The sequence below is a fragment of the Carica papaya genome, chromosome 5, assembly GCF_054855325.1.
Source record: "Carica papaya isolate Zhongbai chromosome 5, ASM5485532v1, whole genome shotgun sequence".
In the NCBI taxonomy this organism is placed as follows: domain Eukaryota; kingdom Viridiplantae; phylum Streptophyta; class Magnoliopsida; order Brassicales; family Caricaceae; genus Carica; species Carica papaya.
The window spans coordinates 43,471,652-43,532,599 of record NC_142313.1 but is presented as its reverse complement, the minus strand read 5'-3'; the positions used below and the strand labels follow the sequence as shown (position 1 = coordinate 43,532,599).

At 33.1% G+C, this 60,948-nt stretch overlaps 8 protein-coding genes and 3 long non-coding RNA genes across 19 annotated transcripts; 6 read left to right on the top strand and 5 right to left on the bottom strand.

The window, feature by feature from the left end:
• The first annotated feature begins 4,139 nt into the window (after nucleotides 1–4,139).
• On the top strand, nucleotides 4,140–7,454 carry EMB2770 (pre-mRNA splicing factor-like protein). The gene has a single exon (XM_022045334.2). The coding sequence runs from the start codon at nucleotides 4,225–4,227 to the stop codon at nucleotides 7,309–7,311; it is 3,087 nt and encodes a 1,028-aa protein (XP_021901026.2). The 5' UTR covers nucleotides 4,140–4,224; the 3' UTR covers nucleotides 7,312–7,454.
• Nucleotides 7,455–9,197: 1,743 nt separating this feature from the next.
• LOC148266143 (uncharacterized) lies at nucleotides 9,198–10,647 on the top strand. The gene is made up of 2 exons (XR_015819497.1): nucleotides 9,198–10,043; nucleotides 10,408–10,647. It is a non-coding gene; the product is annotated as an uncharacterized LOC148266143 (long non-coding RNA).
• On the bottom strand, nucleotides 10,305–12,885 carry LOC110817024 (protochlorophyllide oxidoreductase C). Of its 2 annotated transcripts, XR_015819496.1 has the most exons (6): nucleotides 12,664–12,885; nucleotides 12,452–12,550; nucleotides 11,584–12,115; nucleotides 11,152–11,510; nucleotides 10,549–10,842; nucleotides 10,305–10,466 (listed from the first exon to the last, which is right to left on the bottom strand). XR_015819496.1 is itself a non-coding variant. In XM_022045414.2 (5 exons), the coding sequence occupies exons 1-5, from the start codon at nucleotides 12,715–12,717 to the stop codon at nucleotides 10,687–10,689; spliced, it is 1,200 nt and encodes a 399-aa protein (XP_021901106.1). In that variant the 5' UTR covers nucleotides 12,718–12,885; the 3' UTR covers nucleotides 10,468–10,686. The 2 variants fall into 2 exon arrangements, 1 of the variants encoding a protein (XP_021901106.1); XM_022045414.2 differs by lacking the exon at nucleotides 10,305–10,466 and having other exon boundaries at nucleotides 10,468–10,842.
• A 2,472-nt stretch (nucleotides 12,886–15,357) lies between these two features.
• LOC110817045 (ethylene-responsive transcription factor ERF054) lies at nucleotides 15,358–17,611 on the bottom strand. The gene has a single exon (XM_022045445.2). The coding sequence runs from the start codon at nucleotides 17,219–17,221 to the stop codon at nucleotides 15,929–15,931; it is 1,293 nt and encodes a 430-aa protein (XP_021901137.2). The 5' UTR covers nucleotides 17,222–17,611; the 3' UTR covers nucleotides 15,358–15,928.
• A 12,671-nt stretch (nucleotides 17,612–30,282) lies between these two features.
• On the bottom strand, nucleotides 30,283–33,789 carry LOC110818026 (uncharacterized). The gene is made up of 6 exons (XM_022046768.2): nucleotides 33,477–33,789; nucleotides 33,064–33,196; nucleotides 32,424–32,527; nucleotides 32,167–32,338; nucleotides 31,934–32,065; nucleotides 30,283–31,840 (listed from the first exon to the last, which is right to left on the bottom strand). The coding sequence occupies exons 1-6, from the start codon at nucleotides 33,515–33,517 to the stop codon at nucleotides 30,422–30,424; spliced, it is 2,001 nt and encodes a 666-aa protein (XP_021902460.2). The 5' UTR covers nucleotides 33,518–33,789; the 3' UTR covers nucleotides 30,283–30,421.
• A 668-nt stretch (nucleotides 33,790–34,457) lies between these two features.
• On the top strand, nucleotides 34,458–37,985 carry LOC110818020 (uncharacterized). The gene is made up of 3 exons (XR_002540291.2): nucleotides 34,458–34,913; nucleotides 36,500–37,506; nucleotides 37,738–37,985. It is a non-coding gene; the product is annotated as an uncharacterized LOC110818020 (long non-coding RNA).
• A 1,371-nt stretch (nucleotides 37,986–39,356) lies between these two features.
• LOC110818053 (uncharacterized) lies at nucleotides 39,357–40,773 on the bottom strand. Its single transcript, XR_002540300.1, has 2 exons — nucleotides 40,634–40,773; nucleotides 39,357–40,111 (listed from the first exon to the last, which is right to left on the bottom strand). It is a non-coding gene; the product is annotated as an uncharacterized LOC110818053 (long non-coding RNA).
• Nucleotides 39,942–40,986, top strand: LOC110818046 (uncharacterized). Its single transcript, XM_022046790.2, has 2 exons — nucleotides 39,942–40,083; nucleotides 40,538–40,986. The coding sequence occupies exons 1-2, from the start codon at nucleotides 39,990–39,992 to the stop codon at nucleotides 40,828–40,830; spliced, it is 387 nt and encodes a 128-aa protein (XP_021902482.1). The 5' UTR covers nucleotides 39,942–39,989; the 3' UTR covers nucleotides 40,831–40,986.
• Nucleotides 40,987–41,315: 329 nt separating this feature from the next.
• Nucleotides 41,316–46,656, top strand: LOC110817998 (ELMO/CED-12 family protein). Of its 8 annotated transcripts, none has more exons than XM_022046722.2 (10): nucleotides 41,316–41,691; nucleotides 42,732–42,834; nucleotides 43,500–43,613; nucleotides 43,748–43,816; nucleotides 44,229–44,344; nucleotides 44,801–44,855; nucleotides 45,036–45,156; nucleotides 45,307–45,354; nucleotides 45,487–45,581; nucleotides 45,876–46,656. In XM_022046722.2, the coding sequence occupies exons 3-10, from the start codon at nucleotides 43,524–43,526 to the stop codon at nucleotides 45,975–45,977; spliced, it is 696 nt and encodes a 231-aa protein (XP_021902414.1). In that variant the 5' UTR covers nucleotides 41,316–41,691; nucleotides 42,732–42,834; nucleotides 43,500–43,523; the 3' UTR covers nucleotides 45,978–46,656. The 8 variants fall into 8 exon arrangements, with proteins under 8 accessions (XP_021902414.1, XP_021902422.1, XP_088077335.1 ...); XM_022046730.2 differs by having other exon boundaries at nucleotides 41,525–41,691; nucleotides 43,516–43,613; XM_088221209.1 differs by lacking the exon at nucleotides 41,316–41,691 and adding an exon at nucleotides 42,026–42,243 and having other exon boundaries at nucleotides 43,516–43,613; nucleotides 45,490–45,581.
• Nucleotides 46,657–47,531: 875 nt separating this feature from the next.
• Nucleotides 47,532–48,934, top strand: LOC110818036 (desmethylxanthohumol 6'-O-methyltransferase-like). Its single transcript, XM_022046779.2, has 2 exons — nucleotides 47,532–48,374; nucleotides 48,455–48,934. The coding sequence occupies exons 1-2, from the start codon at nucleotides 47,604–47,606 to the stop codon at nucleotides 48,752–48,754; spliced, it is 1,071 nt and encodes a 356-aa protein (XP_021902471.1). The 5' UTR covers nucleotides 47,532–47,603; the 3' UTR covers nucleotides 48,755–48,934.
• A 4,027-nt stretch (nucleotides 48,935–52,961) lies between these two features.
• Nucleotides 52,962–55,536, bottom strand: LOC110818060 (uncharacterized). Its single transcript, XM_022046809.2, has 6 exons — nucleotides 55,195–55,536; nucleotides 54,870–55,090; nucleotides 54,324–54,546; nucleotides 53,722–53,807; nucleotides 53,395–53,486; nucleotides 52,962–53,268 (listed from the first exon to the last, which is right to left on the bottom strand). The coding sequence occupies exons 1-6, from the start codon at nucleotides 55,282–55,284 to the stop codon at nucleotides 53,027–53,029; spliced, it is 954 nt and encodes a 317-aa protein (XP_021902501.1). The 5' UTR covers nucleotides 55,285–55,536; the 3' UTR covers nucleotides 52,962–53,026.
• Between the last annotated feature and the right edge of the window lie 5,412 nt (nucleotides 55,537–60,948).

Sequence of the window (60,948 nt, the reverse complement as noted above, 5' to 3'; positions counted from 1 at the left end):
TTATGCTCCATTGGTCTTTTTGTGTTTTCTACCCACCTTTACCTCCGTGACGGTGAGATATCGTGATGTCTTTACTGGGCTAGTGTAGCTCATTCCTTATTTAATCATTTCAGATCAGGAAGACATTGTTCCCGAGCCCGTTCCGCAGGAAGACGACGAAGGGGATGCCTGAAGACTCTATAGTCATATTCATAGCTTTTACTTTCGAGTTTCTCTTTTAGTTAGTTTGATTTTTTATATTTTGAGTACGTTTTTAGTTTTAGTGTAAGGGATGTTAATCGAAGTTTTGACTTCGCTTCCGCATTTGACATTTTTAATACACATATTTCATTTTAAATTTCTGAGGCCGTTACAGTGCCAGTGACAATAGTGTCCGACAGGGACCCTAAGTTTACTTCTCAGTTCTGGTCTAGTTTTCAGCAAGTCATGGGAACGAAACTGTCCCTTAGTACTGCATTCCACTCTCAAACCGATGAACAATCAAAAAGGACGATCCGTATACTAGAATTTTTCGAGCTTGTGTTCTTAACTTCGGGGGCCATTGGAATGATCATTTACCTCTAATAGAGTTCACCTATAATAACAGCTACTAAGAAAGTATCGACATGGCTCCGTACGAGGTGTTGTATAGCCGCTCATGCAGATCGCTGATCTGTTGGGAAGAGATGGGTGATAGAAGATTGTTCGGTCCAGATCTTGTAGAGAAAACTTCAGCCAAAATAGTTAAGATCAAGAAGAATATCCAGACGGCTCAGAGCAAGTAGAAGAGTTATACGGATACCTAGAGGAGGGATTTAAAATTTGAGAAAAGTGATCGAATATTCCTTAAGGTCACTTCTTTCAAAAAAATCAGTAGGTTTAGCAAGAGGGGGAAGCTAAATCCCTGATTTATTGGGTCATTTAAAATCTTTGACAGAATTGGCACCACCGCCTACAGACTGGCATTGCCTCCAGAACAATCCAAGGTTCGTAATGTGTTTTATATGTTCATGCTATGCAAGTACAACCCGGACCCCTCTCACATCTTGGCCCGCGAGCCCTTTTTACTCTAGGATGATCTGTTGTACGAGGAGGTACTGGTCAGTATTGTGGATCAAAAGAGCAGAGTATTCCGCAATTGAAAAATTTCCTTTGTTAAGATCTTATGGCAGAATCACACACACGGAGAGGCTACATAAAAGCTAGAATCAGACTTCAGAGCCCAGTATCCCCAACTGTTTGATTGAGTAAGAGAAAGACAAATTTAAGGGACCAAATTTCTTTTAAGGGGGGAGAGTTGTAATATCCAGAATTAATTTTAAAATTTTAAAATTAATGTATAAAATATAATTTTTAAATTTATGAATTTTTATTTAATGTAAAAATTAGGAAAAAATAGGTGGTGGATGAAATTGAAAATAATTTTTTGAAAAAGGGGTGAAATTTTTGGTTATGGGAGTATTTTTGAAAGAAAAATTAAAAATTGTGGGTCAAAATGTAATTAGAAAAAATGTGCCGCGTAGGACTGCCCAGTCAGCAGCCCCGACGAATTGAAGCGCGCCGCGTGGCAAGATACGTTGACACGGTGCCACACAAAAGGCCACGCTGGCAATATGCGTGCCCGCGATCAGACGGCCGTGATTAAATGCGATGAACGGTTCAGATTCGTTCTCTCTTTAAACATGATTGTACAACATATATCAAATCGCAATGAATGGTCTAAATTTATTTTCTCTTTAAATGCAATCGAACGATCAAAATTAAATGCGATCCAGATTAAAGGTAGACGGATATAAATACCTCACTTCACATCGAACTCTAACCCTAACCCTAGCTGCCAGCCCCCGGCCGGAGAAGAAGAACCAATCATCAGAGAAGGGAGTTGACTGCCACCTACTGCTGCACTAGAGCCACCTCTGACTGCCAAAAACGGTTGACCGAAGAAAAACATCAAACTGCGAAGGTGAGCTGGTGGAGTCGCCACATTGAAAAATTTCGCCGCTAGTGAGTTTTTATTTTTCGACTTTTTTTAGACAACCGAGACCCCTTGACGTGTTTTCTCGTATGGATAAGTATAAAATCGACCGAAAACGGCTAGTTCGAAGCAAACCACTGCCACTATGCCGAAATTTTGAAATTGGCTGGAAAAGATTTTTAATACCAATTTTGAGTTTTTTAGGGTATTTTTAGGTACTTAAAGCGTGTTTTAACCTCCGAAGAAAAATTTAAGAAACTCGGGGACCACCATTAGGTGCAGTTGAAAGCTTAGTATTTCGGACATCGATTCGAGTAAAAATCTCTCACTTTATTCCCTGTTATGGAATTAAAGTCTAATTATAAGTAATACGGTATTTTGTGTAATTTAAAAAATATCAATAATTAATTACATACTACTAATAGAGGCAGAACTGGTTATTTATAACTGTTTGTCCTTTTTTAACTGATTGTTTGATCTTACATTTTTGAATGAATAATAATGCACTAGAATTGGTAAGATAATTCAGTTGTGTTTTCTAAATATATGTATTGTTTGTTCTACGTGATTTACCGTTAAATTGTGAAACTGAAAATTAAATGTAAACGGAAAATTGCTTGATTAAGTGAATGAATGAATGGTAGTATTACTGGATATCCTAGGAGATGGTGGACGGATCGGGTACATAGAGAACCCTACCGTGAATGTTGCCTCATACTGGACGGGGTATCGAGGATTGGTAATTTGGTGCTCATACCGGACGAGATATGGGGACGGCCCATTTCATCATCATATCAGACGTGGTATTGAGCGATGATATTTTTGACGCTCATACCGAATGGGGTATAAGGACAACCCGTTTTACTCTCATACCGAACGAGATATTGAGGGATGATATTTTTGGTACTCATACCAAACGGAGTATGATGATGACCGATTAGTTGATACTGTTGAATAAGAGTTCACGCGTAGTGAGGACATCCCCATGGACCCTACAGATATTAGTAAATAGATAAAAAGAAAAAATTGTTGTTTTGGCTAATTGAAAATGAGATTATGATATTGTTTGTGTTATTGCTTCTATAGGTTGATTTTGAAAATCTTGCTACAGTATGTAATAAATGATTTTATTTATGATAAATGAATTTACTTAAATTAAAAGCTCTATTAGTTATTTTTATGATTTTTACCAACCTTCATTTCTGTATCAGTAAGTTGTGTGACATTCTTACTGAATTAGTGTAATTCACTCTTTCACTATTTCAGATCAAGAGAACCAAGATCCAGATCCAGATCTACAAGAGGGTTGCGAATAGAATGTCAAGTTGTTTACTTTCCATTTATTTCTTTAATTTTTCGTTTATTATTTTAAAAAGGTCATTCCAGTAGCCCTATTGGGTATTCTAAATTATTGAGTAAGGAATGTAAAACTTTAACTTTATTATTTCGCTTCTGCATTTAATTTATAATTTATTTTCTTTTATATTTCGGGTCGTTACAAATATTGTCACTAAGATTGAAATCGTCACATTCGAATAGAATTAGTGTTATTTTCTTAGAAACTTAGCCATCATTTTATATCTCTAAGATGAATGAACTTTGAAAAGTCAATAAAACCCTTGAAACAAAAAAAAAAATTGGACACCATAGACATAAAGATCAGGGGCATATTTGTAAAATTAGGACACTAACATAATTTGGGCTTTAATATATTCCTAGATATTGAATGGGCTCCAAATATGGATTTGTTTTCAAATACAATTTTAAAATTTTAAAACAATTGTAATTATATATAAAAATTTAAATATATAATATATAATTTTTATAAAAAAATATTTATCTATTAAAGAAATTTAACATTTTAATAAATATTAAATAGAAAGTTAATATATAGTATCCAAATTTTTGTAGCAAATTTGTAAAAAAAAAAAAAATTATTATTTAATTTTTTCAAATTTTTGAACACTAAAATAATGGTAAATTATTTTTTGAGAATATTAAAAAGATAATAAAAATTAGTTATATTCTAAAAATATCTATTTATCTTAGTTATTTTAATATTTTAATAAATTTTAATTTTAATTTATTTTTTATAAGGCAGATTTAATCCAACAAATTAAAATGTTGATTTTTATTCGTGTGTGTATATATATATTTATATTTATATATGTGTGTGTGTGTGTGTGTGTGTAATCGGTTTACACAACGCTCTATTTAGCACTGCATTTCCAAAGGAAACACTTTCAACAAACCTAGAAAACCAGAAAACAATGGTGTTTCTCTCTGTACCAAACGGGAAGATAATCTCTTTCAATCTAAACCCAAATGCTGCCTCCCTGTCTACCCTGAGACAATTCATTCACCGCCATACCCAAATCCCACTTTCTCTCCTTCACCGGCATCTCATCTTCCCCAAACCTTCTGCTTCCCTCGTTTCCCACGATCCCGACTCAGTTCTCCTCTCCCAACTCGGAATCACTCACTACACGACATTAACCCTCCACGTGCCTCTTCTTGGGGGTACCCAGCTACCCGTTCCGCCAAAACCCCGTCTTGACTTCCTCAACTCCAAGCCTCCTCAGAATTATGTTGCCGGTTTGGGTCGTGGTGCTACGGGTTTCACCACCCGGTCTGACATTGGTCCGGCTCGTGCTGCTCCTGACCTTCCTGATCGGTCTGCTACCACAATTGGAGGCGCTGCGAGCTCTGCTGGACTTGGCCGTGGGCGAGGGAAGCCTGGAGAAGAAGATGAGGAAGATGAAGGAGACGACAAAGGGTATGATGAGAATCAGAAGTTTGATGAGTTTGAAGGGAATGATGTGGGCTTGTTTGCTTCTTCCGAGTATGATGAAGATGATAAAGAGGCGGATGCGGTATGGGACGCGATTGAGAAGAGGATGGATTCTCGCAGAAAGGATCGTAGAGAGGCAAAGTTGAAGGAAGATATTGAGAAATACAGAGCTTCCAACCCGAAAATCACTGAGCAATTTGCTGATTTGAAAAGAAAGTTGTACGCTTTGTCTGCACAAGAATGGGAAAGTATTCCTGAAATTGGAGATTATTCACTGAGGAACAAGAAAAGGAGGTTTGAGAGCTTTGTACCAGTGCCAGATACATTGTTAGAGAAGGCAAGGCAGGAGCGCGAGCATGTTACGGCATTAGACCCGAAGAGCAGGGCAGCTGGTGGAACAGAAACCCCCTGGTCACAGACACCTGTCACGGACTTGACTGCGGTTGGTGAAGGGAGAGGTACAGTTTTGTCATTGAAGTTGGATAGGTTGTCAGATTCAGTCTCTGGGTTGACTGTTGTGGATCCAAAAGGGTACTTGACTGACTTGAAGAGTATGAAGATCACCAGTGATGCAGAGATTTCGGATATTAAGAAGGCGAGGTTGTTGTTGAAGAGTGTAACACAGACAAATCCCAAGCACCCACCTGGTTGGATTGCGGCTGCAAGGCTTGAGGAGGTGGCAGGGAAGATTCAGGCAGCTAGGCAGTTGATACAGAAAGGATGTGAGGAGTGTCCTAAGAATGAGGATGTTTGGTTGGAGGCGTGTAGGCTGGCGAGCCCAGATGATGCAAAGGCTGTTATTGCTAGGGGAGTGAAGATGATACCTAATTCTGTGAAGTTGTGGTTGCAGGCTGCAAAGTTGGAACATGACGATGTGAATAAGAGCAGGGTGTTGAGGAAGGGATTGGAGCATATTCCAGATTCTGTGAGGCTCTGGAAGGCTGTTGTTGAGTTGTCAAATGAAGAGGATGCTAGGATTTTGCTCCACAGGGCTGTTGAGTGTTGTCCACTGCATGTGGAGCTGTGGTTGGCACTAGCAAGGCTAGAGACCTATGATAATGCAAAGAAAGTGCTTAATAGGGCGAGAGAAAAGCTGCTTAAGGAGCCTGCTATATGGATAATGGCTGCAAAACTGGAAGAGGCAAATGGGAATACTGCTATGGTGGGGAAGATTATTGAGAGGGGTATAAGAGCTTTGCAGAGAGAAGGGTTGGGTATTGATAGGGAAGCTTGGATGAAGGAGGCTGAGGCCGCTGAAAGGGCAGGATCTGTTGCAACTTGTCAGGCAATTATTCGAAACACGATTGGGATTGGAGTGGAAGAAGAGGATAGAAAGAGGACTTGGGTTGCTGATGCAGAAGAGTGCAAGAAGAGGGGTTCCATTGAGACTGCTAGAGCTATTTATGCTCATGCCCTCACTGTCTTCTTGACTAAGAAGAGCATTTGGCTTAAAGCAGCTCAACTTGAAAAAAGTCATGGAACTAGGGAGTCTCTTGATGCTTTACTGCGTAAGGCAGTCACCTACAGACCACAGGCTGAGGTCCTGTGGCTTATGGGCGCTAAAGAGAAGTGGCTTGCTGGGGATGTGCCAGCTGCTCGAGCAATTCTTCAGGAGGCATATGCTGCAATACCCAACTCAGAGGAAATTTGGCTTGCAGCATTCAAGCTTGAGTTTGAGAATAATGAGTCAGAGAGAGCCAGAAAGCTTCTTGCCAAGGCAAGGGAAAAAGGAGGCACAGAGAGGGTATGGATGAAATCAGCAATTGTTGAGAGAGAGTTGGGAAATGTTGAGGAGGAGAGGAGGTTGCTTGATGAAGGGTTGGAGAAGTTCCCTTCATTCTTCAAGTTGTGGTTGATGCTTGGGCAACTTGAGGAGCGTCTTGGCCTCTTGGAACAAGCTAAGGGTGCATATGAATTGGGGTTGAAGCACTGCCCAAGTTGCATACCCCTTTGGTTATCCCTTGCTAGTCTTGAAGAGAAAATGAATGGCCTTAATAAAGCTCGAGCAGTGCTCACTATGGCTAGAAAGAAGAATCCTCAAACCCCTGAGCTCTGGCTAGCTGCAATTCGAGCTGAATCAAGGCATGGCTACAAGAAGGAGGCAGACATCTTGATGGCAAAGGCACTACAGGAGTGTCCAAACAGTGGTATATTGTGGGCATTGTCCATTGAGATGGTGCCCCGGCCCAGCCGAAAATCCAGGAGCATGGATGCTGTCAAGAAGTGTGATCATGATCCCCATGTTATTGCTGCTGTAGCGAAGCTCTTTTGGCATGACAGAAAGGTGGATAAAGCGAGGACGTGGCTTAACAGGGCAGTGACACTTGCTCCAGATATTGGGGATTTCTGGGCTTTATATTACAAATTTGAACTTCAACACGGGACAGAGGAGAGCCAGAAGGATGTTTTGGCAAGATGTATTGCTGCAGAGCCGAAGCATGGTGAGAGGTGGCAAGCTATTTCTAAGGCTGTGGAGAACTCTCACCAACCTTGTGAAGCCATCTTGAAAAAATTAGTTGTTGCACTTGGAAAGGAGGAGAGTGCTGCCGAAAATAGTAAACAATAGTTATTCGTGCTAGCAGAAACCCTTTTCTGACATTGTAATACCAGCGGCATGTTTCCATTATAAACTTTGCTTTTGTAGGCATTACTTTCTTTGTGATATCTTGAACATAGATTATATACATACTGAAGCATTTCTTTCTTTTATTTACTTAATTTTCAGATTTTAAATTCTAGTGGTGGAGCTTATGATATTATTCATATGTTTCAGTATGCTAATTTATTTTTAATGTTTTCATTGTCTCACATAAGAGGATTTAAACTTGATTTCTGACTCAGTATAATTTGCTTTTAAGTGGCTTCTGCCATTTACTCTCAAGTTTTAGTGACATATGTCTAATTTGCTCGTATAATTTGCTTATTGAAACACAATGACACAGATATATAGTTTTTTGTGGCTTGTGTTGTTTAAGTCATTAGTTAAGCTATCAACACCAGCTTCTTGCATGTGCTATGTTGTTCTTGTCCTTGATCGTTTGTGTTTTATCAGTCACCAATCTCCTCTCTGCACAATTAGATATATCATATGAATAACAGCTTGTCCTCAATTTTGTCAATTATCACGAGTAGATAACCTTAAAAAGTTATCTTGTCCTTAACAACTTCCGTAACATGCCTTGGCAGATCTAGGTCTTTTCAAGGTCATTTCCTCATGTAATTAACAAAATTTAGGACAAGTTGTTATCCATATGATAGATCTTTTCTGCGGAGAGGAGATTGGTGACTGATAAAGTTCAATTTTTATAACCATGCCTTGGCAGATGTAAGTGCTCGGTGGGTGGAAGAATATCTCTTTTGGTCTGTTTCTCTTGGAATGCTTAACAAATTACTCTGAAGCATCCAATAGTTTTTGAACTAGTTCGTGGTATGGGTTCACTTAGCTTTTGTTAGGTTCTCGGGTTTGGATCTCTAAAATTTGGGAATCAGATTTAAGGGGTTAAGTTAAGAAATTGGAGTGGAGTGGGATTTTGGCGATTGAGGGAGAAAATGTAGGAAGGAAAGTGAAGTATCTTATGTTCTAACAAATTTACTTCAGACATTGAGATTAGTGAGTCAAGGAAAAGTAGGTGCCAAAGTGAAGAGAAGTGTCCATCAGGCAACCTTTCCTTCTTGGAACTAATACATTGATTCTCTTTTTTTTTTTTTTTTTTTGAGAAACACAATATGTGAACTTAGTTCCTTTGGAGGTTGCAACATAAATATTGGTATTCTTCTTGCTATAAAAAGGATTCAAATCTATCCATCTCCACACTGGAAAGAAAAAAGATATTAGAGAAGAATGTGTTCATAAATTGTTGTTTATGATCAAAATAATGAACCTAAGAAGTGGTTCATTCCAACTTCAAACCAAAATAACATGTAAACCGAGTTTACGCCTTAAAACCAAAATTTAGCATGCATCATATCTTGTACCTCTATTCTGTATCATGGTTAAACGTATTACATTTCAGATGACTACATAATTCTAACACTGGTGTGTTCTTTGTTGATTTGTGTCCATTGATTTAGTTTTTTTTGCATGTCTGTCTGAGGTTTTCAGTTGCAGCAAAGTATCATTTCCAGTAATAGAGTAGATATGATATATATGTAAAACCATGTCCAGTAGTCATATAATTTATATACTCATGTTCTTTTGGCTTTTGGCATGATAATCATCGGTTTTCTAGATCTTGTGTTTGCATTTCTTGTCTTGGAACATTATAATTGTTAGATAAATTAAGATATTTATTCTTTTCTTTTTCAAATAAAAATTAAGATATTTATTCTTTCCCAACACTGAGCTACAAGAAGAGGCCCTGTCAACAACTAAACAAATAGAGTCTTAGAGATCAAGGAGCATGAAGAGATTCTACGCCAGGATTCTACTACTCTGCTAAATATGGTAATTATCTTAATCGAGATGTAAATTCTGTACTTTGGGGGGTGCTCCCTTAGCACTTTTTTGATATTAATACTACTCTTACTTTTATTTTTAAAAAAAGGATAATTACATCAGGTATAATTGTTATTTTCTTATTTAGTTGTTATTGGAGATGTATTCTTGTTTGTTGGTTCTCCATGCCCATATTTGTGGTTTCAGATTGCAACTAAAAATCTCTCCACTTGCAAACTCGCTCCCTCAAAAATAAGATTTGTTTATTACATATGTTCTGTAGCTATATGTGTCCTCGTGCAGGTATAGAAAAATTTATGTCCTGATGTTTATTGCAGGAAGTGACTTGCTTCAGCCCGTGGTACAGTATAATTGATTTTTAAAAGCTAGATGGTTGGTATGAGCATATATTCATGTAATACAAGTATAGCAGCTTTCTACTGCTTGGGGATTTAGTGAGGATATGTCTATTAAGTGCATAAATTCTCCTTCTTGCACTTTTGCTTCAGCAGCGATTTTTCTTTCTTTTGTTCTCTTTGGAATAAACGGTGTGGCATAATTAGGAAATTGCCAGATAGCCTGTGGGATCAGCCATCAAGCTTCCAATTTTAGCTGATTATTGGCGGTTTAGTTGTGGAAAGTACTATCTTCCTGATGAACCTTTAACAAATTTTACTTTATTTGTGTGCTTATACCAAGAGTTCTATTTTGTGCCTCACAATGGTGTATATTATTAGATGATGGATTAGCATGACAATTCTAGCAGCAATGACTTGTTATGGTAAATCAGAATCATGTCAGGCAGTTTTTCCTAGAGCGCAAGTTGATGGTATTTGAGCTGTTTGGACACATGTATCTATATGGTAATTACAAGTTTCTACTGAGCTGCTTGGACATAGGCATTGATAGGATTATTTGTTGTTTGATTATAACATTAGTACTTTGATAATTTTGATGTAATAATTTTTTCTGAATTTTGTTTTGGAAAGAGAGTGCATTGCTGCAAGGCTGTGTCCTTTTGGAACAACTTAAATTTTTCTTTTGTTAATGGAACAAGTTACATTTTTATGTGTATGATTATGAGCTTCACGGGGTCATTAATATAAAATTTCTATAGAAAGCCATTAATAACACTAATATTCATTTTTGTGTAAAGCTAACACCCCGATACTCAGTTCAGATTCTTTCAGTTTTGAGCTTTAACTTGTATCTGTCTAAACTTGACAGGTTCATAGAGATGGAATGTATGTGATGGAGACTCCTACCAAGAATGGAGAAACATTAAGCTGCAAGGAAGAGAGAGAACAATTCACATTCAAATCATAACTGTTTTCTGCAATCACTTTTCAAGGAAAAGGGATAGTGAACCTCACTGTCTTTCTGTCAACTTCAAAAAAACATCATCATTTACAAGAGGGAAAAATAGAGACATCCTCTGAGACAGGAAAGGTATGCCATCTTCAGCTTTGATTATGCGTCGTATTTGAACATCTTGTGGATACTAATTTACACCAACCCAACAAGCTTCTCACTGAGCTCCCACACCTTTTTAGCCTTCTCTACATCACTGGCCTCCTTGGAGAGCTGGTTCTCAAATGAAGCCGAGTTCTGGTTCCAGCTCCAGTAAACCCCTGATTTTGCCAGGCTCGGATCACTAACCACCTGAGTCAAAACATTTAGCTTAGCACCCAAATATTCACAAATAACATCATTGGAATGTGGGCTTTTCACTGGGAAAAAGCGATGTGTGATAGGATGCTGGCTGTGTGCTCTGGCTCTAGGCCTTGGCACACTCTTAAGTAGTGACATACACACTAAAGAGTGTACTATAAATGATATTTTTTGTTTTATGTTTTTGTAAAATAAGGAAAATTGGCCTTAATTTGGTGCATTATGACGGCATGCTCCACACTTGGAACATTACCAGTATTACCTTAGAAGCGTGTTTTTGTTTCAGGTTTTTTAACTGACCTGTGCTAATCTTTTCCCAGCTTCCTCCTCTGAAACATAGCCTTTGGTGATGTATTTTTGGAAAGGTGGAAATAGAAGCCTGAACAAAGGGATATGCTCCCTGAACAGTCCTGTAGTAGCGATACAACCTGGGTATAGAGATGCAAAGGTTATTCCAGTCTCGTCATGGAAGCGCCTGTGGAATTCTTGCATTGTTAGCATGTTGCAGACTTTGCTGTCTTTGTAGGCCTTGGCACCATCAAACTCTCCTCCGTCTATCATTGGTGCGGTATTTCGTCCATTCAAGCCTCCCGCAAGACCTCTCAAATCTCCAAGGTTAGCTTTTGGTGGCACATTTCCGGCCAGCGTGTTTGTGTTACCTAGAATTGCATTGAGTTAATTGGCTAGTTATTGATGATCATCTTGTGATTAACAATGAGGGTAGCTTTGTACCTGTAATGGAGCCAACAATAATGAGACGCTTAAATGGATAATCTGATTGCTTTAAGTCATCAAGTAGCAGCCTTGAAAGTAGAAAGTGACCGAGATGATTAGTCCCTACGCTAAGTTCAAATCCTTCAGCAGTAAAAGTTGGTTCCTTGGCTGTGGGCAAATAGACAGCAGCATTGCAGACAAGCACATCAAGTGGTCTACCCAGACGACGAAAATTGTCTACAAATTGTCTGACACTGTCAAGGGATGCAAGGTCTAGATGAACAACAGTGTAATCTTCCTTGGCAATGCCAACTGATTTAGCTGCCCTCTCGGCTTTGAGAAAATTTCTACATGCCATGATTATGTGCCATTTGCCTGTGTCCGCTAGGGCCTTTGCGGTTGCTAGACCCAATCCAGATGAGGCTCCAGTGATTATCACAGTTCCCTTACTCATTGTCTTCTTTCCGTCTGGTGCAGACTCGGTTATTGCTGGGGTGGTTGCTGTCTGGGCTCTAATGGTTCCAAAAGGTAGGTGCCCTTTTCTGTGTTCCTGCAGGGTAAAAGCCTTTCCTTTCAATAACATTCAAATTGATTTAGAAGATATTTGCGATTATCACAGTACCCTGAATATTACTGGTACTCCAGCATACCAGCTTATTGCTGTTTCTCTTACTCTTGCACTCACTCTTATCCTAGTATTTGTTCTACACTCTTATCACAGCTTATTTCCCTTGAAAAAATGAGACTTTGTCATTAAGCTCTAGCTAAGTTAAACTAAGTTAAAGTTTTCTTGCTTATACGAGAATCTAGCTCTAGCATTACAGACACTATAAAAGAAAATGCATAATAATTTGTTTAATGTGGAGATCTGTAGGATTTTGGTTACCTTGGCCATTGTTAATGAAGGGTTGAATTCAGTTTTGCTGGAGTTTGAGACACAAGTGCCAAACAAGCTTGTCTCTTTAAGAGAAGCATTGCACTTACCCTGCCAACACAACACCATGAAATCAATGAGAAGTTAACCCAGAAGAATCCCTGAGAAGCAGAAGCAAAACCCAGAAGCTGAAGCAGGAGCAAAACCCAGAAGCAGAAGCATACCTCTTTGTGAATTGTAACAGTAGACGGAAGAAGGGAGGTTGCCTGGAGAGCCATGAGGATATAGGAAGGTACCTTTCTATTCTGTAGTGGAGCCAATTAAAAGGTTTTTTGTTGAGTGATGTTATGATTTATTTGAAGATGCAGAGATAAGGTGGGAAGAAGATGGAGCTCGCTGATAACAAAGTTTTGACATGTTGGCAGGTCAATTGTGTCATCCAATCAGGTTTTTCAGTTTTGGATATGGTGTGATTATTTGTTTTGTTTGTTGGAATTTGCTTGCACAGTCCAGAGCCTTCTGCTTTTTCTTTCTGTGCTTTTGGGTTGGGCTTCAGCTTTTGGGCTCACACTGATGCTGTCTGTACTTTTTCTTCAAAAAAAAAAAAGCACTTAAATTGTACATATCAGAAGTTCATTGAAAAGGAATTATGTAATGATCATAACATATATATATATATAGACTACATACATATGTAATAGAAGGGTAAATTACAGTTACTACAATTTTTGACTAAATTTAGAATCAAAATTTACTTGAAATTTGGATGAGGTGGTACTTCTCTACCCTTAATAAGTTGGAAGATGAATGTTTGACTTTTGTTTGGTATAAAAGTAATATATATATATATATATATATTACGGTGTATTAAAAAAATTAAAATTAAACTTGATTTAAATATTTTACAAAAGATGTTTTCTTGTCCGAATTGAATTTATACAACATGAATGGAACAATTTGGATATTATTGTCTGAAATAAACTAATTATCCTACAAGATACTTGGAAAAAGCAGATGAATTGATATGAACAGCAGCATTAGATTACAACTGAGTTCCTACCAAGATTTACTCGGCAAAATCATATATATATATATGTATACATATATATATGTATATATGTATTATATATATGTATATGTAAGTTTTGCTAAATGCCAAAGGCATCTTTGTCTTTTGACTCCCAATGACTTCAATCTTTCATGCCTATCCACTTTTATATATATATATATATATATATATATATATATATGTATATGTATATGCAGAAGTAGATTGTCACAAGCACACCCCTTCAAGACCACGTCACATTTGGTTGAACCAATGCATAGTTATCTAACGTGTCTGCTTATGCATCTTTACTTATTTTATTATTAAAATGTTAAATCGGGTTTTTTTTTTAATCTAATTACTTTAATTAAAATAATTAAATAATTATAAAAATATAATAAATTCGTTAAAATTTATTTTAAATTATCGTAGTACTGTCGACATATTAAATTAAATATTATAAGTCACTCATCATCAATTCATAATTTAATAAATTTATTAAAATTTAATTTAAAGTTTATTAGTAAGTTGAACTTCTTATTTCAACCGAAGAAAATAGTATTTACAGATTATCGGTTTATAATATATTCATAAAATTATAAATTTTACGTTTTTAATAAAATTTAAATTATTGTTAATAAATAAATATAAATACACGTATTTGTGCATTTTTTATATATTTTTTAATTATTTTATTATATTAAAAATATACATTAATTAAACTAGAGTCATTTTTTATTAATTTCTCAAAGTTTGAAATCAATTAGTAATTAATTAAAGTCAATGTTTAATCACTTGAACACAAGTGGATTAGAAGAATTTATAAATATAATTTTGTTCAATAATTTTCTTATAAAAAATTTAAAATAAATTAATAATATTAATATAATCTTCAAACTCACTCAAGACAAATTATTATTTAATTTAATAATTAAAATTTTATCAAATTTTCTAATATCTTATAAATTATATCGGTTTAGATAATAAAAATACATATAATTGTTGAATTATAAGAATTTGAATTTAAAAATTTAATAATAAATTTGAGTTTGAAAAGTTATCGAATTAGTAGTGTTTAAACGTATGATATTATAAATTAGTATTAGAGTACGTGTTAGTTTAATAATCTCCGTTAATACGATCTTAAATCTTATAAGTATTTAGATTATAATTTATAATTGTGTAATATGTAATATGTAATTTTGAAGAAGACATAAATTATTTCATATCACACATTTTGAATAGATTAAAAGCCAAAACACACACATGTATATATATATATATATTTTGGGTTGATCGTTATCGTGCCGTCACAGATTATATGATCTCATGGGCCGGTGACTGGGCCCAGCTTTCACCATCATTAAGCAAAACAAATTAATAATAATTTAATCCTAATTAAATAAAAGCTTAATCATAACTAATTAACAACATTAATCTTGGATTAGCTCTTTAATTTATTAATTAAATAATTTAATTTATATCACGCAACATATTCTATTTATTTGGTTTGATTCCCAGACAAGAAGCACTTCTTCTTGCAAAGAAGATAAAGAAGGTGATATTAATCTTCTGCATCTATACATTATAAATTCTCACTATCGTTATTAATTTATACGGTCGGTTGGATCGAGTTTATATTTATTCGTTTATAAGAGATTGTATATTCAAATCAGATTTACGAATTCTGGGTTGTGTATGTATTATCTAATTCGGAAACATGTAATAGGTGTTGCAGATACTAAACATGAATGAACAGCATAATTAGCAGTAAAAGAAATTACAACTGGGTGGAGAGACAATAACATTGTGAGTAATAATTCTGCTGCTGAATATATAGATATGCATATATATATATATATATAATATATAACCAAATATGCTGTTCATAAAAGCAGATATTACAAGAAGAAGATCACAATAGTAAATTTACAAAACTGCCCACAAATTGGCACCATGCCAACATTCACTGAACAGAAAAACAAAGTCAGTGATGGATATGGACCATGGAGATCACAAAACTGTCTCCATCTTCTTCCTGGTCCTGCCACTACATACATGCATACATATATATATATATATAATATATAAATATAATAAGCAAACACTAAAATCAAAATTCCACAAGTAAAAATGTAGAAAGTCTATGAAGCTAAACTTGCCACTACCAAAACAAGAAGGCCTAGAAATATGCAGCCAGCAGATTGGAGTGGAAGTAGAATCTAAAAACCTGAAATTCAAACTGGGTTGGGAAAGGAGAAATCAAACAACTAAAAGGTTGGTTCTTGAAAAGTCTGCAACCTGGAAAATGAAGGAAAAATTTTTGACGAGTAAGAAGAAGTCTAGTCTGTAAATCAGAGGTTGGTGGAATGAAAAATCTGCAACCAGTTAGGGAGAAAAACAAAAATCTGACGGGTTTGATTGACAGGAAGAGATCAAGATCAATCCTGATCTTTCCAGAAGAAAGGTCTCATGGGACAGGAAGAGGAAGAAGAAGAAGAAGCAGAGCCTGTATTATCTTGCTCTCTGTAATTGTGAGTTTGTTCATGTTGACTCATGAATTCTTGTTCCTGAAAACCCAGATTTGAAGGAAAGAGAAGATTACTGGTAGTGTCTAAATCATCCCATACAGGACTTCCAGGACCCCAGCCCGCTGGAATTGAATTAAACCAAGCTTCTGCCACGGCTCCCCAAGCCAGCTCCTGATTATCCCCTGCACCAGAACCTTGTACTTCGTCATTCGCCGTAGCTTCACTCGACCCAATTCCTGAATCACTGTCAGGATTATCCTCCTGCGGCGGCGGAGGCGGCGGCGGCGGCGGCGGCGGCATGGTTTCAGTGGTGGAAATCTGGAGAGTTGGGAAAGAAGAAGCTGCTGAACATGATGGTGTGGAAGCTGATTTCTCCTTGTTGAAAAACCGCTCAGGGAAATTTAGTCTGGCATTTTCGCCTCTCAACTTGAAGGCTTCACGGTCGTAGGCCATGGCAGCGTCTTCCGCTGTGTCAAATGTGCCGAGCCAGAGACGAGTCCTGTTGCGAGGAAGACGAATCTCGGCTACCCATTTTCCCCAATGCCGTTGCCGTACTCCTCTGTAAAGCTTCGTGGTGTTTAATGGCTGTAATGTTGGTCGAAACAATGGCCGATTATCTTGACCAAATCTGTTCATCATCATCATCATCCTCCCTCTCGGACTCGGATTCAATGCATTACTCCAGTACTGAAGAAGCTGTTGTTGCTGATGTTGGCCCGCCATGGGTGATTCTCCTGTAAAAAATGGAGGATAACCGAGATTTCCATGTTGAGGACCGAAAGAAATCATGTGTTGCTGGTTCTGATGAGGTTGAAACGGTGAGTGAAAAGCAGGGAGTTGAGAAGAAGACGAAGTTGGAAACTGTTGAGGAAGATTAAATGGTCGTTGAGATGAATCGAAAGCGAAAGGAAACATAGGGGGAAAACCAGAAGGAGGAGGAGGAGGAGGAGAGTTGCAGAGAGTTAGAGATGGATCATGGCCGCCATGACGGTCAGGGCTACGAATCTTTTTCAGAGGCCTATCAGACATGGAAGATTCATCAAAAACTGTCTTCCATTGTCTTCTCTCCAAACTCAACTCAAGATCTTCTTCAACTTTCCTGTCAATCTCCCATACCTGATCTTCTTCTTTTCCCATCATCGTCTCTGGTTCGTCAACACAAACACCCTTCTTGGATTTCCCACTCTTATTTCCCGCTTCCATGAATTGACACACAAGATATCAAAAACAAAAACAATAGATTCGAAAAATACCCAGATCAGATTTCGGCCTAAAGATTATAAAAAAAAAAAAAAAAAGACAAAAGACCGAATTTTTCAACAAAAAAAAATGAAAAAAACAGAATCTGATGGATAAATTCGAAAATTTAAAACCACCCACTCATCAAAATCTATGAGTAAAAACCAAACGGAGAACAGAGAGTGAACCAAATCCAGAAGGGGTTTGTTGTTGTCTTCTTCTTCTTCTTCAAGTGATTTTGGTGGTTGTTGGAGTAAGGTTGACAGATTTTTTTGCAGAGAGAGCGGGGAGGGTGGAGAGATTTTTATGTTTTGAGAGACGAAGGGACGCGAGAGAGGGTTTATAAGAGAGAAGGGGAGAAGAGGAAAAGATTTTTTGTCTCCTTTTTTTTTAATTTTTAATTTTTTTTAAAAAAGAAAATGGAAGAGGAAAGTAGAGAATTTGTTTAGGTGTTCTGGTTGGTTGGTTGGTTTTGGTTGGGCCCCACACGGATTAGTCCACGTTTTTGCATTGCTTCCACTCTAATTTTATTTTCTTTTTTAATTTTATTTAATTTTTAATTTTTAACTATTTATTATATATATATATATATGTTTGTGTATATACACATTAACACTATTTTTTATTAAGGTATAAATATTTTTTAATAACTTAAATATTTTTTTCTATTTATTATTTATTTTTATTCAATTTAATCTCTATTCTAATTTTTTGTTAATTCTATCTCTATGTTAAATTTATTATATTAAATCTGAACTAATTCAGATCATTCAATTTTTTTTAAAAAAATTTTAGAATAGTTCAATTCAGTTTATATTTAATTTTTTTTCATCAAATATCACGGGATGTCTGATATAATATTTTATATAAAAAAATTAATTAATTAAAAATATTATTTATCAAAATCAATGATAATTGATATAAAATATTTTTTAAAAATATATAAATTATTGTAATAAAAAAAATGAAGATAATAACCAAATCAAATGAAAAAATAATATAGAAACAAAAAAAAGTATTTTGACCTTTAATTAATCAAATAACACATATACACGTATCATAATATAATTTTTTATACATATAAAAACATACAACTCAATTTGAATTTATAATTTTTTATAGAATATATATATATATATAAATTATTTAAATAAAAGTTTATATAAAAAAAATATAAAATGATGAAGATGCAGACAAGGCAGGGATTTTGAAGAGGTACAATTAATAAAAGACATGGTTTATATATTTATATGATTTGTTTGCTGACGTGGCAAAATATGATTGGCGGCTGCATATCAAAATATGCATGCATTTGACATTTATCACATATGCATATTTTCTATAGCACTACACCAAAAAAAATACAAAAATGCATTACTATCTTTATATACCCAAATTTTTAATTTAATTTTTGTTGATAGCATTTTGAGAATAAAAATTAAATAAATTCACTTAAAAAAAAATTTTTTTGAAGACAAATTTAATTCTAGCAAGAAAAAATAAATAAATTCAATTTTAAATTTATTCAAAGAAAATTTTAATTTTAGGGAGAAAAAATTGAACCCAAAAAAAAATATATATTCTTAATTCTATAATGAGAGAAAAAACATATAGTATTTTTAATAACAGCGATCGGTGATGGTTTTAAAGTCAAAAATTACGGTATATAATTTTTTAAAAAATAATTTTAATTTTTATTAAAAATTTACACTTGAAATCTCAAAAATTATTTTTACTAAATATAACATATGTTTTTTTTTTTAACTTTTACAATCATTTTTACCAAAATTAAAATTTACTTTTAATAGATTTAAAATGAAAATATTTTTTAAAAAAATAATTTTGATTTTTATTAAAAATTTCAAAAAATATTTTTATATTTTTTTGTAATAAAAATATTTTTTATAATTATGTTTATTATATACTAAGAAAAATATTGACTAAAAATATTTCAAATTTAATAGATACTTAGTATTTGGTCATAGCTAGAACATTTGAAATCTTGATTAGCTTTATGATGTTACCTTGCTATTCAATCTATTAAATTTTTTTTTTCTTGATTAACCAAACAAAAATCTCGTGTAACATATGAACATGATGAGTTGATTTAGGAATACTCCCAAAATCTTGGGTGTGCATACATATATACATATATATATATATATGTATGTATGAGGGTGTACGTGTGTGTATAGATATCCACACCCAATTAAGGAGGTTGGGAATTGGTCTCGTCAATTTGACTTATTGGATCTCTAATTGCACCTACATTGGGGAATCAAAACCGACCAAATTTGAAAACCATATCCCAAATTAAACCCAAAAATCACCACCTCTACTACGTTCATTGTATTATATACCTACATATTATTCTCTATTTGTTCATTTCTAATTGAACGTTTATGATGCCATTTTCACAAAACTAATTTTTACTAACCCCCCCAATTACATCTATCATTTTTATATATTTATTTGATGATTCATTGATGATTAGGTACCATAATTTTGTTGTATTTACACACGGGTGGCGAAATTGTTTTTTTTTTTTTTATAAAAAAATATCTCACAATTATTTTGATATTGACAGTTACCTTTACGAGAAAATGTTGGGAGTTTTAGGTATCCAAAAAGATACGATTCCATTTCCAATAGTAAGTTTATGAATCATATGTATATATATAACTTAATAATGAGTTGATTATATAGACTAAAATTACCCACCTAACAAAACCTAATATTGTAAAAGTTCAGAACTTAAATGAAAATAAAATTGTAAATAAAATACGGAAACGAAATAATAGAGTTATGATTTACATTCCTTACACAATACTTTAGAATGTCCAATAAGAGTATGAGAATCTCCATTCTAAACGAACGAACGAAAATTAAAGAAATAAACGAAAGACAAATAACTAAGTAATCCTATGACGACCTTCATTACCTCTTGAATGGAGTGCGGGTGTGGTGAACTATTTACAACCTCCTTGTTGATCGGAATCTAAATATTGATCTTCTTGATATGAAATAGTTAATGAAATGGTGAACTACACAACCCCACTAAGAATATCACAATAATCACATATATGAAAAATTGAAGATTGGTAAAAATTAGAAAAACAACCAATGAAACCCTTAATTTAATGTAAATTAATCCCTATGTATCAGGCCCGTCTGCCCTTTTTCGTGTACTCAATAGGTTTTTCTCATACGGATTTTCATCAACATAACAATCAATCATGCAATAACTATATCTCATTTTATATTCACAATTCACTTAAACAACAATATAGTTTAACATAGCCAAATAACTAATTACCAAAATACTAGCACGCAATGCAGAGAAAAAAAATAATAAAATAACCCAAAAAAATCCTAAAAACCATCAATTGAGTTACGCACAGTATAATAGTAAATAAATATAGGTAATACAAAAAAATAAATAGAAAATCAAAACGACTGTGAACTAACCGATTTCGGCTCCATTAATAACTTGTAATTATTTTTAAGGTTATCTAGTTTTTCATAAAAAAAAACACCAAATTATTAATTATTAAGCCTTAATTTACTGTAACAGAGAAAAAGGTGAGAGATCCTTACCCAAAACGGTGTTCAAAATATTGAACTTTCTACTGTGCCTACTGGCAGTCCTCAGATTTTTTGAATTTTTATGCGGAGATTAAAACATGCTTCACGTACTTGAAAATATTTCAAAAAATTCAAAATCGGTATTAAAAATCATTTTCGGCAAATTTGGAGTTTCGGCACGGTGGCAGTTCGCCTTAGCCTAGCCATTTTCGGCCAATTTTGGCTGGTTTCGGCCGTCTTTATATATATCCCTACGAAAAAAATACATTAGGGGACCTCAGTTAGCCAAAAAAATTAAAAAACGGAAACATACCAGTGGTGGAGTTTTTCGGGTGCGGCGGCTCTATCAGCTCACCTTCGCAATTGGGATTTTTTTTTCTGGTCAACCTGTAAAAAATATAATGGTGAAAAAATTGCGCAAAACAAAAAACAAAAAACAAAAAACAAAAAGGGGCTCATCGGAGAAGGTTGCGGGTTTTACTCGCAGTTTTTGGCTCACTCGCTGCTTGTTTTGCTCTGATATGTCCACAGGGGTGCTCAAAATCGAATTCCAAGTGGGTAGGGGAATTTTTACTTTTTTCGGCGGTCAGAGATGGCTCCGGTGCGGCGGCGGTTAGCGGTCGGCTACCTTCTCCAGCAACTGGTTTTTCTTCTCTGGTGGGAGGCTGACAATTAGGGTTTGGATTTAGTGTGATGCGAAATATTTATACCAATCTCGCATTAATGTAGACCGTTCATCATATTTTATCTCGACTGGTTGATCGCGCCTAAGGAGAAAACGAATCTAAACTGTTCATCATATTTGATATCGACCGTCCGATCATATTTAAGAAGTAAATAAATCTGGACTGTTCATCACGACTTGATCTCAACCATCCATTTGTGTTTAAAGGGAGAACAAATCCGAGTCATCCACGGGCGAGGGATCCTGAACTATTCCATCGCGGCGCACGCAGATCGCCCCGTGTGGCACTGACGTCAGCACACCTTACCATGCAGCGTGCTTCGGTTCATCATGGTTGCTGACTGGGCGATCCTACGTGACAAATTTTTTTTATTTACACTATGATCTCCAGTTTCTGATTTTTCTTTCAAAAATACTATTCGAACCCAAATTTTCACCCATTTTTTTCAAACTTATTTTCAATTTCATTTATATCCTATTTTTTTCATAAATTCAACAAAAATTAAATAAATTAATTTAAAAATAAACTTTTTTTTATATATTTAAAATGTCAAAATTAATTCTGGATCAAATTTCAGGCCAAGGTATTACAAATCTCCCCCCTCTAAAAGAAATTTAGTCCCTCAAAATTGTCTTCCTCTCACTCAATCAAACAGTTGGGGATACTGGGCTCTGAAGTCTGATTCTAACTCTCATGTGGCCTTTTCTTGTGTGTGATTCTTCCGTAGGACCTTAACAAATGAAATTTTTCGGTTGCGATGTACTCTGCTATTTCGGTCCACAATACCCACCGGTACCTCCTCATAAGATAGATTCTCTTAGAGTGAAAGAGACTCGTGAACCAAAATGTGAGAGGGATCCAAGTTGTATTTGCGTAGCATGGACATATGAAACACATTATGTACTCTACATAATTCTGGAGGTAGTATCAGTCTGTAAGCGGTGGTATCAATTCTGTATAAGATCTATAATGGCCCAATGAACTGAAAATTTAGTTTTCCTTTCTTACCAAACCTACTGATTCCCATAAAAAAGGTGACCTTAAGGAACACTCGATCACCTTTATCAAATTCCAAATCTCTCCTTCAGGTGTATGTATAACTCTTCTGTCTGCTCTGAGTCGTCTAGATTTTCTTCCTGATCTCAACTATTTTGGCTGTAATCTCCTCCACAAGATCTTAGTTGAATAATTTTCTATCACTCATCTCTTCCCAACAAATCGACAATCTGTAGGGACGACCATACAGTGCCTCGTTAGGAGTTATGTCGATACTTGCTTGGTAATTGTTATTTTATGTGAACTTTATTAAGGGTAAATGATCATACAAATGGCCCCCGAAGTCAAGAATACAAGTTTAGAGCATATCCTCCAGTGTGTGAATCGTCCTTTCTAATTGTCCTTCGGTTTGAGGGTGGAATGCAGTACTAAGAAATAATTTCATTCACATGACTTGTTGAAAACTAGATCAAAACCAAAAAGTGAATCTGGGATCCCTGTCGAATATTACTGTCACTGCCATTCTATGTAACCTGACTACCTCCCGAATATACATTCTTACTACCTTGTTTAAGAGGTCAGTCATCTTGATGGCCAAGAAGTGAGAAGACTTGGTGAGCCGATCAATAATTACCCAAATAACGTCATGTCCCAAGCATGCCATAGGTAATTCTATCACGAAATCTATTGTGATGTGTTCCCACTTATACACCGGAATCGGTAATGGCTGAAGTAGCCCACTTGGGTGTTGATGCTCTGTCTTGACCTGCTGACATACTAGACATATGAAAACAAAGTCGATCATCTCTCTTTTCATCCTGTTCCACCAAAATCAGAGTGGCATATTTTGATACATTTTAGTGCTTCGGGGATGCATGATAAACTTTAAGATACGAGACTCTGTCATGATGTCCTTTTAGAGTTTACTGTCACATGGAATACACATCATGTCCTAAAATCTGAGCAACCCATCGATAGATACTCAAAATTCTGAATTTATTCCATGTTCTGCATCTTTTCTGAGAGCTGATAGAGTGGAATCGGCGGATTGAGCTTCATTTATTCTCTAGATCAACTCAGGTTGAATAGTTAGGTGGGCCAAATATGTAACTCTCTTCAGGTTCTGAAGTCATATTTGTTGTGTGGCCTCTATTACTTTGCATTCTGAAAGCATTAGGTGAGCTAACATATATGCACTTTTCTATTGAGTGCGTCGGCTATCACATTTGCCTTACTTAGGTGATACAAAATGTTGCAATCGTAGTTTTTAAAGAGTTCTATCCATTGTCTCTGACACATGTTGAGATCTTTCTGAGTGAATATTAAAGTAGGATGTTCTTGCAAAAGTAGATGAGTTTAGTCTTTTGTATCTCTCAATGTAGCATGGGTAGAACTGGGTCCCATTGAAGAGGGACTAAATTGTGCTGGGGAGGGACCGGATGGCCCTGTGGTGGTATTGAATGATACGGCGGAGCCACCAAATTGTACTGTGGCGGTGCCGGGTGATACTGTGAAAGAGTAAAATTGTACTAGGGTGGCTCAAGATCCTCTCACTACAGGGTTGGCTCAAACTGTGGCAGCAGAAGAGGGTCAGGTAGCTCCCTCATTTCCTCTCGGGTATGTTGAGCAGCGATGAATCTCTCTAGCATTTCAAATAATCGGTCGACATCCTCTCGAAGCGAACCTTCCCAAACTGCTCGGTTTAGTGGAGGTCTTTCTCTTCTCATCTATTTGTACTTACATTTCACAAGGAATAGTTGAGCGATAATCCATTTTTTTTGTGTTTTTTTAGGTCTTTGTGTGAGTAATGATTCCAAGGAACGCGGCTCTAATACCAATTGTAAATATCTAGAACTTAAATTGAAATAAAGTCATAAATTAAATACGGAAGCAAAATAATAGAGTTAGGGTTTACATTCATTACACAATACTTTAAAATGCCCAATATGGCTATGAGAATATCTTTTTAAAAGAATAAACGAAAATCAAAGAAATAAATAAAAGACAAATAACTAAGCAATTCTACGACGACGTTCACTAGCTCTTGAAGGAAGTCCGAGTAGTGAACTATTCACAACCTCCTTATTGATCGAGATCTAGATCTTATTCCTCTTGATATGAAATATTTAATTAAGGGGTGAGCTACACTAGTCCAGTAAGAATATCACACTAATCACAGATACGGAAAATTGAAGATTGGTAAAAATTATAAAAATAACCAATGAGCCCTTAATTTAATGTAAATTCATTTACTATAAAGAAAATTATTTATTCCATATTATATAACAAGTCTTTCCTAACAATAACTTATAAAAACTCATATTCATATACTATTATTTATTACATATAAGATGACAAGAAATAATCATTTTATATTTTTACCCACTTACTGGTACCATTGGGGTCCATAGAAATGTCATCCTACTCGTGAACCCAATATCCAATGAAATAATTAATCGATCGTCCACATACATTTTCTAGTAATGGGCACAAAATATTTCACTACCTCAATATCCTGTCCGATATAAAGGTGAACCATATCTTCCAAACCTTACTGGTAAGGGACTTCCCAGCCCTGTCTGACTGAGGTAACGTTCACGGTAGAGTTCCCTATGTACCGAGTCCGTTCGCCCTTTCTCGAGTACCTAGTAAGTCTTTCCCATACAGATTTTCATTAGCATAACAATCAACCATGTAATAACTATATTTTATTTTATACTCACCATTAACTTAAACAACAATATAATTTAACACAGCCAAATAATCAATGACCAAAATACTGGCACGTAATGCAGGGGAAACAAATAACAAAATAACCCAAAAAAATCCTAAAAATCGTCAATTGAGTTACGCAAAGTATAATAGTAAATAAATATAGGCAACACAAAAAAATAAATAAGAAATCAAAATGACTGTGAACTAACCAGTTCTGGCGCTACTAGTGACTTGTAATTATTTTTAAGAATCTCTAATTTTTCATAAAAATACTAAATTATTAATTATTAAGCCTTAATTTACCATAACAGAGAAAATAATGAGGGATCCTTATCCGAATCGGTATTCAAAATACTCAATTTTCTACTGCGCCTACTGGCGGTTCCTGGGTTTTCTAAATTTTTCTGTGGAGATTAAAACACGCTTCACGTACTTAAAAATACCCCAAAAAATTCAAAATCAATGTTAAAAATACTTTCCATCCAATTTTTTTGGGTTCTGGCACGACGGCGGTTCATCTTGGCCTAACCGTTTTCAGTTGGTTTTGGCTGGTTTCGATTGCCTTTATACATATCCCTATGAAAAAACATGTTAAGGGTCTCGGTTGGCTGAAAAAATTAAAAAATGAAAAAGTACCAGTGGTGGAGTTTTTTGGGTGCGGCAGCTTTCCCGATTCACCTTCGCGGCTGAGTATTTTTCTTCGATCAACCTGTAAAAAACAGAACGGTGAACACAACAGTGAAAAAATCGCACGAAATGAAAATAGGAAGGGGTTCATCGAAGGTGGTTGCGGGTTTTGCCTGCATCGGTGCCACTGAGCTTTGTCCGCAGTTTCCAGCTCACCCACTGCTCATTTTGCTTCGATTTGGTCATGGGGGTGCTCAAAATTAAATTCTGAGCGGATAAGAGAACTTTTACGTTTTTTGGTGGTCGGAGGTGGCTCTGGCGCAACGGCCGATGGCGGGCGGCTCCCTTCTCTGGCGACTGGTTCTTCTTCTCCGACGAGAGGCTGGCAGTTAAAGTTTGGATTCGGTGTGATGCAAAATATTTATATCCGTCTTGCGTTAATCTGGACTGTTCGTCGCATTTGATCTCGATCGTTCGATCACGTTTAAAGAGAAAATGAATATGTATAATGCATCGCGATTTGATCTCGATCGTTCGAACGTGTTTAAAGAAGAAATGAATTTGAACCGTTCATCATGTTTAATTATGATCGTCTGATTGCGGCTGAGGAGAGAATGGATCTTGACCGTCCACGCACAAGGGAACGATTCAAGACCATCTGATCGCGAGGCACACGGACCGGTTCGTCGAGACTGGTGACTAGGCGGTCTTACGTGGTGTAATTTTTTTTAATTATGTTTTGAGCCTCAGTTTTTGATATTTCTTTCAAAAACATCCTCCAAACCTAAATTTTCACATTTTTTTTAAAATTATTTTCAATTTCACCATCAACCTATTTTTTTTTCTTCATAATTTTACATTAAATTAAATTTTATTAATTTTAAAAATAAATTTTTATATTTTTTTAATATTAAAATTAATCTCGAACCAAATTTTGAATTCATATATTACATGTAACATATTGCGGGTTATGACAACCTTCAATAATCGAAAATAAGACATTGTGCACTAAAAATTAAGTTACTCCACCGATATTTTTGGGTAAAAATTTAAATATTTCAATAATAACGTAATATTTACACAATAATAACAATACAATCAAGGCAACAATATAATTAATATCTTATACTAATATATATAGTACAACTCAAGCTCATACACCCATAAAGATATACAGAAAATTAATTACATGTTAAATTACAACAAGATTAAACTAAAGTAAGAGATGTAAAAAAGTTGAATGAAAATTAAAATAGTAATTTTTTTTTTTTTTGTTAGGAGAGAAGAGTCAATCAGGACGTATTTGGTCAGCATAAACAGAAAATGATCCACGTTAGGGCAACACTTTCGGTGGGTGAAGAAGAAGAGGAAGAAGAAGAAGAAGAAGAAGAAGAAGAAGAAGAAGATAAGTGAAAGAAATAAAAAAATAGGAAACCAAAAAGTCAAACAGCACAAGCATGTTGTTTCCTTATTTGACCAAAAGTCGGTGAGAATCGGCACGTGTCGGTGGTCCACCCAATCACTGCTTCCCACATCATCATTCCCCTCCCCCAACCTTTTTTTTTTTTTTTTTTTAAATTTAATTTATAATTTCCAATATTACTTTATATATACGGCGTTTACCTCCCCCCCCATGAAATATCTAATGCTTCATAATTATTATTTTTGAATAAAATAAGGTTGCTTGTTTTCTAATAAACCTTTGGATTGTTATGTTATATAATATATATATTATATATATTATAAATATTTCAATTCTATACTCACCACGGTAAATTTATAATACATTTATAAAATAATAAAATTTAAATCATTACTAAAATTTAAATTTATGATTTTTTAATAAAATATGAAAATTTTAATTATTAAATTATTTATATTATTAATATATATTTTTAATATTTAATTATAATCTATTTGAATAATTAGCATTGAGTGTATAAAAAATAAATAAATAAATAATAGATTACACCACCCATTATCAATTATATATGTATATATCTTCCCCAAAAATATTTTTTTCATTCATTAGAGTAAATATATATATAATATTTCCAAAAGGTGTAAATATTATTATACAAAAATGAAAATTTTAACATGTAAATATACAAACAGGTAATCTAGTAGGTGGCACGATAAATTTTATGAGTACTTCATACATATATATATATATATGTGTGTGTGTGTATATATGATTAAGTCTTCCTAACTAAAAAAGGAAAATAGATCACTAGTTTCAGTATCAAAAGCTTATATTAACTATATATATATATATATATATGTATATCTCAGAAAAATTATATATTTATATGTAGCTTCATATATATATACATATATATATATATGTTTACACATATATTGACTCTGAAGAGCTCTTTAAAAAAGATGGGAAGAGAAGTGAAGCTCACTTCCCTTCCCATTTCATGAGTAGAAGCACAACAAGAAGATAATATATTAAAGGAAGTCAATTATTTTTTTTTAAAAAAAAAGAGAAAGTCAACTTGATTAGAATATAAGACATGATATATTTATATTCTTCAAAACCTATATATACATCTTAATCATGGTATTGATACATTTATAAGATATAATGTTTTCCTATATCTGACTGAATATATATATATACACACACATAAAAAAAAGACTTTTTGTTATTTTCTAAGCTTTAAATGAAAGTGGGTGTACATACATACATACATACATACATATATATATATATGTGGGTGTGTGTGTGTGTGTGTGTAAACAAATACTTCTCATTATTGTATATGCTTTAAAAAAAGAAAGTGGCAAATACACGGAAAATACTTCACATTAATAAATCAATGTAAGGTGAATGGTAATGTATAATTTCATTTAATTAATTCTCTAAATAACATTGCATATAATAATAGCTATATATATAGAGTGTGTGTGTGTGTGTGTGTGTGTGTGTGTATATATATATATGTATGTATGTATGTGTGTATGGAGTACAAGAGAGCAATGTGGAGTTCGTCCAATGAAGTTTTAGAGTTAGTGCAAACCATGACACTAATCACATTGGTTTAATTAAAATTCAAGTGCTTAATTAATTATGGGAGTGACCAATTGAGAAGACAATCTAGGTGTCACAATTTGATTAGTTGTCATAGAACTTAGATTTTGTCGAACACTAATAAAAGTAGTAAACTTTAGAACAAGGATTTTAATATTTGGGTAGGAATCGACAAAAGTAATGTGTATGTATATGTGTATGTACATATTTATATATATATATATGGTTAATGACTAGGAGATTCCTTCTAAGGGTTGGGGGAATATAAAAAAGTCAAACATTTTTTTTAAGCCAAAAAGTTAATTCAATTTTTTATTTCATTGTGAATATTTTAATAATAAATTCGTTTCAATATATAATGACTCGCTGAAACTAAACTCAAATTAATTATTACAATTCTATTAATACATTCGTGAATTAAACTCTTAATATAAATGAATTAAATATTGTATGTTAATTATTTTTAATTTATAATATATTCTGAATAAAATTTAAATACGTGAATTTTAAATAAAATATAAAAATTTTAATCATTAAATCACTATATAATATTAGTGATATATAAAATCTGACTCGGAGTTACGTCCACAATCATAACGGTGTTCCCTATTGGTCCATTTTAGTAATGGGTTTAATGTTAAAACAAAATGGTTCTCCATAAATATCTACTTTATTTATTTGAACCAAAAATAAAATATCTACTTGCAAACATCATTGCACTAGTAGTCAAAGACAAGCCAATTGCTGTCTTTTATTAATTAATTATATAAATCCTTAAATAATTAAAATTTAAAAATTTTGGGTATTATTATAATTAATTAACCAGTTGTTTATATGATTATTCCTAATATATATATATATATATATATATTCAAAAATGTCTTTTAATTTCAAAGCTAATATGCTGATTAATGTTTTTTCAGATTATAAAATTAACAGATTTATTTACTGAATTTATCTGCTAAATATCTAATATAATATTATTTCTAATAAACTTTTTATATTTCCAGCTGAAGAGAGTAATAAGCATCAAACTAAATATCTTCAAGAGCCTTACTCCAAGATTATAATATATATATATATATATACATATACATATATTCTAAAGTTATAAATCTTCTTTGACCTTGGGATGTTAGGGCTTTAATTATGGGTTAATAATAAAGTAATAATCAATAATTAAAGCCTTTAGAAGTAATAAAAAATAATAATTTATTAATGTCTCGATAATTAAATTTAATAAAATTTTAACGAGTTTATTATGTTTTTATATACGAAAAATATATGTAATAATTAAATTTTTTAAACTAAAGTAGTCACAATAGGTTTAAAAATTCAAAGTAATTTTTTATTCGTTTAAAAGAAAATGAAGGTTAAAGTGCTACCGAACGATAACTTCTATTTTAAATGTCGAAAAAAGAAAAAACGAGATTCTATCTATCATATACACACAAAAAAAATTGAAAACAAAATGAGCTAAAAAAGTAATATCTGAACAAAATTAAAAACTTTCACCATTTAACTGCTGCAGACAGTCTTGTTTCTCCCAATTCTGTTGTTTGCTTCATAAGCACACTTATTATTCTGCATATGTTCTTCCTTGAGAGCCAAGAATTTTGCTGCTATATCATCATAATCTGGCAACTTAGGATGGACATGACTCGGGTTTCGAGAGGAACATGAGCTCGATCTCGTGAACATCTCTGACCGATCTCTCTTAGACCTTTCTTGTGGCATTGTCATGTTTCTCAGGTAACCAGAAACTCTTTTTCTTGTCGGAGAATCATATTTCTCCTCAGCCATGCTCTTCTGTTGACTTGGATATATAAATGTAGTATAGACACTAGCATTATTGTCACAGCTTCTTCTCCTTGGTTTTAGGGGAGTATTAGCCCTTTCGATCTCCGAAAATGATCTGTGGTACTGGGAACAGCAGCGAGTTTTCTCACACGGGTTTTTCTCTTTCAGAGACAATGATTCAAATTCATCCTTGTTGGAACCAATGATGAAACAGTAACAAGGATGGTCCAAGCTGCATGATCTCAGTTGATCTATCTGAATTTCACTTCCTAATTCTCTCAAGCAACGTAGCTTCTGTCTTGTCGGCGAATGATATGATCTCTCACTTTGAGTCTTCTTTGGATGCCTTCTGGGATAATGAGAAGATCTATGCTTATGATTTGGGGAAGTCTTGAACTGAGTGTCATAGTAAATTTCTGATCCAATGTCATTGATGTCCGGATTCTTTTGAGACGCTAATCTCCTCCTCGGTCTTTTTCCTCTCTTCTTGGAGCCTTGTGAGTCTGATTTTTCACTTGATGATTCGTACTGGCTGAGGGAAATTTCGTCTTTTCCTTCCAGAGTTTTTTCTCTCACGGGCACGCTATGTGATTTAAACTTGAAGAGTCGTTGATCCTGACAATATGCATCTTTTATCATCGAAGACTTGAGCTCGTCTATGTCATCGAGATAAACTACTTCTTCTACAAGAAACTGAGGTAAACTTTCAGAAGAAGATGCTGCTGCTGCTGCTACTACTCCATCTTCATTTGGTTGAACTGCAGCCATAGAAATCCTGCCAGTCTGCTGATTTCCTTCGGTATCTGGACTACGAATCCTGGATTTACTTACGGAATCTACTTGGCGAAAATTCTCTACTTTCTTTCCTTTCTCGTGAATTTGTGAGTCCAGTTTATCTGGTGAAGATTGTTGAGCTGTGGAAGAATCAATACAAGTAGGGATAACATCATTATGTTGGTGAATTTGAGGGAGAGCTATTGCAGTCGAAAAGTTCTTCATAGTCCCGGATGAATCAATGTCAACAGCTTTTCTTTCCATCTCTTTGGCATTTGATTCTTGAATTTGGTGCCCTTCAAATTTTTCAAAACATGGTTGGGTGTCTCTCTCCAGCACTCGCTCTCTGCTGTTTCGGTTTGCCTGTACATATGCATAAAGCATGCAAGAATTAATATTTTTAAATGATTAAATGTGACTAATTATCTCGAAAGTTTAAACTGATTAAAAAATCACCTGTTGTTGCAGCGCAGAAGGGAACTCGAGTGCCAAAATCTCTGGTTTAACGCAGGAATCTCGAGCTACATCCTCTAACAATCTGAGCTTCACATCAGCATGAACTGAATTGATGCAAAGTCTCTCTTTTATCTGTAATTAAAACATTGAAATGATAAAATCGGATTAGCATGATGAACCTATTCTGACCTAAGAACTCCACTTTGAATTAAACGATCCCGAAATTGACAAACCTCTCGGTTCACAAGATTCCCAGGCAGCAATTCAAGTGCTGCTGCTGCAAATCTCTGACCATACCTCTCTCCAAATAGCTTTCGTATCACACAAAGCTCTGGCAAATCACCACATCTTGCAGACGCAAATATGAGACTTGAAATTGCTTCGTTGATATCATTAGGACAGTCCCTGAAAGTTTGAAGATCAGGAGACATATCGTGTAAAATGACACAAAATACAAACTCGAAAATTAAGGAAGAAATGGATCACATACTTGTGTTTTTTGATATAAGGCATGTTATTAATGATGAATTCACAGAAATGATCTAATAATTCGTAGAATGCAATCATGTTCTCGTCTTGAACGAGTTGTTCGACCTGAAAAGTTAGAAAATTCATTAGAAAAACACAAAAAATCAACTATTTCGAATTAGATTTCACTCTAATCATCTAAAAACTTGAAAGAGAAAAATTTAAAATCTATTTTACATAATAACACTCATTCACATATAAGTATCTTATCGTATAGGTCTATACTAACTTGTATTGGAAATAATTAATAATGACAGAGAATTACCAAGATTTGATCAAGACTAGAATAACTAATAGCTAAAACTTTCGAAATAATTTAGTACTTTCATAATTTTATTTCGTTACGAGTACAACAAAATCGATAACTTCAATCTTTTCTATCTTAATAACACAGTTTCCAAACTAAGAAACAATTTCACAAACAAAATCCAATCTTGTTTTTGCTGCTAAATTAACAACAACAAAGTTGGTTTATGCAAGTAAAAGTGGAAATTATTGAAATTTAAAACAGAACAAAACAGAGTAAAACGAAAAGGACAAATCTTGAATTAGAAACCATGAGAAAGATAGAATTTTTATTTTTCTGAGAGCTTGAAGTTTACCCTGTTAAAGGCAGTTTCTTCATTGCCAACTTTGATGAGCGAAGCCAAGTCCTCACGTAATTGCCTCACAATTGTTAATCTTTTGTTCTTCAGAAGCTTGAGGCGGCATTGAACCTGCTTGATCAGCCTCTTGCTGCAACCAGTTAAGCCCATAAGCAAATTTTTTGAAGTAAGAAATACATATGTCTCACACATAAATATACTAAACATAACACAATCTATTAACGAAGAACGACTCGAACCCACGAGGAGGGAAGTAACAAGGTCCAGAATTTGGAATGAAAGTTACCATTTTTATTGAGACAAGAGAGAAAAAAAAAAAAGAAAAAAACTCAACTTTGTAATAACGAAGTTAGAACTTGAAAAGGAAAAAGAAAAACAAAATAAAACTCAAATTGTTGGAAGAAAGTTACCATTTTGAAGCTTTTCGCCAGCCGAAGAAGATGTCAAACATGTCTGGTACAAAATTTTGCAGATAAAGCTGGTGATCAGGGTGGTTTTTGCATGGTTTTTTGGGATGTGGGTATTGCGTATTAGCTGAAGACGAAGATGAAGAAAGTGGTGAAGAAGACAGTTGGGTTTGTAGTGGTGTTGTTGCAGGTGGGTGTGGTATTTAGGAGAGAGTGGGTTTGACAAAGAAGAATATCAGCAGAGTGTTCTAGCTCCTCTCTACGAATTAACCGCTCTCCACTACTTCACCTCTACGTACACACGTGTCAAAATATTTTCCATTTTTATTTTATATATATATACACCAAGTTAAATATACATATTTAAAAAAACTGTTTTTCCATTGTTCATTTTAAATCTGGCGATTGGAGGAATAACATTACAATGAAATTTTAACCTAGTATAATTTAATCTAATAATTATTATATCGTGTAAGTTCAGAGTTGAATTATATTTATATATATATATATATATATTTAAAATTTTTAGAGAAAGAAAAGGAGATAAGGGAGAATAAGAAGACACATCAGAAAGTGCTTTTTTTTTTATAAACACACTGAAAAGTGAATAGAGATGTGAAAAGGAATCTCAATAATATAATAATATTTAGTAGTAGAAATATCATAACATATATATCACATTCTTGACTTCATTTTGAAGTTTCAATTTTTCTTTTTTTTTTGGGGTAAGATTCTGTTCTGGGTTTAATTCTATTATATACATATATATAAATATTAAAAAAATTATAATTATAATATAAATCTTAACGAAACTACAGAATCGAACTCTAAATGTAAGAAAAACACTTAAAATTGTTGATTGTTACAGTTTTGAAGAATATTAGGTTAAGCTTATTTGTTATTTACAGTATTATATTACCAACTTTTTTTTTTTTTTGGTTGACAATATGGAATATATTTTCACCCTTTGCACTATTGTATTGTTGTTCTTATATATACGTATACGTGTATTTGTTATTTTAGAGTTTGGTTCAAGATTTTTACAAGGATACAAGTGATTTAATCAATTAAGTAGCACGGCTTGATTCGAAATTCTTATCAGTTCGGCTGAACCGGCCATGTTAAGCTGTACAAAACCATGTTGACATGTCGGAATCAACATATCAGCTTCAACAAATAAAATGACTGCGCGGTTGGTAGCACCTGCAACACCCAACTCAAGGGACTAGGGCTATCCAACCCACCACTCTATATATGCGTATGTATATATAATATTATATAAGTTAATATGATGGGTTAGGGATGGTGACCAACTTGTGTTGGCAAGACATGCAAAATTTTCAGAGGTGTGGTGGGGCCTTTGCTTAAGCATTGAGTAAAGTTGTTTTAAGGCGATAATGACGATGACGATGACGATGACGATGACAATGGCCACAAAAGGTAGCTTTCTCTGTCACCTTCACTCTAAATTTCATAATTTACATCGTTTTCATACATTATATTTAAACATAATGTGCAATCATTACTTACACCCTAACCCAGCCATTCACTTCCTTGTTTAGAAGAATTTCTCACGCAAACACAAACACCCATATAGTAAATATATATAATATGTATTGGGTATAGGAGAACCGGTGATACCTAATTGAAAGTTCGGAGCTTTGCTTCTAGAGTTGTTTGAGAGTGAAAAGATGGGAACAAGCACGCAAGGTGCTTGTTGTTATGCCTATGAAAGTTGAGAATTGTTGATATCTAATTGAAGTCCTAAAACACGCATACATGTTAATATGTATTATATGTGTTGGGTATAGAAGAACTGGTGATTCCTAATTGAAAGTTCAGAGCTTTCCTTTTAGAATTTTTTGGGAGAGTGAAAAGATGGGAACAAGCACATAAGATGTTTTTTGTTTTGCCTATGAAAGTTGAGAATTGTTGATATCTAATTCAAGTCTCCCTAATTGAAAGTTTCAGAGCTTTCCTTCTAGAATTGTTTTAGAGTGAAAAGATGGGAACAAGCACGCAAGGTGCTTGTTGTTATGCCTATGAAAGTTGAGAATTGTTGATATTTAATTGAAGTCCTAAAACACGCATATATGTAAATATATATTATATGTGTTGGGTATAGAAGAACTGGTGATTCCTAATTGAAAGTTCAGAGCTTTCCTTTTAGAATTTTTTGAGTGAGTGAAAAGATGGGAACAAGCACATAAGATGTTTGTTGTTTTGCCTATGAAAGTTGAGAGTTGTTGATATCTAATTCGAGTCTTAAAACACGCATATATGTTAACATATATAATATGTATCGGGTATAGAAGAATTGTTGATATCTAATTGAAAGTTCAGAGCTTTCCTTTCAGAATTGTTTGAGTGGGAAAAGATGGGAACAGGCACATAAGCTACTTGTTGTTTTGCCTTTGAAAGTTGAGAATTGTTGATATCTGATTCAAGTCTTAAAACACGCATATATGTAAATATATATAATGTGTACTGTGTATGGAAGAATTGTTGATATCTAATTGAAAGTTCAGAGCTTTCCTTTCAGAATTGTTTGAGTTGGAAAAGATGGGAACAGACACATAAGATGCTTGTTGTTATGCCCATGAAAGTTGAGAATTGTTGATATCTATTGGAGTCATAAAAGACTAATGCTTTGTGAAACCCAACTTTTTAGAACCAACCATAATATGAAAATAAATTTATGTATGTATATGTGTGTGTGTGTGTATATATGGGGGGTTTCTTTAGTTCTAATGGCAACCCAAAGGCTATCTTTAAGATCAAGTCCAAGTCAACTAAGGTTTTGGTATAAATTGATAGTTTTTCTTTGTTGTTTGTAGGATTTTTTACTCGGTTATTGGACTCTTACAAGTCCGATTCCAAGCTCAAAGGTTTCTTGAATCTCAAGCCCAAGCCTGCTAGAGTTTAGCATAGATGGATAAATTTTCTTTGTTCTTTGAAGTAAATATGTCCTGATGTTAATTTTCTCCATCTCAATTTCTGATATCTACTTTTGGCTATGTGGGCAGTAGGATTTTCAGCTCTAACATTCACAAGAAATTCAGTTGAAAGGCTAAAATCCTTTGCACATCAAAAGCATTGATCACCCTGAAATTCTCAAGCCTATACGAAGATATCTCGAGACTATGGATAACCTAGAATAATGTTAAGAAAAGGAGAAATGAGAAGATATAACCAGGACAATATGCAGATGAGAAATGAATGTGGGACAAGCAAAACTTTTAGTGATCTGCCCAAGTTATGATCATGGTATCGGTAAACATCCTGCTTCCACAAAGAAGAGGCTTAAGGTTCGTTAGGTCTTTACCGAGGATTTCATATCTTGGTCTTTCTTTGTTGGTATCTTGAGAACAGTTCCTTGGTAGGCATAATCCATTAGTTCATTCGTCATAGCAAGACAAAGGATGAGGAGGAGGAAAAGATTTAGTTATCCTTCTTTGACATCAAGCAAGATGGAAAGAGGGGAATTTTTTTCTGCAACGAATCTATTGGAATTCAGATTGAATTGTTTTTCATCGATTTAAGCTTGATAATATTACCATAATATCACTGTTTAATTGTATGAATCTGATCAACAGAAACTTCAGGGTTAGACAGCAATGTGGATACAAGTAGGTCAAAAGTTAATAATCATGAAGATACAGAGAAAGTTAATAATCAACGATAATTCTTGATTGGTGATGGAGAAGAAACTGCACAAATTGCTGATGTTCTGCAACTGCAAGATGAGCTCAACGACCCAATTCGCATTAGGGACACTAATGAAACGACAGCGTTTTTGAACTTAACGACAACTTTTGCCGGCGGTTCTGATCGCCCAAAATTCTCCAGTGAAGATAACTTGTATGAACTCAGAAAGATTTGTCTTTGCTTTGCTCGGCGGCGCCTGTAACTAAACGAAGCCGCTATGCTAGTAGGCTGCTGCTCCTCCTCCTCATTTCTTCTCCTCGAAAATGTCCGCCGCCGGCGTTGATCCAACGGCTCATACCCATCAAACCGCCGGCTGAGAGTGGAGGTGGTGCTTCTTACCAGAGTGTTCATTTTTCTTGTTCTTCTCTACTGTTAACAATTTCACAGTGAAGAGATGAATATGAGAAAGTGGAAATCTGAATTTTATATAAATTGAAACTAAAAATTTATCATGTTTTATTAATGCTAATTTTTAATTATTTTAAAATTTTTAAATATTAATTGCTTTCTTTTTTATTTTTTATTTTTTATTTTCATTCTTGGCGGGCGCCTATAGACGATAGTATGCGTACAGAAAAGTCAACGGAGAACGACCATGAGTATTAATTCTCTGTGGACGAGCAACACTCGGATCAGGATCAGTGCAGGACGGATGAAGATACACGTGGCAGACACAGTGTCCAGATTGAATCGGACGGTCAGTAAGATTTTTCTGAATAGCTTACAACGTATACATGTGTAAGTGTCATACACTATATGTATCTTAATCAAGAAACTGCAGCAGGCGGTCTTAGGTTTCCTATATTGACATTTGACCAGATTTTCCTAATTAATCATATCTTCCATGCAAGTTCGCATCATATTATAAAAGTAAATAATTAATTTTTTTAATAAGAAATTATAATTTTAAATTTGACTGTAATTTTTTTAACATATTCTTATAAAAAATGGACGGTAATTTTTATTAAAAAAAAATTTAATTATAAATTTATATGTAAATTTTTTACTTAAAAAGAGGAGAACAAATACAAATTTGTGTCCAAGATATCATAGAATTGTCTAATATGGGTTAAATTATTGTATTGATAGAAAGTAGAAATGTAGTAGGTAGAACTAATACTAACCAATAAAATTATTTAATATGATTTAATTTCTGTAATGTAATCTAAAAAACTTCATATACTTTTGTTAGATTACATTACACCAACTACGATTATTATATATACTATATATATATATATATATATTGTTCTCTCATATTTGTTAAGCATGCAAATAATCCAAGTAAAGAGAATTATTCAAAGCGGGTTCAATGGACATCGATATTGTTAGCACTAACTTTTTTAACAAGGACAAAGTCAAAATATAGTATTGAAAAAGTAGATACAACTCTCGAATTCTATAACGATGAAGTTAATGGAGCGAGTAATAGTTATCCCACATCTATTAAAACATATGTTATATGTATTTAATTGGGTGAAAATTTTGAATTAGATCGTACATATTTTAAAATCTGTTGACATCTATTATACAATATTACTGTTACTTATTTAATCTAAAAAGAAAATTGATATAATATGTAAACTATCTGAATTATATTATCTTAAAGGAGAAAGTTGACAAAAAATAAATAAAAGATAAATAAAATAATTATTTACAAATATATTTGTTTTTTTTTTTAAGAAATGATCAATTATATGGTTTTTGTATAATAGTTATGGGTATTTTGAATATTAATTATATATTATAAATTGTGAAACAAATAAAAAAAATTAATAAATTAGATACTCAAAAAGATTAAAATATATAACAATTTATAAAATGAAAAATTGCTTATATGATTTAAAAAATTAATTATTTTTATATAATAACATAGCAAATTTTGGTGAAAATATTAAATGAAATTTAAATTGTCGTCTGATATTTTCTCAAATTAGTATACCATTAATCAATATCTAACTTCGAAGATTAATGTACAACGTATAAATAGTAATTCAAAAGTTGACCCATCAGAAATCATGGTTCTGATCTATATTTTTCAACATATATGATACAAACAACCATGTGGGTCACCATATAATTTTCACCACAAGTTCTAAAGGTTAATGGGGAAAGTAGAGTACAAGTGATGAATATGTAGCTTCAAAAATTGATCTACAACATACAAATAGCATATTAGTAATTAAAATAGTACTGCTGTCGTTTGACATATAGTGTACTATAAGGCTAATAAAGTTGATTTCTGGGTCTGTAAGAATTTGTATACAAGGACTAGACATAAATATATGGATAGATACAATAGCATACAATGCTTGTGAGAGTGGTCCATCAAAGAACAAATGAGACATTAATGGCAGTCACAGCATTAGACCCCTCTCCCCATTTCCTTAACACTTTGAAAAAATTTAAAAAAAAACCTCCACAGAAAAGCATTTAATGATGTATGTATTGGCGGCAAAGTTTCAAGTCAGAATTCACGAAAAAGGAAGGATTTTTAATTCAGAAATTTCTTCAAACACCTTCAATGGAAACTACTAAAGGTTGAGTCTTGTGACTTGTTGAAGACACCATGTACATCACCTTTTTATTCATGTGAATTCTCTTGTATCACACTCTTGTCTGTGATTTGCTTCAATACACATTTCCCACCCTATTTAAATATTCATCCGACCTCTGCCCCTTGCTTCTCAAGTTTCACCTCATTTACCCACTTCATTGTTTGACAAGAGAGAAAATTAAGATACAACGTACACCCACATTGAGAAAATCAAAAGCTTGAAATAAAAGCCAGAAAAAGTAGTGAAAGCTATGAAGGGTTTTGTTTGTATTGCTGCAATTCTCACTGTTCTTCTCCTTGTTCCTGCTATCTCATCTGCCAGACACATAAGCCGGCCAAGAACACGTATGGTTTTCCTCCTCCCTCTACTTAACTTCAAAGTTGCATTTATTTCAATTTTCATTCAAAACCCACTTAATTTGTAGCTCTAATTAGACTAAATATGCATGCTTTTGAGTTACCCTCATCCTTACAAGATGGTAACTCGAATTCGTATATATGATAAATGTTAATGTGACTTAATTACGAAAATATTTTACTTATATTCTGCTGAATATTTTATGTATATCCTATAAAATATTCTAATAGAAAATGCTAGTACTTTTTTCATATAAGAATCTATAACTTTACTTGTGATATATTCTCATTTTTATCATACTAGAAAGTTTTTTCTCGATGTTGTCCATGGATGTATCCACCTTATGTCTTTTCTTATTTTACTATTTACTTCATATGATGTGCATATTGTTATTGTATATGTTTTTTTTTTGTATGAACTAACAAGCAAATCATCAAACAGATCATAGGCATCACCATTCTCATGGACAGGGAAGAACAAGAGAAGGGACAGTGGCTACAGCAGAGCCAAATTACTACTACAGGGAAAGAAGGATACCTCCAACGAAGAGAAAGGGTCCGGACACGCTTCAAATCGCCGGCTCAAGCTTGCCGGACTGCTCGCACGCGTGCGGCTCATGCTCGCCGTGCAGACTCGTCATGGTGAGCTTCGTGTGCGCGTCGCTGGAAGAGGCCGAGACTTGTCCCATGGCTTACAAATGCATGTGTAATAACAAGTCTTACCCGGTTCCATGATGATCTTTTGTTTAAAAACGGTGTAGTTTTGTATCATAGAGTAGATTATCTTTTTGGGTTTTTTTGTGGATTTAATCCAATTTTATAGTTAATTGACCTTTGTAAGTTAAGAAATGGATTCCTATTATGTAATGAAGAGAGTTCTTTTCTACTTTATTTTATTTGTATTAACACTTTTCTTTATATCAATCTATATATATATATATGTATATATAATTTTATATTATATGGTAATGAAAAAGAACCCTTAAAAGCAAATTCAAAATATCAAGTTGTTTTAATCTTATATTATATGTATTTATGGTTAGAAATTCTTTTATAATAAGATTTAATGGTAAGTGAAAATATGGTTAATCCAAATTCCATTAAAAGCTAGGGAGCTTTTTGGGCTTCAAACCATATGAACAATTGAGGAAAAAGGTCACAGCCCAAAAAAGAGCCGACCCGATTTCCAAAAGCAGGAGAGCAGCAGCGAGAGCTACGGTTGAGGCAAAGTTTTTGGAGGAAGTGACTGGTTTCCATGGCACCTGAACAGGGAAACAATGAAAACCCCAAAGACTTCTTCTACTCTCCACCTCCCTGTCAACTCAAATTTTGTCTCTTTGCATTATCCAATCTGGAAAAAAAAAAAGGAAAATGCTATTTTTTTCCCTTCTTCTTCTTCTTCTTCTTCTTCTTCTTTTCTTTCTGTTCTTTCTTTTCTTCTTCTTCTTCTTCTTCTTATTCTTCTTCTTCTTCCTCCTCATCTTCTTCTTCTCTTCCTCCTTCAGTCCTCCTGGCCCCACCATTTTCGCCAAGTGGGACCTACCAGCACCCTCTGCCACAGCCACAATGCCCGCTTATTCCCAGATGCTATAGGAGGTGCGTTATGATTGCCATTCAGCCTTTTTTAAGTTTCTGTAGAACTATCAATTTTATCTTGCTTAGTCGTGTTTTGCTTTTATGCGGAACACCTACCAATATCCTTTTTCTGTTTCTTCCAAATTTTCAATTTGCTTTGCGCTGCCGGCTTTTTGAAGCATTTTGTTAATTTGTGAGGAACAGAAAAAATTTTCTACAGTGTAAAGTTATGCAAAAAGAAATCCCTTTGATTGCGCTGTTAATCTTTTCCTATTCAAAATGCCGTCTGGGTATCTCTGTATATATGCCATTATATAATTTCTTGAATTATTTCCATCTCTCTCTACAGAGAGAAAGGTGGGAGGGGGGGGGGTGGAATGATTACTAGTTGAATAATGAGAAGAGGGCATGAGTTATATGCCATAATTTCTCACCCATTTTGGTTAATCTCTTTTGAGCCTTTTGCTTTTGGTTAGAAAAGAGTGAAAAAAATCTCATTTTTAATTTTTGGTCTCCCTCATGAGATTAAGGAAACGTAGACAATGCTTTCCTTCTTGCTCTTCTCTTCACAGAGTAAAAACACCTCTCTTCTACTTCTCTCTTTACAGAGATCAGTGGAGATTAATGTTGTTAACTCTGAGAGGCTTTTAACATATATGTCACTTTTTTCATTTATGTGAATTGCTGATGTGTTTAAGTGTGATACCTTAATCAAACTCGCTGCTTGTAATTCTCTTTCGTTTTTCCTGCATTTATACTCAAAAACATCTCTCGTATACACAAACCCACATATGCATATAGGTGGTCTGAACATGTGTGTATGTAGGTTTGTGTTTGTGCATAGAGCTAGCTGCTGGTAAATCTGGTATAAATCACTTTTTAGTCTGCTAGAGTACTTTTCTAGCACGTAATCCACGAACTATCTGTGATCAAAATGTGTATGTCTTTCATTATTGCTTGCTTATAAGCCTGAATTACCAGTGAGAGTGTATATGTTGTTTGGTATCAAGTGGCTTTTGTTGTGCAATTACTCTCTTTTAAATTGTGCTTTGAAAATGTAGGTTGATGAGGATGAAGTTTACTGGAGACAAAGGAAGAGCGATGAAGAGCTGGAATGGTCACATAGTTCCACTCACGTAATATCCCAATTGGCTCAATGTTTTAGTAAGTGTGTTCACTGTGTCTTTCTGTTTGGAATCAATCAATTATCACTATATTCCTTTCCCAGCTTAATGTTGATGTACAATCATTTACAATATCTCTAACTCTGTAACTATCATGAACTATCTTGATATCTGCACTTTGTAATTGTGTACTCCTTGAAGTTGCTGGGATGCCACTGGACCAACAATTCATTGACATCTTAAAATGAAGGGAGATGTTTTAAATATTATTATTATTTGTTAAGACAAGGCTAAATAGATTTAGGTAAGTTATGAAGTTCCTTTAGTCTTTTATGAGTAGTTCCTCAATGAGTAGCGTCAAGTCTCCAACGATAAGATGAAGATAGTATAGGTTTCTCCCCTTCCTTTTGAAGAACAAGAACTAGTGACTTTAATAGATCATGATGTCTTTTGTAGTTGAACATGAATAGATTATTTGGCGAAACTCGTAAGCTTTCCCTTTAGTTGTTCCGAGAGTATCACTCATACTCATTATGAACAGATGAAGCTCGTACATGTTTTCATTGAAAAGTTTGCTTGTTTGTTCATTTTCTATTAAAGTGGCTTGCTTTGATCATCTTAGATCATGCACACGCTTTCACTTTGCTCCTGTCTTCTGTCACAATAAAATCTTTTCATTAATGGATGTTTGCTTATCTTTATCAGTTTCTGGTGGTTGTAGCTAATGCTATGGTTGGACCGCGAGCATGGATAGGAGCACTTTTTAACCGCAATAGTAGACGAGAAAAGTTTCATGACTACAATTTGAGTCCTCTTCAGGTAAAACAGGAAATGTCAACTCAGTAGGCCTTTTTTTTTATTTTGGTAATTTTTCCAACTGCATGCATATCACTCATTAATATGGCCTGGGTGTATAGTACAAACTCATAGTTTCTTTTTTACTTATTTACCAGGAGCAAAGACTTCTAAGGCTTCAAGAACGATTACATATGCCTTTTGACGAGACTCGCCCTGGTCATCAGGTACTTTCTTGATCCTTACCATATCTGTAATTTCTTCCATTACTACAAAAGCGTCTAGAGAGTTATGTAATATGAATCTAATCTCCTTGATAGTTCTTCAATAACATGTTTTTATTACCAAGCCTTTGTCTAGCTGTGCTTTCTTCTGCAAAATCTCTTGGAAGTTGGTTAGTTTTTCAGTCATATATAATGTTTGACCAAAACAAAGGCAAAACCATTTCTCCTTCTCAATTCTAAATCTTAGTATTAGTTTTCATGGAAAAGTTATTGACTACATATTTCCAGAAGCCCATATCTTAAACTTTTTCTTTTTTGTCCTGTGCCTTTTCTTTTTCTCCTTTTCTTTTTCCAAAGGAGATCAACATTTTATAATTTTGACCGTGGTTCCTTACAATATATTTTTCATTGTCAGGAAGCACTTAGAACGTTGTGGTGTGCTGCCTTTCCAGATGTTGCCTTGAAAGGCATGATCTCTGAACAGTGGAAAGACATGGGATGGCAAGGTCCTAATCCATCAACTGACTTTAGGTACATGTCTTTTGATATTAAGGCTAGTCCGGGTTATACTTTATCTGGGTCCTTTGCATCCTTAACAAAAAAATAACATATATATGGTGATTTGGGAGGACTAGAAGAAAGTTCATGCGTATATTAAAATAATCATTCACTGAAATTATCCTTCTGAATCCTGACAGTTGGAGAAATATATCACATGGATATTATATGGAATTGAATAAACTACATAAAAAGATTACTTACAGTGTGTTTTATGTTGCAATTGCAATTGAGATGAGTTATCTGGGAGGTTTATGTTATTAGGTTACCATGATATAGTTTGAGTCAGTCTTCCAATAGAATCACCATTTGTTTCTGGTTTCATTCTCGTACTTATAATATAAAATTGCAATGTAGAATTTATGTTAATTGCACCTTTTGCTGGATTTGAAAACTCAAACTATTGTATAACTGCACGTCTCTCCTTAGGGGCTGTGGTTTTATTTCTCTCGAGAACTTGCTGTATTATTCGAGGACTTATCCGGTATGTATTAAGTTCTGTTGCTTGACGCTCTCAAGAAATTGCATCCTTGATTTCTTTTTGTGTCTTATTTCATTGGCTTCAATCTTTCTTGCGTAGCTTCTTTTCAGCTTTTCTAATTTCTAAATTTAAGCTGAAAATAATTTATGCATGTTACTGATTTTGCAAAAATTCAAAATGAAGGCATCTTTTCGTAGGTTATTGTTGAAGCAAGATGGCAAGCGGGCAACTTGGGAATATCCATTTGCTGTTGCTGGCATTAACGTATCATTTATGTTGATTCGTATGTTGGATTTACACTCAGGTCTGTGAATAACTTTAATGATCTAGTTCTACACCACTAAGCCATATAATGTTTCATATTCTTGCTCGTTTTTGTAGTTACAACACCTTGAATTTTAAGAAAAACGAACAGATGCTTTAACTGGAATTAACAACTCTGTATCTTTTGCAGCGAAACCAAAATGTCTTCCGGGAATCAATTTTGTTAAACTATTAGGAGGTAATAGAGGGTACTGTTTCTTATTTCAAAAAAAAAAAAAAGAGGGAAATGTTTCTAAGTATGTTATAGTACTGTAATTGAGTTTCCACTTTGCCCTTTCGGGTAATCATGAATTGGTTGTTCCTTTGGCAGAAGATGAAGAAGCCTTCGATGTGTTGTACTGTATAGCTTTTGAACTAATGGATGCTCAGTGGCTTGCTATGCATGCTTCATACATGGAGTTCAATGTACCTCTTCTCTCTCTCTCTCTCTCTCCCCCATAATATAAAGAGAAAAACAGATTTTTTCTTATTCTTTCATTATTATCTAATTCAAGCAAGTATGTTCTATTTCGGGTTACATTCCTTTTTTATGCACAAATGCTAATGAAGGGTTTATTGGCAATCATGAATCGAGGGTGATTTATAGGAAGTCAGCTCGAGTAAAGGTTTTTGTTTTCGTGTTTTGGCTGTTGGAAAAAAGTGTACTTGCATTCAACTTCATGTGCCTTTTGCTAATTATCCCATTTCTTTTTTCTTCAGGAGGTTTTACAGGCAACACGGACACAACTGGAGAGGGAACTTTCCTTGGAAGATGTTCATCGGATAAAAGATTTACCAGCGTACAACCTTTTGTATCAGTAGCTCTGTCATCAACCCGAACCCCTTTTAAAAGCCTAAAAAGTTTTCCAGAAAATTCCACATTGGAGAAAAGAGTAGTTTAGGCTTGTTGCAGGCTGTAAGATTTACGATTTTACAGCAAACGAACCCTGCAGCCAGAGAAGCTGACAGTTACCCTCACTTGATGATGAACCCTATAAAAATTTTTTGTGACTGATGCCAAAGTTTTAGCTTCAGATTAATCAAACGTCTTGCTTCTCTAAGGTTCCGAAAGTTCTTAGGTGTCCCACGTGCGCAGACCCGGGAATGAGATGCGCAAAGTACAAGTTTAATGTTCCTCCGGATGGGGCAATTTTTTCTGTCTGCTAAGATTGATGTTGCAGGATTCACTTCTAGTGGGTGTTGTGTGGATCATATTCTCATGCTGGAAGGGTTGTGTATATGTGGGAATTAGAGGAGATGCTACATAGCCATTTTGTTGCAGGATAGTTACTGGTTAGCTAATCTCTGTACTGTTTGGTGAGTGGGAAAATTTTAAGCCATTTTCTCATGTTAATTTTCTGGGGTTTAGGTGAAAGTATTGAATTCCAGTACATGATGATTAGGTGACTGACAATACACATATCAATATATATGGAAAGCTTGAAGTTGCAAGTTAATATAACTTGTATATCTTCATGCATTTTTAGATTTCTTTGGAAAAGTTTCCATTAGTTACTGATTACTTAACCATTGATGGTGTTCCATTACCGAAGATTTTGTTTATAGTTTACCTAATTTCGTTTACGATGTTTCGCTCGCAAATTTTGTCTATATTTTTAAGTAAAATAAATATTTCGATAATATTTTTTTTAATTAAAGTAATTATAATGAGATTAAAAAAAATTATTCTAATATTTTTTTATTATAAATTAAATTTTTCTATTTTTTAAATATTTATTTTTTTATTTATTAATTAAAATAGTTAAATTATATCTAAAAATAGTTCAAAATTTTAATTTAATTAATTAAAATATTAGTAAATTAATAATACTGTTAAACTTATTTTTTATTGTTATTAATTTAAGTAATTAGTAAAAATTATTTTTTTAAATGATTTAATTATTCTATTAGAAACACTAAAAATTAAATATTTGAAACAAATAGATAGTAATAAAAATATTCAATACAAACATGATGTGATTGATCAGAGTTGATCCTATCAGTGTACAAAGATAGGTTCGGTTGTATTGAATCGGATCAGTAGTTGTGAAATCTCATCCGCACATCAAAAGCACCAACTTTGATTTGCCACGTGTCGTTTCAGCGGGCGTCGGTCCACAATGGGGTCGCCCGCATCGGATGTGATACGTTCGGGACCATCCGTAATGCTAATGCCATTATTAGAAAGATAAATATCTCAACGAGTTTTCGTAAGTAAAAGAGGGGCCTTCAGATCTGACTCGCTAAAGATTGGGATATAACGACACATGGATGCATGGTGTCAGCTCATTTCAACCCTTACCTGATACACGCCACGACTATCAAACCTGACGTACACATGTATATACACGCATACACCTCTATATATACACATGCTTGTCTCCTCCAACCTCTCTAACCTAGTCTATCCAAAGAAACCAAACCTTTCAAGATTCAAGAAAAAACCAAATGGGTTCAAAAGACACAGAGACCTCTCCAGACCTAATCCTGAAAGGCCACGCAGAAATCTTGCAGCACATGTTCAGTTTTGCAGACTCCATGGCTCTAAAATCAGCTGTGGAGCTCCACATTGCCGATATTATACACTCTCACAACTCTCCAATCACCTTAACCCAAATCGCCTCCGCCATTTCCTCCACTTCCCCAGATATTACCTACCTCGGCCGCATCATGAGATTCCTGGTCCGTCGCAACATCTTCACCGTCCATCCTCCATCAGACGGCGCTGGAGAAACCCGCTACGGCCTCTCCTACAAGTCCAGATGGATTCTACATGGAACCCAGAAAACCCTAGTGCCATTACTGCTAATGGAGAATCATCCTCAGGCCATGGCCCCATGGCATTGCTTTAGCCAGTGCGTGAAAGAAGGTGGGGTGGCGTTTGAGAAGGCTCATGGGGTTGAGATTTGGGAGTTTGCTTCGAGAAATCCTGAGTTTAATAAGCTCTTTAACGATGGAATGGCTTGTACGGCTGCGATTCATATTGAGTCGATCTTGCAGGGGTATAAAGATGGGTTCGGGAGCATTGGATCATTGGTGGACGTCGGAGGAGGGACTGGAGAAATGATTGGTCAGATTGTGAAATCCCATCCGCACATCAAAGGGATCAACTTTGATCTGCCACATGTGGTTTCTACAGCGCCTGTTCATCATGGAGTGTCACATGTTGGAGGTGACATGTTCCAAGCCATTCCAAATGCTGACGCCATCATCATGAAGGTAGTTATTCTTAAGATTCCAATGATTTATCTTATAATATATCTAACTATACAGACACAAATATACGTTCATTTATGCAGTGGGTTTTACACGACTGGGGCGATGAAGATTGTGTGAAAATTTTGAAAAACTGTCGAAAATCGGTACCACCCAAAACGGGAAAAGTGATTATTATCGATCTTGTTCTACGACCTGATCGAGATGACACACTGAACGATTTAGGGTTTGCGTTTGATTTGTTGATGATGGCTCATAGCTCCGGTGGAAAGGAAAGGACTGAGCTTGAATGGAAGCAAATATTAGAAGGAGGAGGCTTTCCCAAATTCAAAGTCATTACCTTACCAAGCACAATGTCTATCATTGAGGCCTATCATGATTAACATATATATAGATATATAAATTATGATTATATATATATATATATATATTGTGTGTGTGTGTTTTTTTTTAATGGTTAATTTTTCATTTGATGCATAATTGAACAAACTACACTTGTATTTTTATTTTGTTGATGGGTATAAAACTAAATTAAAATTATATTTATGTAATTTTACATCTAATTTTCTCTTGTGTGTGTGTGTGTGTATATGTGTGTGTATATATATATATGTTTGAGGACTAATAAAAAATATATGGGTAGATAAAATTCACACTACTACTTTTGCTTTTTTTTTTTTTTAGCTAAATTCACCAAGAAAATAGTTCTTTCATTTGTATAATTTTTGTAACATTAAAGTAATTGTTTTTACTTTATACACACACACACACACACACACACACACACACACACATATATATATATATATATGTATATGTCCAAAAAAATGTAGGTGGTGGAAATTCAAAAGGGCCTAATTTATTTGTTGGGTTTGGGCTTTGTGGGTCATTGACCCAAAGAGTGGCCTATATGTTTCTCTTCTTGAAGTGGCATGGGCTACCTTAATTTTAATTACCCATTAATTAATTGAAAGTTAAAGACATTAAAATATATATATATATATAGTCTTGGAAATGGATTTTTCATAAAATAATAATGGGTTTTTTTTTCCCAATTAAAGGGCCCATTTTTTTTTAGGGCACAGTCCAATCCTTAAACTACAATTTATGCTTATATATATATATATAGTCTTGTTTGAATATTTTAAAAAATAGTTCAAAAGAAAAGTTTTTACTAATTAATTAAATTAGTATATTAATAAATTAATAATAATATTAAGTATTCTTTTTATTATTAATTAAAATTATTTTTTAGAGTATTCAAATATATTGTGTTGGAAAAGCTTCAAAGTGAGTGAAGGCTTTAGATGATGTGAAAGTGGATGATGATGAAGCATGTGAATTTGTTGAAGTGGCATACAACCAATATATGTAGAGGCCCACATTGACTTAATATACATACACCCAAGCATGATGGGTTAATTTGGATATTTGTTGGTTGTTGCATTTAATTTACATGTCTCAATTTATTTTACACCATGTATATTTTTTCAAGAACCATTTTGTCTAAGAGACTAGAAATGTGAAAAGGGTTTTTTTTTTCTTTTTTCTTTTCCTAAGGAGTTTTGGGTATAAAAAATCAAAGTGGAGAGCATATTGATTGCACTCAAAAACTAAGTCTCTAAGTCAATGCAATTAAGCCCCTTGTAAATCCATGCCTCCATGCACATGCTTGCTTTGGAAATTTATGGATACACACACACACATATATATATATATATATGTATTTGGTTTAATGGTTAATGGTTGTTGATTATTTTCATTCAAATTACTTTTTCTAATTTTATAGAAAATAAGTTACTTACATCATCATAAGTTTTTTGGGTAATTGATTGTCATGTTTCTTTCTAGCTCTTAGATGCATGATCTAAGTTATGGGACATTTGAAGATTGTAATACCCAATTATGTATTTACATATAAAGATATATATATATATATATATATATGCATAAAATCCATAAACCAATAAGATATGTGTTCATGCATGTTTAAGAGAGAGAGAGAGAGAGAGAGGATGAGATTTGTCTTCCATATGGTAGAATAAGGAGAGGGAAATATGTGCTTATAAAATAAATAAATAAATAAATAAAATAATAAAAGAAAAGAAAATACAAAATATAAAATAAATAAAAATGAATATTCACATATCCCAAAATGAATTACAATTCAAAATATCTAAAAGAAAGTAGAAGAACAAGAAATATATGATTATTTTGGTAATTGGACAAATCAAATTATCATTAAATCAAAGATTAATTACTAAATTAAATTATCTAATTGTTCTTTTTTTAAAAAAAAAAATTAATTAGAATTATCAAAAATACTAATTTTTTTTTTCTAAATTATTAATTAAATGTAGTTTATTAAGTAACTAAACACCCCCCCCACCTAAATTAACTAAGATTTAACTCAATGAGAGTTATGAATTTCTATCAAAGAGTCTAAAGACAAAGAATAGATAATGTTGGAAATTAGGGTTTTTTGGGTGCATAATGATGGATTTGAGTGGACCATTTGGCCTATCATTTTCAAATTGATAATTACTAAACCTAACAAACCTTTTTGTTCCATTCACACTCATCCCACATATATATTTACTTATATAATGTAAATAAATATACATATATATATATGTATATGCATATGTATATGTTTTAATCCACAACATCTACATATAGTCAAGTTTCAAGTAAGATTGTGACACATCATCCCCCCAAATTAACCTTCTTCTTTTGTTTGAGTTCACAAAGCTAAGCATGAAATAAGCGAAACATATATAGGAGCACACAACTCTACTTAAATTTATAATTTTTTTTGTAATAAAATAAACGTACTAATCATTCAGATAATTAAATTTTTAAAAAAACTTATACATTTATTAATTAAGTTATCTACGTGCATTAATCATAATATAATAAAATAATAACACGTACAGAAATACAGTTTAACTCAAACCCATAATTTTTTATAAAAAAAAAAAATATATAAACTGAAAGATTTAACATATGAAATAATAAAAATTAGTATAAATAATTATTACAATAATCAATTTGAAGACATTAATAACTTACTAAATACGAACAAAATAATATGAAGTTAAATGCTAATTTATTCAAATGGTAAAAAAATTAAATGGTGGAAACATTAAATTTTGGGGTAATTTTGTGAACTCTTCTTCACCTTACATGAAAAAGTTTGATGTGACTTAAAATCTTACACTCATGAAAAATTTTATAAAATTTATTTGACACACAAAAAAAAAAAGACAACTTGAAAAATTTAACCTAACTTGTTATTATCCACAAATTATCAATGCCAATTTTAGTGTTGAGAGTTGGGTGAGGCCAAATCCAAAGTAAACATCACATTGTCCAAATAGTGTTCTTTAAAATTTTATAAACACCAAAATTTATTAATTAAATAATTTCTTCCAAACATATACCTATAAGCTAAGCTATCAAACCATAATCCCAATGCTTAAACACCCCTCCAAAGCAATAATACACGCTTTGACCCTATAGTTATAATTTAATATAGAGATTCAAATGTTACGATATATTAAAATATTCTTTTAAAATTATAAATTAAATCATTCACTCTGAGTTTTTAATTTCGTATTATTATTATCATTATTATTTATGTTATATAGTAATCCTTATCCTTTTATCTCGCTTGTATAGAATGCCTAATTATTAAGATCATCATTGATCGATTAAAAAAAAATTCTAGAGTTGGGAACAAATAAAAACAAAGGTAGTGGCTACTTTTGCAAAGTGCTTCTCAAAATGCTCATGCCTCAGCTTTGCACTTCTTGGTCAAATGTGTGTTCCTAATCTTTCACATTTCCCCGTTGGAATATTGAGCACCATGGCTATAAAACTTTGTCATTCTAGATGTGGTCCTGTTTATATTTTCGTATTTTGGGTCCGTCTCGAGTAAAAGTAAACGTTATTATTGTATATTTTTGATACATTACGTTCATCACGTAAACTAAATTTTAAACGAATGAACCTGGTAAATATTTGAGTTGAGAGACATTGTACGTATCTTAGCACCATAAAATTTTCTTTTTTTGGGAATGTGCTACAATTTTTTGTTCCGTTTTATGGAAATTAATCTAATAAGAGGATAAGAACAAAAGGGGATTTTTGGGTATGTTGATTTTGTAGGGATTGGACCACAGTTTACAGCATAAAGGGGGGGGGGGGGAAAAAGAAGAAAGAAAGAAAAAGCAAAGAGAAAACCATCAAGCATTTTCCTCATGTGCGAAGGCTCTCCATTTATATATTGCCAAGAAAATGTGTCGCAGAATCCACATAAAGTTTGAATCTTTTTTCTTTTTTTTTTTTTTTCTTGGTTCTATCTCTCTCACCATCTCTTCACAAGAAAAAGAAAAAAAAAATCACATTAACTGTGTAAACAGCAGCGGAAAACGGGGAATCAAGACGACTCGACCTCCGAAGAAAACCACTCAGTATCAGTCAGCCCTAAAAGAAGCTTACACAGAAGCTCATCAACAAGAAAATCAACTAGAATCCTCAGTACTCATCATCATCACTCCCAAGCACAAACTTGTAAAAGAGGATCTATAGTGATAATCCCTTTCATTCGTCACAGGTTAAAAAGAGTATATATTAACAAAAGTAGTTGGTTTTTAGCCACGCCGAATCCCTGTGAAGTAGTTGAAATCGTGGTGCTGGACTTTTAGTTGCTTTAGCCACGAATCTGCAACACTCAAAAGTGACACCAGCTTCTCTTGGTCTCGACCATAATTACCCGAGACCCACACGTTGCCTTGCATCTTGTAAGTGGCCAAACCGAAAGGAGGAAGAGAGATGCCTTCCCCTTCCTTTCTCTTCATATCGGCACCTTCAACATCAGCTTCAAGGTCCATATCTGTGCCCACACACCCAAAAAAGCCTTGTAACTCTCCCACGCGTAGACACACACACACACAGACAAAGAATATGAATAAAGACGAACGTAGATCAAAATGAATAGGAACAAAAATTGAAAGAATACCTTGAAAAGAAGACGAAAGGGTGTGGTAAGTGAGGAAGCATGTGGACAAATCCTTAATGGTCCTCCCCATTGGAATATGATAAATCGGGTACCTGAATACACCATTAAGATAAAAAATTTTCATATTTAGTAATCTTTTAGTTTGATTTAAGGATGATTGCAATTTCTAACCAAAGTTTTAAAATTCTCAAACAGCACGATTATTGTGGAAAACCATGCTTTTCTTTCCCATATTTTCTTGTCTCATTATCAATTACTTGCCGTATGTGTGTGCTTTTCTACAGAAAAAACAGAGAGACAGAAATTAAGTGAGAGAAAAAGAGAGACCAGGCAACCGCCATCCAGCTAGCCGGAGAAAGATCTACGCTCCTCAATGACATCAAACCCGGATATCTTCGAGCTAACTCGTTAATCTGAAAGCAAAGCATGAATTTATTAGCCCTTATTCTACAAAAGCACTTGGAGAATTTACAGCACAAATAAATGGTCAAAGTCATTGCCAGAATCTAACACTCCATACTTTGAACAACACATCAAAATATTCTTGTAACAAACTGTAAAAGTTAAAAGAAGTAAGCAGGCACACTGGTGAAAGATTAGAAATTAATCAGTGAATAGAATGAAAGTATCAACCCGATTAATTTAGACGAAGAAATCCGAAAGAAGAGAAGTATAATCTACAGCTTCCAACACAGATTATAAAAATAAGTTTAGCAGAAACTATGCAGCTTAGTGTTCAAAAGTCAAAAAAGCTTCAATTTTATCTTTGAAAGATGCCCTACCATGAAAAGAGATATCCAATGATTCTAACCAATCTAGATACCCAATTTCCTTGCTCATCAATTCCACGGAATATCGAATAACAAAACAAACCGAACAATTCAAAGCAAAGGCCTAAAAAAGAAGAATAAACAAGTAAAAAAAATTACCTTATCCATGAGAGGAACTCTTCCATAAGGAGTTGATCTCTCAAAATACTGAAAATATAGGTAACCTAATCTATCATTGAGATGCCAAAGGCTATCTTGTTCGGATCCTCCTTCCTCTGACGAACATGCATCCCATCTCCACAACTTATCACTCTCGCTCTCATCACTACATGAATCACTAAAAGAATCCCTAATCTCCCCATGGCCGGATTCCAACTCTTCTCTGGAAAACTCAAAAAAGAAAACCAGCAATTTAAGAAGAAGAACATAAAAGATTCAAACTTTACCAAATTTCACTAAACCCATTGGGATATTGATACAATCAGCTCAATCAAATACCATTAGCAGTAGCAATATTACCTAATTTAAACACATGCGTTTTCGTTCTCAATCAATTTTGTATTCTAAAGTTTAAAACTTTGATCAATTCAAATCAAATTGCAGATGGGTTTTGTAATTTTCTAAACCCAGCAGCAGCAGCAGCAGCAGCAAAACCCAGAAAACAAACAACAGATCATATTCTCCTGCAGAAACAAAAAGGATTACCTCAAGCCATTCATGGAAGAATTACTGGTGAAAATCTGGATTGCAGAAAGATAAGGGACATAGTACTGAACTAAGGTCTCGGCGTTGTTTAGAACAACGGGGACACCAGCCCCATAAGCGCTCCATTCATCGTAGCAATTCCAGAGATCACTCAATGTGAAAAATTCAACCTTTTCTCTCTCCCATGGGTGCCATAAACGGTTTAAGTTCCTAATCTCGTTCTGAAATTTATATAATCAATGTAATTTTCCACCATTATTGAAGATTAAAGGGAAAAGATAGAAACAGAATTCGACCCAGAAAAAAGAAAAAAAAAAGATCAAACCTTGGGGAGGAGATGGGAGGGGACTAGTGGAGTTGTGCGATGGAGAAAGCAGTCCAGGTTCGATCGCGTTGACCCTTTGTCAAGAATCATGATTGACGGAACGAGATAGACAGAGAGAAGAGAGAGAAGAGAGAGAGAGAGAGAGAGAGAATTCTGGGTTCTGTTTCTCTCTACCCAAACAGGGAAAGTGGAGACACGAAAACAGAGGAGAGAAACAGAGGAGGAAAGAAGAAGAAGAAGAAGAAGAAGATTGAGAGAAATAGAAAATACAAAGAGAGAGAATCGGGATTTGATTGCCTTTTTTTGAGGCAGAGAGATAAAAAATCTATCTGCACAAGAATTCTATACTCTGACGTTTGGACACCTAAATTTAAGGAAACGAAAATAAAAAGTAAAAAAAAAAAAAAAGAAATTCTATTTCTGAAAAAACTCGGGTGTTATACAGAGAAAAAAATAACCCATATTTCGCATTGTTGCCCAAATTTCAGCACTTTGAAAAAACCCACCTCCGAGAATACACTTTCTCGGAAAATTTACAGTCAAAAGAAACAGAAAATGAAGTTTTTAATACTCAAAGACACAATAAATACTGAGGTTTTTGTTTTAACCTTTAAGAAAACTCAAGCCAACTCTGCTTTGATCAACATTGACGAAAACACCTCTCTCAATCTATGAACCCTTCAAGTTAAATCATTCACGAAATTACTGAAAAGAAAAAGGAAAAAAAAAAAAAAAAACAGAGAGAAAGTTTTGAAGCAGAGCACAAGAAACCCCACTTTACCTTTTCAACAGAAACCCATGTTTTCTGGGAAAAAAAGAACTGAAATGGTTTTTCGTCAGCCTAAAATCCCAGAAGCGATTTCTTAACCGCAAACAAAAGGAATCAACTTTCCCGGAAAGGAAAAGAAAAACAGAGCCAAACAAACCGAAAACAAAGAGTAGAGAGAAAATCAACAGAAGGATGAAAATTATCCGATTGATTGAAGAGCAGCAGAATTTGAGTATAAGAAGGGGAAAGAGAAGAACAAATTTGTCTGGATACCAAATGGCAATAATTAAGGCATCAGATTTTCCAGATTAAATATTTATGAGACTCACCACTCAATCCGTCTTTCTCAATAACCTTGACCTTGGAAAAGATACTGTTTGCAAATTGGGAGTCCACAGGCTTTTTATTTATTTATTTTTTATTATTTCTTTTTCTTTTTAAGTTTATTTTGAAAAGTTCTTTTAAGAGAAAAAATTGATTTTTTTTTTTCAAGAATTTGGAAATTTAATTTTCCTTCTTTAAAATAAAATTTGCAATTTTGATCTTTCTGTTTACTTTTTGTTCATATTTTTTGTTTGGTTGCTCTTTTTACGTCATTCTTTATTATTTTCTCAAAAAAAAAAAAAAAAAAATCTTCAATCAATGGGTCATTTAAGCATAATTTACAAATATATATATATATATAACACAAATAAGATTTATATATTTAAAAGGAATATATATATACATAATAGACTTCATCCCACACTAACTTATTGATCCTAAAAACTTAATTTTAATTTAATATATGATTTGAATTCTTATATAAGATACAATAATTATATATTATTTTAATATAAAATTATGATATCACAATCTTTATTATTCAAAATCATTAATATTTTTATTAAAATTATACATCATATAATTATAAATCACAATTTAAATATGTACAAATTTAATATCATACCATGCGAAACCATCAAATTAATATATATTCTAATATTATTCATAACGTTTTTTTTATTTAAATACTACTAATTCAATAATATTTTAATATCAAAATCAGTCACTCTTATCAATTAATAAAATTTATAATTTTGTCGATCAAAATTTTAAATTCTACGTTATTAATAATTTGAGTTTAAATTTTAAAATATATTTATTTAAAAGTCAAAATAGTACAAATATCGTTTTTTTTTAATTGGATAATTCATTTAACCTCTTTACAATATTATTAAAAAATCAAACTTCAATTAACATGTTGTATTCAAGAAGTTATTACATGAGTCTACTCTCATTTATTAGATAAATCATCTACGGATAGCAATAATAAATATTATTTATTGTATGTATCTATATAAATTATTTTTTATATAATACCAACTATTTTGACACTCTTAATCTCTCGTCTCCTATCAAATTATCGACATAGATTTTTTTTTTTAATTTTAATTATATAAATAAATTAAATTAACTGAATAATTTATAAGTTTATTTTTTTATAAAATATTATTAATTTTATTTAAATTTACTCTCGTGTGTGCGTTCTGATCGGATTATGCTTCCGTGGGTTTTTTTTATAAGTTATTATAGATTAGTAATCATCATTTTAAAAAATTAAACTTAATTTGTGGTAATTAAAGTTAGGAGAAATTCTAAAAATATGTAATATATTGAAGTGAGATTTAGAAGGCAAGTACTATATATCTTAGACATATAAAATGTATATTAAATGCCCATATGATGCTATTAATTTTTTACTCGTGAAACTATTTATTTATATTATATATATATATATGTGTGTGTGTGTATATATGCATGTATGTATATGTGTGTTGGTTTCACGAGAGTGGGTCCACACGTGGGTTGTGGGGCAGCATCTTTGAATTTTTCTATAGAAATTAAAAACTATTTTCAAGACATAACAATTAAACAAAACTTTTGACAAATAGAAAACCGAATTTCCGCATTCACCATTATCTACTCCATTTTATTTTATTTTTATCTTATTGCCACGTGTTCTTCTTTTTTTTTAAAAAAAAAAAAATTATATATCTATATATATATATGTATATATGTATCTAGGTGGTCCAAAGCATAATTAATTGCTATTATAAACATGTGTGTTATTAATTGATAATATATATATATATATATGTGTGTGTGTGTAAACATTAACTAATCTTTTTAAGAACATTGTTTTATTTATATTAAACTTCTAATATTTACTTAGTCTTGTTATCTTGCCAAATATCGTCTACGTAACTGCAAAGTTACAGAATATATATATATATATATAAAGATTATATATTAATTAAACAATAATTTATTATTATTATTATTATTATTATTGAAAACTGGTAATCAATTAATTAGGCGGAAACAAGAAGGACGATGAAGAAGTTAATTTGCACGTGGAAATCCGGTACGGCAAGGCACATGGTAGTGAGATAGGAACCACGTGATTTCAATACTGTCTTATGCACAATACAATATGTGGGCCATATACTTTTGACCGTTTACTTGTATACATATATATATATATATATATATATATTCCTATAAAAAACAACATTAGTGATTAAACATTATAATTTTTGACAAAAATTTAAAATAAATTAATTATTTATAGAATTTATTAATTTATTTATATTTCTAAAATATTTAATAGTTATTTAGTTAAAATTTAATAATTATGTATTGGAATTTTTTTTAAGTGAAAAAAATTTAAAATTTCATTGAGTTTATTTTTAAAAAAATTAATAATTTAAAGTACGTTTAAATATATTTATGTTGAATTTAATTTTTTTTAAAATAATTTATTATAATATAAAAAATAAATATTAATTAAATTTTTTTAAATTTTTTATTAATAATATAATATTTAAAAAATAAATATATATAATACTCAAATTTAAATATATTTAAATAAAATAAGAACTTTATTAATTATTTGTTTTATTTTTTATATACATCAAAATTAATTATGAATTAATAAATTTGATAACAATTTTTTGTTTCGTAAAATTTATATGGAAAACGTATAAATATGAAAATAAAATTAAATATTAAAATCTACATATTTTTTTCTCTTATTTAAGTAATAATAATAATTTAATTTTTACCAAATAAAAAAATAATATTTATTTCACCTGTTTATATTGGTATTAATTATTGTTGTTGATTCCGAGGTGACACGTTTTTATTTATTTATTTATTTATTAAATAATTGAAATTAAAAATACCCCAATCGTAACGTATTTCACGTGTTAACGGAAACGGACATCGTTGGACATAACGGGTGTTACGTGTTAAACTCGTGAAAGACAGTAGATGGCTATATTACAATTTAAATTATAAAAAAAATATTTTAGTAATTTTTATTTTTAAATTTAGTATATAATTTATTTTTTTTTAACAATTTAACTAAACTTTTGATTTATTAAAATATATTTTTCCTCAAATTCTATTAATTATAATAGATATTTATTGATATTAAATATTTTATATTTAAATATTATGTATATATTAATAATTATAAATTTGAATGCATACTTTTTTATATAAATAAGCAAAAACGTTAAATAATATTTATATATCACAAATTATTTAAGATCACTCTTACTAAAAAATATTACTTTTTAATCTCATCCAAAACATTAATTAAAAATACATTAATCAATAAATAAATAATAAAATAAGGTTTGTAGATATGGTTTGGCAGCACACACATATATATAGAAGACCAAATTGGTAAATATAATCATATACATTACTTTGTTTAATATTTATTTTACCTTACCTAATTTTTCTGTTGAAATATTTTATCTTACCTAAACTCATTATTAAAAAAATTTAAGTAAATAATTATTATATAAAATTTATAATTTGTGGTTATATTTTATTTTGTTCATCTCATTATCTGACTAAATCTTTTTTCTTAAGTTACTTTCATGATTCGAATGCGTCGAATCAGTACACCTAACCTTAGTTTAGGAAATTGTTGACTCCGATTTGTGCGAGACAATCCCTTTGAGTTTAAAATTTAATCCCTCAACATACTTAAAATATAAAAGGTTAAACTAACTAAGAAAGAAAACTCGAAAATAAACTATGCGTATGACTACAGAGTCTCTAGGCATCCCCTTCGTCGTCCTCCTGCGGAACGGGCTCGGGAACCATGTCTTCCTGATCTGAAATGGTTAATTAAGGAGTGAGCTACATTAGCCCAGTAAGAACATCACGATATCTCACCGTCACGGAGATAAAGGTGGGTAGAAAAACACAAAAAGACCAATGGAGCATAATTTACAACAAACTCGTTTATTAACATGAAAACCTTTACCATCCACTTACCTTGGTGGAATTTATGAAAACAATATAAGAAAAACAATAACATTATCATAATCATTGAATAATATAAGCTGTAAAACATAACACTTATCACGCCTCTTGTAATTCAATCATTGTACAACATATCTCTTTTCTCATTTACCAGCCTACTAGTATCCGTGGGGGTCCATAGGGGTTCCGCTACCCGTTAATCTTTAACATTCATAATCAGTTTCCAGGGCCGTCCCCATACCCCGTCCGGTATGGGCGCCAAAACCATGAACCTCAATACCCCGTCCGGTATGAGGGTGAAACGGGCCGTCCCCATACCCCGTCCGGTATGGGCGCCAAAACCATAAGATCTCCATACCCCGTCCGGTATGTGAGACCACAATCCCGATAGGGTTCCCTACGGACCCGGTCCGTCCACCATCTCCCAAGATATCTAGTCAGGCTGACCCATGATACAATTATCAGTCTACACAACCTTTCATTTTCCTTTTCCTCAATCAGCATCATCAATTCACATACAAACAAGCAAACAGTAATTCATGCCAAACAGACAACATACAGTATCGGTTTTTCAGTCATTCAACCCATGATTAATAAAAACGTAGTAAATGCACACAAATCTGTAAAATAAACACATCAACCCTCATTTTGCTTTTAAA

Coding starts and splice junctions, on each gene's coding strand:
- LOC110818036 (XM_022046779.2), top strand. CDS start 47,604: ATGGGTTCAAAAGACACAGAGACCTCTCCAGACCTAATCCTGAAAGGC. Junction 48,375..48,454: donor CTGACGCCATCATCATGAAG/GTAGTTATTCTT, acceptor TCATTTATGCAG/TGGGTTTTACACGACTGGGG.
- LOC110817998 (XM_088221214.1), top strand. CDS start 42,190: ATGAGATTAAGGAAACGTAGACAATGCTTTCCTTCTTGCTCTTCTCTT. Junction 42,828..43,487: donor TAATATCCCAATTGGCTCAA/TGTTTTAGTAAG, acceptor TGGATGTTTGCT/TATCTTTATCAGTTTCTGGT. Junction 44,856..45,035: donor ATTATTCGAGGACTTATCCG/GTATGTATTAAG, acceptor TTCAAAATGAAG/GCATCTTTTCGTAGGTTATT.
- EMB2770 (XM_022045334.2), top strand. CDS start 4,225: ATGGTGTTTCTCTCTGTACCAAACGGGAAGATAATCTCTTTCAATCTA.
- LOC110817045 (XM_022045445.2), bottom strand. CDS start 17,221: ATGGAAGCGGGAAATAAGAGTGGGAAATCCAAGAAGGGTGTTTGTGTT.
- LOC110818026 (XM_022046768.2), bottom strand. CDS start 33,517: ATGTTTGACATCTTCTTCGGCTGGCGAAAAGCTTCAAAATG. Junction 32,528..33,063: donor AAGAAACTGCCTTTAACAGG/GTAAACTTCAAG, acceptor CTAACTTTTCAG/GTCGAACAACTCGTTCAAGA. Junction 31,841..31,933: donor CTTCTGCGCTGCAACAACAG/GTGATTTTTTAA, acceptor GCATATGTACAG/GCAAACCGAAACAGCAGAGA.
- LOC110818060 (XM_022046809.2), bottom strand. CDS start 55,284: ATGATTCTTGACAAAGGGTCAACGCGATCGAACCTGGACTGCTTTCTC. Junction 54,547..54,869: donor TCTTCCATGAATGGCTTGAG/GTAATCCTTTTT, acceptor TGAGTTTTCCAG/AGAAGAGTTGGAATCCGGCC. Junction 53,808..54,323: donor GAGTTCCTCTCATGGATAAG/GTAATTTTTTTT, acceptor CTTTGCTTTCAG/ATTAACGAGTTAGCTCGAAG.
- LOC110818046 (XM_022046790.2), top strand. CDS start 39,990: ATGAAGGGTTTTGTTTGTATTGCTGCAATTCTCACTGTTCTTCTCCTT. Junction 40,084..40,537: donor CATAAGCCGGCCAAGAACAC/GTATGGTTTTCC, acceptor ATCATCAAACAG/ATCATAGGCATCACCATTCT.
- LOC110817024 (XM_022045414.2), bottom strand. CDS start 12,717: ATGGCTCTCCAGGCAACCTCCCTTCTTCCGTCTACTGTTACAATTCAC. Junction 12,551..12,663: donor CTGTTACAATTCACAAAGAG/GTATGCTTCTGC, acceptor TTGTGTTGGCAG/GGTAAGTGCAATGCTTCTCT. Junction 12,116..12,451: donor CTTCATTAACAATGGCCAAG/GTAACCAAAATC, acceptor TTTACCCTGCAG/GAACACAGAAAAGGGCACCT.